Raw genomic sequence first — 72,089 nt, 5'->3', positions numbered from 1 at the left:
CCATCAGGACCAGCAGCACTAGTGGGGCTCATGGAAAAGACTACCTCTTTGAGTTCCTCCATAGAAGGTTCTTTGTTCAGAAGTTCATTATCATGATCAGTAACCAGGGATGGGATACAAGATAAAAGATCCTCCCTGATTCTACCCCCAGGATCAGTAAAGATGTTCTGGAAGTGGGTACAAGCAGCTTCACCAATGTTTTCATCACCTTGGATCCAGTTGTTGTTTTCATCTTTGATCTTGTGGATAAACAATTTTCTCCTTCTGCCTCTGATCAAGCTGTGGAAGTATTTAGAATTGGCATCCCCCTCTTTGAACCATTGCATCTGAGTATTTTGCTTCAACACTGATTCCTCAATCTTGAGGTATTTAGTATACTGGGCTGTGAGATGATGGAGGTTAGCCCTATCAGCATCAGTGTTTGTTTGAGTCCATGTTTCCTCTGCTTGCCTAACTTTATCCTCAAACTCTTTGGCCTTCTGAAAGATGTCACCATATTGTTGCCTTTACCATTTGCTAAGTTCAGTGCAAAGGGCTTTAATTTTCTGATGAAAGATCCACATTGGATTCCCTTGGAATGGTTTAGACCAGACAGATTTGACAAGTGGGATGAAGGTTTCATTTTCAATCCAGCGGTTCAAAAATTTGAAGTATCTTTTTGCTGAATCGGGTCTTACACGCATTTCCAAAAGAAGGGGGGAATGATCTGAAACTATTGAGGCAAGATGAGAGATGGTGTGGCTTGAAAGGAAGTCATCCAACTGTCATTGACTAGACCTCTGTCTAGTCTCTTCCATACTATAGCACAGGGCCCTCTTCCATTAGACCAGGTATACCTTGGACCATAAAAACCAAGGTCAATTAGCCCGCAACCTTCCATCATACTTAGGAAGTCAATGCTTTTGTTGATCTGGTATGGGAGGCCTCCAATTTTCTCTTCAATTGAAGCAATTACATTGAAGTCCCCAATAACACACCAAGGGGTGGAGATGGCTACAGATTTGAGCCTGAGATTTTCCTAAAGAGGTCTTCTCAGGAGAGGCTTACATTTAGCATAGATGACAGAGATGTGGAAAGAGTCCCTAGCTTCAACATGTCTCAACTCCAAGGTGACCTGTTGATCATCAGAGTCAGTAACAGTGCCAGAGAAGTCTTGATCCCAGAAAATCCAAATTTTGTTATTGATATTAGAGACTGAATTGTGCACGGAGAGTTGGATTTTGAAGTGGTTAAGGTGAGAATCATGGAGAGTTGGATTAGAGACTGAATTGTGCAGGAAGGGTTCCAGCACTGCTATGAGAGACATTTTGTGGAGTTTTCTGAGGATTTTTAGCCTTTCAATGGCTCCAGAGGTCCTGATGCCTCTGACATTCCATGTAAGTGTGCTAATCATTAAAAATGGGAGCGGAGTTTGTGGTTTGGTGGGACACTGCTGCTGGAAACAGCCTTGCTTCTGGTTATTCTTGGAGATGATCTCATTCTGGAGGATGACTTTTTAGAGTTCATGGTTTCAGCTTGACTAAAGGAGCCATTCACAGCCGAGATCAAAAGGTCACAATGTTGGTCTTCTTCTGATTGATCACTAATATCAGCATCTTCTACCTCTTTCTCAAAATCACCTCTCATCTCATCCTCAGATAGAATGGCCTGTATTCATCCTCCTGAGGAGAATTTTTGTTGAGTGGGCACTCTTCAGGAAAAGGTTCTAAAGGATGCATGAGGTGTTCATTGTGAACTGGGGCTTGTATGGGTATGGGACTTTTAGGATTTTGTGGATTAGTCTATTGGTTTCTCCTGACAGACCACCTTTCCTCCAAAAACTTCAGAAGCAACAACAGGGGGAAGGGGAAGAGGGGGCCAAGGGGATGGGATGATTCTGGGCACCAGAATCAGCACTCCTCTCCAGTGAGGCTGGAGGATTGATAGAAGGCATACCTGAGGATTGGTTGACCATTTGTTGAATATCATTTGATGTGACCAAATGTTGTTGCTGTGTTATGTGCTGTTTTGGAATGTACACCTGCTGTTGTTTTTTATTTTGGTTGGTGCCTTTGAAGTTCTTTCTTTTTTGGGTTTGCCATTCCTCCTTTGAAATCTCAGCAACTGTACTTTGATTATTAGCATTTGCTTGATGTTCTGCTTCCTAGTTGGTTTTCTTTTGGTCAGGTGCATTTATTTTTGATGGTCCCCCCTGTTCTTTCTTTTGGTTTTTGCTTGTTCCTGCATCTTCATTATGTTTCCTTTGATTGGTAGCCTGAGACTGTGCTGTTCCAGCAATTTCTTCCTTCTTTTTCTTTTTCTCCTCTTCTTGAAGTCTAGTTTCACAATTGTACTCTGAATGGCCCAGATGTCTGCAATGGACACAGTAGGCAGGAATACTCTCATATTGAACTTCTAACCATTCACCATCACCATTATCATCTTGCCCTTCATCATATCCAAGCCACACATGATGGGGCCTTTCCTTTGTGAGATCAATTTGAACTTTAACCTTAGCAACACTTCCCCTTGTTTTTTGAAAAGATACTAGGTCCAGATATATAGCTTTGCCAATTGGGGACAGTAGAGGTGTGAGGATTTCCATATAGTACAGATGCCATGGGAGTTCAGGGATAACTACCCATATTGGTACAATAGGGGAATCCTCATTAGGCTTGAATGCAGGGGTCCATGCTTCAAATTTCATCATTTGCCCTTGAATGTACATGTGTTGTTTGCCCCAGACAGTAGAGTGATCATACTCATTATCCAGATCAATATAAACTATCCTAGCATTGAAATGAGCTATCTTCACTCCACCTCTAAGCTCAGTTTGGGCAATGAAGCTTTTCTAATCATTTACATTCTAGGCATAGTATTAGAAAATTTGCCCACTACAGTGTATTTGCACCTATCTGCAAATTTCACCATGTAATCTTCCTTCTTGAAAACAACAGCAGGTTGGCCTTGCTTGGTGGTTATTATTGGAGGGGTGAAAGCAATTGGTTTTATCTCTGCCCCATGTCTAGCTCTGAGTCTGTTGACAAATGAGTGAGTGACAGTGGGAGGGGGTGGAGATGTGTTGCCAGTTGGTGTGTTCTTGGTGAGATTACTGTTATTTTGAGGTGTGGAAGAAGGAGCAGGGGGGTCTGTTTATTGGGCTGAATTGGGGGTGTGGTGTTGGTTGGTATTTAGTGAGGCTTTTTGGAATTGTTTGGCCTATCAAAATTGGAAGATATTTTGATTGGGGGGTTTGCACTTGGAATAGGAGCTGGGGCTGGTAAGGAGGTTATGTGTGCATTGATCTGCATGGGTGCAGATGTAACTGAGGGATCAGCCTTGTTAGCAGGGACTAAGGTTTGGGGGTTTTGGTGTTGTGCTTCAGTTTAGACAGGCTCAAGGCTAGGATTGTTGAGTGCTGCAACAGGGACTTGTTGAGTGCTACAGTGCACTGGGAGACTATTTTTTAGATTCAAGGAGTTTGGCTCATGTAAAATTTGGTTTGAAGGCTTAGGAACAATCTCCTGAGGTGAGGGAACAATTTGGCATTGGTTTTTGATTAATTGGTTTGCCTGATCACCCTGCCCGGCCAACTGATGAAGAACTGGAGCATTCAGAAATGTAGAAGTTTCATTCCTATCAATCAATTGGTGTGAAACTTGGTGAGTGTACTCCAAAGGCACTAAGGATTGATCTCTCATCAGCAAACTCCTTTGAATAGGGCTTGATTGAACATTGACATTTGGTCGAACATTCTTGGATGAACAGTGCTTAGAGATACCTTTTATAATATTCGAAGAGATAAACCCCTGTAAAATTTGTTCTGATGGGTTGGAAATACTCGCCTGATGTGTAGGAGTAGAATGGCATTGGTTTGGAGCTTCAATTATCCCTGAGCCACCATTTCCGGGCAACTAACCAGAAGCTGAGTTTCCCCAATGATCTAGCTGATCAATTCCCACGTTAGAATTGAGTGAAATTTTGCATACCTGCTCCTTAGGTGATGTAGAAGCAATTGTGCTTGGTTGTTGCACTTGAATTGGTCCAGAATTTTGCATTTTTTCGAACACCTTGGGATGACAGTTGAGCTGGAGAAGACGATTGGAAAATTGAAGGGATTGGTTGATACCCATGTGAAATTGGAGCTGCAAACTTGCTCTCTTCATTAAGAGGAGCATTTTGGTAACAAGGGTTTTCAATTTGGCTGGCTAGAACTCCTACTCCGGCTATCTCTGTAACACCAGAAAATTTCAGTTGGTCTTTGCCGGCGATTCCCACGGTGGAATTGTCTGATTTTTGGAGGGGAGGGGCACTTTGAGGTGGGGAGTAATCTCTACAGTTTGGATTATCAAAATTTGACCCAGAAAACACCTGGGAAATTTCTGAAGTTCCCAGCCGATTTTTATGAACAGTAATCGCAGCACCTTTTTGAAAATCTGTTACGACTTGGATGGAGTTTTGGAATGAGGTTTGTTGGAGGAGGTGCGCGTTTGTATTCCGCACATTTTGGCATTGGTCCGGTGGTTTTTCACCGGTGGACGACGGAGAAACGGGCATTTGACCACTGCCGTGGCACTGTAGCAGTGAATCGCCTAGTACGGAGAGAATTTGTGAAAAAAGGTGCTTTTTGAATTCGTTATTCGGAAGGCCTTGGGTTCACAACATGAGGGCAGTACCCTCGACACTATACCAAGCACTAAAATTCCCCACTCTGGGAGGAATCAAGATGGTGAACGGAGAGCAGTGGGGCATAATAGAAATGTTCGCAGTCGATGAAGTGATTCCGATGTCCGCACACTCGACATCAAAGAATATGGAGCCGGCCAGTAGGAAAAAAACCAAGTAGAAATGACCAATACATGTCCCAACCAAATTGGAGTAATAAGGATCAAGCGAAGATGACAATTACAAAATTCCTAGGTCGTTCATCGCTCCTAATGAAACTGGCCCCACAAAATACAACGGTCGAGGAGCTGGAGCAAGTCACATTGATCGAGTACTTTCCCGATTGGATGGTATACCTGGGCATGGGGTTAACTCCTGAGCTCAGGAAAAAAAATTATTAAATTCCTTATATCAAACATAGATTAGTTTCGCTTGGTACCCACAATTGATATGACAGGGATCCCGACCAGAGATAACCACTCACAAGCTGAGTTTGGATCCAAAGTTCCTCCCGGTTAAACAGAAGAGGAGACCTCAGTCCAAAGTCAAGCATGCATTCATCAAAGACGAGGTATCTAAACTCCTTAAAATAGGTTCCATTCGGGAGGTTAAGTACCCGGATTGGTTAGCTAATGTAGTGGTAGTACCTAAAAAGGTAAAGAAGTTAAGAATGTGCGTAGATTACAAAGACTTGAACAAGGCATTCCCTAAGGACTATTTTCCTTTGCCTAACACCGATCGCATGATCGATGCGACGGTTAGGCACGAGATACTCAGCTTTCTCAATGTCTATTCTAGGTACAACCAAATCCGGATGGACCTGGGCGATCAAGAAAAAGCTTCCTTTATCACCAAGTTCGGCACCTACTGTTATAGTGTAATGCCATTCAGACTAAAGAACACCGGTGCTACTTATCAACGCCTAATAAACCGGATGATCGAAGAACAAATAGGAAAATCAATGAAGGTTTATATTGATGACATGCTAGTTAAGTCCCTGGAAGCAGAGGACAATTTGAAACATTTGCAGGAAACCTTTGACATATTGAGAAGATACCATATAAACCTCAACCCGAAAAAATACACATTCAGGGTCGGGTCTGGAAAATTCCTCGGGTTCATGGTATCTAGTCGGGGGATTGAGATTAATCCTGATAAAATAAAAGCCGTAGAATACATCACCGTGGTGGATAGTGTTAAGTCCATTCAGAGGCGAACCGAGCGTATAGCCACCTTGGGCCGGTTCATATCGAGGTCCTCTAACAAAAGCCATCGACTCTTCTCACTATTGAAGAAGAAGAATAACTTCTCTTGGACCATAGAGTGCCAGCAAGCCTTGGGAGAACTCAAACGGTACCTTTCGAATTCACCCCTTCTCTATACTCCGAAGGCGGATGAACAATTGTATCTTTATTTGGTAGTATCCAAAATGGAGGTAAGTGGACTCCTAGTCTAGGAAGAACAAGGTACACAATTTCCTGTTTACTATGTTAGTAGAACTCTAGGAGACGCCGAAACAAGGTATCCTCACCTGGAAAAATTGGCGCTCGCTGTGCTAAGCGTCTCCAGAAAGTTGAAACCGTACTTTCGATGCCACCCTATATATGTCGTAACCTCATACCCGCTATGGATCATTATGCACAAACCCGAGCTCTCAGGTCAGTTGGTCAAATGGGTCGAAGAAATTAGCGGGTACGATATCGATTATCGACCCCGAACTGCCATCAAATCACAAATTTTGGCAGCCTTCGTGGTCGACTTTACGCCGGCTTTGATACCCGAAGTCGAAAAGGAGTTGTTGTTAACCTCAAGGAATCCCTTGGGAATCTAGACCTTTTTTACATATGGAGATTTGAGCGCAAAGGGGTCCGGACTCGGCATCGTATTGAAGCCAGCTACAACAAACATAGTTAGGTAGTCTATTAGAACTGTAAAATTGACTAACAATGAGGCCGAGTATGAGGCCATGATTGCATGTCTCCAATTGGCTAAAATCCTTGGGGTTGAGGTGGTCAAAGCTAAGTGCGATTCCCTCCTTGTGGTAAATCAAGTTAATGGGACGTTTGAAGTAAAAGAGGAACGAATGTGAAGGTATTTAGACATATTGCAGGTAATGGTGCATCAATTTAAGGAATAGACCCTTCAACACGTACCTCGAGATCAATATAGCGAGGCCGATGCTCTGCTAACTTGGGGTCATTAATTGATGACATTGAATTCAGTTCGGGAACGGTCATAGAACTCATAAAATTGGTAGTAGAAAAAGGCCATGCCCAAATAAACTCAACGAGTTTGACTTGGGATTGGAGGAACAAATACATAGATTATTTGAAGATTGGGAAGTTGCCCTCGGATCCTAAAGAATCGAGAGCTCTACGCATGAAGGCGGCTAGGTTCAGCCTGTCTGAAGGGAGTTTGTTCAGAAGAACATTCGATGGCCCGCTCGCCATATTCTTGGGGCCAAAAGATATCGAATACATCTTGAGAGAAGTTCACGAGGGCACCTGCGGAAACCATTCGGGGGCGGAATCATTAGTTCGGAAGGTAATCAGGGTCGGCTACTACTGGATCGATATGGAGAAAGATGCATAGAACTTTGTACGAAGATATGACGGTTGTAAGAGTCAAGCATCGATGATCCATCAACCCGGAGATCTATTACACTCGATCTTGTCCCCATGGCCGTTCAAGAAGTAGGGAAATGACATTCTTGGTCCCCTGCCATGGGCACCTTATAAGGTTCAATTCATACTGTTTATGACCGATTATTTCTCTAAATGGGTAGAAGCTCAAGCGTTTGAGAAGGTCCGAGAAAAAGAAGTCATTGATTTCATCTGGGAGCACATAATATGTCGGTTCGGGAAACCGGCTGAGATAGTGTGTGATAACAGGAAGTAGTTCGTCGGCAGCAGGGAAACAAGTTTTTCGAAGATCATAAGATCAAAAAGATCTTGTCAACACCCTATCACCCTAGTGGGAACGGACAGGCGGAACCAAAAAATAAGACCATACTTCAAAACCTAAAGAAGAAATTGACCGATGCTAAAGGGAAATGGAAGGAAATTCTACCGGAAGTCTTATAGGCGTACCGTACAACCTCGAAATCTAGTACTGGGGCCACTCCATTTTCATTGGTCTACAGTGTTGATGCACTAATATCGGTCAAAGTGGGAGAACAGAGCCTCAGGTTTCGATATGTGACCAAAGAATCAAATGGTGAGGTTATGAGCACGAGCTTGGAACTATTAGATAAAAGGCGCGAGGCCGCCCAGAAACAGCGGATAGAAAGGTATTATAACCGAAGAGCCGACCTCCGACACTTCAAGATCAGTGACTTGGTGTTAAGAAAAGTAACACCGCACACCCAGAACCCGAACGAGAGGAAGCTGGGGCCGAATTGGGAAGGACCATATTGAGTCATCAGAACTACCAGCAAAGGTTCGTACAAGCTCGAAGCAGGAAATGGTTCACAGCTATCGAACAACTGGAACATGACACACTTAAAGCGGTACTACTGCTAAGGTACGATCTCATTTACCTTTTTCTAGTATTATGTATCGGAATAACACTTGCAGGCAATATCCAAAGGAGAATGTGACTATTAGGTCTGAAAGCACGTGTTGCACTCTTTTTCCCTTGAACCGGTTTTTTCCCAAATGGGTTTTCCGGCAAGGCATTTAACGAGGCAACAGTAAATCGTGCTAACTTAGATTCGAAGACCGGTTTAAATCGGAGTCAATGGTTGCATCAATAGTATCTGAGCCCTCTCAAGATTGACCTCGAATACTAGGGACCATCACCCTCGGGTTGGACTTCCTAGCAAGGAAAGAAGGAAACTTCATACTTGAACAGCTTAGGCTCGGTGGTTAGGATTTATTGTAAGGGCCAAACGGTCAAGTGAATTGTGCCCGCGTAGGCCACCTTAGCCATAATACAAGCTTTTACATGCATTCAATCATGTACTTTACACACAAAAATGAAAGAGTTCCCACCTTGCTATTACATATTTTTGCCTCTTAAAGCATCGAGCCTAAGGGCTATCCCTATTCGGGGACTATCGAGCCGAAGGGCTACCCCTAACCGAGCCTAAGGGCTATCACTATTCGGGGACTATCAAGCTCAAGGGCTACGCCCGCTCGGGGGTATCGTCCAAAATAAGCTCAGGTAACTCGGGTTATCAAATCCCGAAGGCACAAAGCCCATTAGGTAGTGCCTAAACCTAAAAGGCTACGGCCACGCTAAAAAATGGTTCGGAGACATTCGAAGCCCGTAATCTAAACATAAGGCCTTCAATAAAAATTCAAAACTTGCCAAAAGGTTACCCTCGGCAAAAACATCATCTAAAATCCCTTAAGCTTCTTTGGAAAACTTTCGATCACTCTAAGTTTTCAAAGCTTCGAGCATATAAAAATTGCATCGATGTCTGGCTCTGTTCGGACCTCCAAAAAACAAATGACTTATTGCTGCATTTGATTCTATGCTAAGGCATTAGAAATATTTGCAAGAATAGAAATTATGAAAAGATGCTAAGAAAGTAGAGACTCGAAATTGCCAAAAAGGGAAATTTTATATATTCCGAAATATCTTTACAAAGTCCCAATAGAAACGGTCTCAACATAAACAAAAATATATACACAATCCAAAAACACAAAAAACATTCTAAGGCATTCATGACTAATCTTCGTCGGGGCCCGATTCGGCGCTAGAATCATCAGAGCCTTCAGATTCCTCAGAACCTTGAGAGTCCTCTGCACCTTCGGGCTCAAAAAGATTCTTTGCCTCAGCCTCAAGCTTCTTAGACTCCTCGATCTTGGCCGATAGATCGAAGCCTCGAGCATGGATCTCTTTGAGGGTCTGCCTTCGGGACAACCGCCTCATATATTCAGCATTGGTCTTCAAGAGGGCCTTGGTTGCTTTGTCATCAGCCTTATACTGAGCCACCATCTCTTCGGCATTGGTGGAAGTCGTGTCCAACTTGGACTTTATTTCCTCGTATTCTTTACCGAGGGTGTCCCGTTATGTTAGAGCCTAGTGCAGGTGTGCTCAGAGTTTGTCATTCAGCCGGACCGCTTGTCGGCTTTCTCCTTCGTTACCCGAAGTTGAACATCTACCGATGTTAGCTTCGCCTGGGCGATCTCTTTCTCTAAAGCCAGCCGGTCCATTTTTCTCTTCCAACCATCGGCCATGGCTTGGACCTCGTTCATTTCGAATCAGAGTTGGTTGATCAGGTCGGTATTCTACTGGACTTGCAAGGTTCGGTCATTAGTCGCCATGACCAATTCCTCGTTCCTAACTTTAAAAATCTTTACATTTTTGACCGGGTAGGCATGCTCCCGCCTCAGGGCCGAAGCTTCTTTCTTAGCTCTGTTCAGCTCGGCCTGAAGGTCCTTAATGTCCCCATCTTGTTGCTCGCTGAGGAGCTTGTACATGTCCCTTTTTGGGCCAGCTTCTTGACCTTAAGCTCGAGTTGATTGACCTCGACCTGGTACCAGAGGAAACTCTCATGATGAAGTACCGAACCTGCAAAATAATGAAAGATGTGAGAGACATCAAAACCTAAGTAAACTTTCATGATGCCTTACACGGTTCAGCGCTTGCTGCGCCTCATTGAAAAGGCACGAAAGATTCACCTCGTTCATTTTTGCCTGGTCTTCCTCGGTCACCAGGCATCGGAGGTAGCTGGCTATCCCTACGGGAGTAGACAGAACTTGGGCATCCTCCGCGACGGTAAGAATAACCGATCTCTTGCGATCGGGGTCCACGCTCGGAGTAGGGAACTGATTGATCAATTTCGGGCTCGGAACTTCGGAACTTCCAGGTCGCCCAGCATGGAAAAATTTTCCAAAGTGTCAAATCCACACCATAAAAAAGGAATGAAGGGGTTCGTCCGCGCCATGGACCCCTTCATTGGACTTATCCTTTCCTGCTTGGGCCTCCTAGACTATGGACTCGGTGTAGGAGGGCGTCCCCGTAATCTCTATTACACCAGGCGCTTCCTTTGGAGCGGAGCTGACGTCCCAGGGGGTCTTAACCCCCGTCTCCACATCAATCTCCCAAGTTTGAGGGAGGTCGGCCTCACGAATCTCCTCATCGGCTGCCGCCTGCTCCCTAGGAGGGGTTTATCCATCGGCAATAAAAATGTCTCTTCTTCGGGCTCATCTTTGAGCCGAAGAAGTGAATCGGAATCCAGCACCTAAGAACTGGAGCTCTTCTTGGGCTTACGAGCCATTCTTTTCTTTGGCTTCACCATGGAGATCGGGGTGCACAAAGCCTCTATTTTCTTCTTCTTCTTTTCCCCCACGGCAGCCCCGGGCTATCCCATAATGGAGGGATCAACGGACAACGTGTCACACCTCAACCTTGGAGAACGCGACCGGCGCTCAATAGGGTTACCCCGATCGAGCAAGCCTGTACAATGTCGTCTACCCAACTCACCCATGAATAAAGGGAAAAATACATTCCATTAATTAGTCAGTAAGCTGTCAACATTCCATTAATTAGTCAGTAAGCTGTCATGTGAGTAACACCAGTTCATTCCCATTAGTTACATCATTAACGAGTTCCCCAAAACAGTACGGTATACATTCGTAGTTAAAGTGGAACAGATGATACAATTACAACAAGTTTGATTCAACCTTCCCAAACAAGATGCAACCCACACTATGTCTACGGAGCCTCTAACAGAAATAAAAGAGTGCTAAGATAGTGCCGGGAACAAGATCCTGCTATACCTCAAAATGCTATGTACAATGGACAAGAGATACAGGACCCTGAAGTGAAGTGGGGCTCACCAAATCAACTGAAGAAAGGGTGTGCTGCTATCACGGATCAACACCACTTGCATCCATTAAAGATATAGTGCGCCCGGCAAAAGGGATGTTAGTACATATGGAATAGTACTAGTATGTAAAACTAAACACCCTCTCAATAGAGCGAGTAACAATAAATGGAGAAGGAAACACGAAATCAATAAGAGACACAAATAGCAACAAAGTGTCAAATTAGGGGAAAGGTAAATTTCACGAAAAATCAATATTTTAAGTTGGGAGATCTTTAGCACCGATACACCACCGTATTTTTAGCACGGAGTCTCTGCCTGATCGGCTAAGCCGTCTCACCCCGAGAAATCTACTCACAATACCATCATGTGCGCAACATGGCGTCCGATCTCAGGATGATCGGCTAAACCGTCTCACCACAATGCCGTGTGGGTCAACTTCACATCTTGCTAGCAATAATCTCATCCCATTCAAGGGGAAACATATCAACACATCAATATTATCCCATATAAGAGTAAACAACCTCCTCCAGAAACACGGTGATTTACCCCTCAATCACTCCTTATGTGTAGATTTGGGGTTAGGTTATTTTGACCTACCCTTCCTCGGTGACTAAACGATACTCCCAAAGCATTTATTGTTTAAAGGGATTTACCATACATTTCACGTTCTTTTACATCTCATTCATTTCATTGGCACCAATGTCCATGAGACAATATCATTCTTGGCACGTTGGCCGCACATCATACTTCATGCTCTTTACTTTCACTTTCAAATATCATCATGGATAATCAACAACAAGGCTTTTCCAATTAAGACTTTCAACACACATTTGAGCAGTTTAGGGTCCTAGGAACATGTGATTTCTTACACAATTTGACATGATATCTTTCATTAGAATCACGTTTTCAAATCATAACATATTAACACACAGCCCATACTTAAATCACATTCTCAAATAATATCTCAACATGACAAGAACCTTTAGAATACATATTGAAATCATATTAACTTTTCATAAGGCTTATTTGGAATAATCAATTTGTAATGAGCATCACGAGACTTACAAGGCCATTGCGGGGTTCAATTCTAAAAGAAGAGTTTAGCCAACATACCTCGCTTTGAGCTTTCCTTAATTCATTACACAGTTCCGAAATCCTAGCAACTTTGATCTATTTAGAAATATAGCAAAATTGAATATAAATTAGGAAGGAGTTCATAATTCTAGCTCATTTGAGCATTTTATCAAACACTAGGTGGCCATTGTGATCTCAAGGTCCTCCTATGGTGGATTCCTCTATTTCATTACCCAAAGTCTACCCAATTGACCTCAACAATCTTCCCATAACCCTAGATAGTACATGCATGTATAATGAACCACTCTCACACCCAAGAATTGCTTGCCTTATTACCTATTTTCAGTTAAATCCCGAAATTAAAGGTTAGGGAGTAGAATCTTACCTTTTGGTTGAAGACCTTGTGAGTTACCCTAGAGAAATCTTTAAGGTTTGAGCAAAGAATGATGAACAAATGACTTAGAATTCCTCTTCTCAATCTAGACCACCTTCCTATCTCTCTCTCTCAAAAATATAAGTTTGAACCTTCAAAAATGATCCCTAAGTTTGTTTTATAAGAAAGGGGTTAGGTTTATACAACCAGAAAAATGAAGCCCCGACGAAGATCTGCGACCGTATAAAGCTTCTGCGCCCCGCAAAATGGGCCGCATAATGGCCCTACGGAATCGGGCATTTTCAGCTTCACTATGTGACCGGTCTGCAGTCCGCAGACCTATTCTCCAGTCAGATAATGCGCTGAAGAATATCCTCTAGAAATTTATATGTTTTGATCCACGATGGATTTTGCGGTCTGCGAAATGATTATGCGGCCGCGAAATTGACTGCAATATATCATCCAAAGTTTGCTGAGTTCTCTGCTTCACTTTGTGGCGGATCTGCGGTTCGCAGAGTGATTCTGCGGTCGCATAGTGGACCGCAGAAATGCCCTACTCTACCAAAAATTTTCCTTCAACTACCCAATGCACTATTCAGCCTAAAAAGTCCGCGCCGCAGCGATCAAGCTCTCCGTGAAGAATCTCTACAATCATTAACACATAAGTCAACTTTGGCACCACGAAACCCCAGGTTTTTGGTAAAAATTTATGGGGCCTTAAACAAGGACACAGCCTTGTCCCCTTCCAAAGCCCTAAGTTCGGTGGTCTTAGGCAAACCTACAAAAATGGGGGGAGGAAAGTCAGTATGATGAAAGTTAGAAGCATGGTATTAACTATTCACAGAAAGACCTTACCATGAGAACGGGCCTCCTATCGGCCCTTCGAAAGCTTTCTCCATGCGCGCTCGGAGTACGTCATCTATGTGCAGATGCCCTCGATCCAATCCTTTATCCGGGGGACTGCATTTGGAACCCGAGCAATAGCTGCAGAACCACAAGTATGAACGAGAAGAAAGGAAATAAAGAAAAAATTGACGCTTAAGGAGAGACTGCACTTATGAGATGCATTCCACTTCTTAGGGAATGTAATGAACTCGGGAGGAATCAAGTTTTCGGTCTTCACCCGAATAGTGAGTCCCTGCAAGCCCCCGTCTCGATCTTCATCAATGCTCGAAAAAAGGGCCTTGTTGGCCTGGCGAGTAAGCTTGATTAGTCCCTGTCAGAAAATACGGGGACTGTATAAATGGAGTAGATGATCGATGGTAAACAAACGAGACTCGGTCTTATTCACGAAGTAACGAAGGAGGATCACGATCCTCTATAGAGACGGGTGGATTTGCCCGAGGCGCACCTCGTACCTCTTACAAAAATCCAAAACAACTGGGTCCAATGTAAAGGGGTAAGTGTAAACACTTAAGTACCCCTCCACATGCGTAGTAATGACGTCCTCGGGCCCGGGGACTAGTACGTCCTTATTATAGTCCTTTTGGACCACGGGAAGGACATCTTCGGTCATGGATCATATGTACCTTGATGCTCCTTCACCCCAGTCCTATTTGCATGAGGGTTTCTCGACCTTAAAGTCGTCTGCAGTTCAGAAGCCCCTGGGAATAAATATTTTCAAGGGAGGCTCGGGGACCGGTTCGGCAACCAGCTCGGGAGCACCCTTTTTGAGGGCAACTGCTTCAGAAGCAACCACCTCAGTACCAGCGGTCGGTTGGGAAGATGAAGAGGCAACTAGTTGAGGAACTGATTTTGATGTTTTAGCCATTTCTATTTGAAAATATTTGAAAACTTAAAGAAAGAGGAATAAGTTTGGAGGATGAAGAGTTGAGTATAATGAATTGAGGAAAATCTGTGAAAAAACCTGGAAATCATTATGAAGGTTTGAAGAATTAGGATGAAGATATGAAGGTCTGAAGAAAAATGATAACAGCTTGAAAGTTCGAGGGTAGAAGATTGGTCGGAAAGTAGGAAAACAACAAGGGATAGAAGATTTTATAGATAAGGTTTGCGTCGCTTCGCATTCGGAGAAAACCAACAAATGGTTGACACGTGTTCGAAGTCAAAACAACGCGACTGACGGAACGTTTCATCTTCTTCATCATTTATGTTATAACATATGGAAGAAGGAAACAAAGAACATCTGTCGTTTCTCATCGTTTCGGCAAGCCTTCTCTCTGAGAAACGAGGGGACTATCTGTATACGGGTAAAACCGTGTGTAATGAGCACGCCAATTTCCTGGTGGGGCGAATGAAGTGAGGGCATAATTCGAAATCGAAGCTGGGAGCCGCCCGTATCAAAGCTTGGACAAAACATCTGCCCCCCTGAGCCATCGAGACCATGCCCCAGAACCCGATTCGAATAACGAGACCTCGGAAAGCATTAACAAATGACCTTACATGATTAACAAGGGGTCGTGATATCCGTGCCCAATAGGGTATCACGGTGTAGATCTCGGCCCATATCGGCGGCATATTAGTGATTAGCGAAAAGAAAGATTTTTACCTTTTTTAGGATTGGAATTAAGGTAAAACTCCTCTACTATATAAAAGGGAGATTTATTATTCAGGAAATATGTTGTAACATGCATACCAAGGAAATATATATCTATTTTTCTCTGTTTCTAAAAGTCGTTCAAAGTTCTTAGGTAAAAAGTTGTTTCAAACCAAAATTGAGCGCGTGAATGAATGAAGAGTCTGGTGTTCCCAAATAAATCAACTCCTTTCTGCCATCCTCTACTGCTGCACCACCACATCGACATAGTCGACAAATCCTTTTCACTGCTGAAATTTGGAAAAATAAAAAGCTAAAGGAAAGAGTAGAAGGAACACAGAGGAAAAAATGAGAAAAGTTTATGCCCGGAACCAAATCTACCCGCACCATTTTCTCCGACAAGCCATGTCACGACCAAAAATCCATTAAAGGTCACGATGGCACCGGACACCGCTGTCAGGCAAGCCACACTAAATACTTAATTTAGGTCTCATTTTAATATTTTTGAAATCACAATTTTCCTTCAATTAAGTAGTAGAAGATGGAAATTACAGAGTAAATAATAATGTTTTTAATAATTTCAATACTAAACAACCCCTAAACACCCCAAACCCGGTGTTACAAGTGCATGATCATCAACTAGGAAATAAAATAAAATACAGCATCTGTCCGGAATACAAATTTGGACAGGAAAGAAAATATAAATACTCTAAGGGAGACTCTGCTGGCTGCGGGTCGTAATATGGAATGCAGCTCACTAAGTCCCCGCATTAACCACGCCTCTGCGCCCACAAGTCCACTAAATGTATATGTGCCTGCAAAACAAAACGTGCAACAAGTGTAGTATGAGTACGTAAATCAACGCGTACCCAGTATGTATCCAGTCTAACCTCGAAGAAGTAGTGACGAGGGGTCGACTCCGACACTTATTATGGGCTATAAATAAATACTAATGATATAATTTAAACATGGGTTATATGGAACGGTTGTAGAATCAATATTATGAAGTAAGTAAGCAATTCTTTTATAATCAAGAAATCTCCAAATTCATTTTTCATCATTTAATAATTTATCTCAGGCCAATAAGACAACATCATTATTTATAAATTCCAAAGCAATCAATTCAAGCATGCACAAATCATTCCGAGGTCGTACTGCCCGATCCAACATAAATGTTTAAACTGTGCACTGCCGAGGGTCGAACGGCTCGAACCATAGATGCATCTATTTAACATGCCGAGGCATTCGACTCGCTCCACAACAAAGAAAATACAATTCAAACAACCAAATTCAAGATTTATTGAGGGCAATTATTCAAGAAAATATAAATTCTCATTAACGGTCAAGAAGAATGAAGTTTAACCTTTTAAAGTTCATTTACCAAGTTTCGATATTATTTAAGAAATTAAGTTAACAAGAAGGTTGCAAACATCGCAAGTATAGCATGATTTGGGTCCTAGACTACCCGGACTTCAGCATAATAGTAACTACCCAAGGACTCTCGTCACCTCGTGTGTACGTAGCCCCCACAAGTAGAAGCACATATTGAATTATTTCACCTATGGGGTTAATTCCCTCTTACAAGGTTAGAAAGGAGACTTACCTCGCTCCGAAGTTCCATAGCCGGCTCCCTAGTCTTTCCAACAACTCAAACCTATGCCCAACGCTCCAAAACTAGTCAATAAATGTGCAAACCCATAAATATATACTCTAATACTCATTATAATCCAATTTACAACAATTTCCAACTCCGTTCGAACAGTCGATGAAAGTCACCCTCGGGCCTGGATTCCGAAATTTTTCGAAGATAAACTTTACCCATAACACCACGAACTCAATATATAATTTATGCCAAATTTCATGCCCAAATTCGTGGTCGAAATCCAAAAATACCAATTTCAAGGTTTTTCTTCAAAATCCCAAATTTCCACTAATTTTCATGTCTAAATCCATATATATACCATGTATTTCACTCACAACTAGTAGAAATCACTTACCTCATGATAGATGATGAAATCCCCTTTTCAAAAGCCCCAAAAATCGCCAATGTCGTGTGAAAAATGAACTCAAACCCCGCTTTTAAAACATTCTGCCCAGCCCAGGTCCGCCCTTCTTCGTGTTCACGATCAAACCTACACATTCCCGAAGGCTCCAGACTCCTCGGTTTCGCATTCGCGGTTGGGGCTCCGTATTCGCGAAGGCTAAATGGCTCAAGGCCCAGCTCCCCCTTCCCTTCTACGCATTCTCAATTGACCCTTCGCGTTCGCGTAGGTCCCTCAGGCAATCCCTTCGCGTTTGCAACCTCCCCATCGCGTTCGAGAAGACCAAAACTCAGCAACCTTAAAATTCCTCTTCGCGAACGCGGGACTCCCTTCGTGTTCGCTAAGAAGGAAACCAGATACCAGCAACAGCAGTTCCAAAACAACTCAAATTGATCCGAAGCCACCCCAAAACACACCTGAGGCCCCCGGGACCCATCCAATCACACAAACCAGTCCCATAACATAACACGGACCTGCTCGAGGCCGCAAATCACATCAAACAACACCCAAATCGTGAATCGCACCCCAATTCAAGCTTAAAGAACTTTAGAACTTCAAACCTCTACATTCGATGTTGAAACCTATCAAATCACGTCTGATTGACCTCAAATTTTGTACACAAGTCACATTCGACATTACGGACCTACTCTATCATCCGGAATCGGAATCCGACCCTGATATCAAAAAGTCCACTTCCTGTCAAACTTCTCAAAAACCTTCAAATTTCAAACTTTCGCCAAATGAACCCTAAATGACCTATGGACCTCCGAATCCACTTCCTAACGCGCTCCCAATACCAGAATCACCATACGGATATATTTCGAGACTCGGAATCCCAATCGGACATCGATAAAATTGAAATGTACTTCAACCCAAATTTATGAAATTCTTCCAACATGCCAGCTTCCACAATAGGCGCCGAAACACTCCCGGGTCATCCACAAATTGATCTGGACATATGCCTAAGTCCAAAATCATCATACGAACATGTAGGAACCTTCAAATCCCGATTCCGAGGTTGTTTACTCAAAAATCTGACCTTAGTCAATTCTTCCTACTTAAAGCTTCCGAAATGAGAATTTTCTTTCCAAGTCAACTCTGATCTTCCGAAATTCCAATTCCGGCCATGCGTACAAGTTATAATACCTGAAGTGAAGCTACTCATGGCCTCAAACCGCCGAACGACACGCTAGAGCTCAAAACGACCGGTCGGGTCGTTACATTCTCTCCTACTTAAACATACGTTCGTCCTCGAATTAGCTAAGAACTGCTCTGGAGTTGTCTGAAATCACTCTTTAATACCTCGTGCACCTTCCCGTGCTACCATAACCCAGTTGAGCACACTAGCTCGAGCCAGCTTGAAGATTCTCCCTTTTACTTAGTCAAATAAGCCTTAGAGCCCGATTCTAACATCCGAAATTCTCTGCCAGGCTCGTTTCCTTCACACGAACATCGTATCAATAACTACACGATGCACAAATATATGCTTGCATACCTTCGCTGAATCCACACCATGCACAGCATAATTCACATGACCATAACAACATCCTCTGATAACAATAACCAAAATTTCACGAATCTGATGCTCACAACACACCACATGACACATATTAGTCTCGTTCCAACCCTTGCAATACTGCCACGACGGAAGAGATGTGTAGGAATTCATAACCAACTACCGAGTCAGCAATTCATTGAGTTTCTCCTCTCGACAAGAACCATTACCTCATCCTGGACTGAATATCGATATTTACTCTTTAATGTGACTTATAGAAATTTGATCGCACTGATCCCAAATCCAATAATCTCGTATCACCCAGTACAAGCTGCTCAGGTAATAAGCCACCTCAGACGCTGCCCAAAAATCTCATATGATGCCATAATGTGCCGACAAGTTACAAACTCGAATGTGATACATAAAGAAAATGAACTCTGGAAAGAACTACTCAACCCACGTAACTAATTAAACAACTGAAAAGGCATTATGAACCTTCCTCAGAAAATGAGAAGCAAAACACACAAGAATAGATATAGGGGATTGTACTCAACATCACACTCTAGCGGCGTGCAACCCGATCCACACATGATACAGTTGCATCATGCAACCCGATCCAACCATGATACCCGTGGCGGCGTGCCACCCGATCCAAACAACATACCCGTGGCGGCGTGCCACCCGATCCATACATAATAATCTATAAGGAAATACTCACCGAGCTAAAATGCTCATACATGCAAAATACCCGAATATCAACCACAAGCACGCGAAGTGCATAATACGAATCCTGGGGAGACAGAAAGCACCATACGCTACGAAACTCAAGCACAACCAAGGTGCAATAAATGAGTTGCATCTTGAGAGCCATCCTGCTCTCACAACACCACAAATTACACGGGATCTCAACATGAGTGCGAATAGTCAAACCGCCTTACAACCCACAAGGCACAATAGAGATTACACGGAATGGCTGACGACAGAAATAACATCCAAGGCCCCAAGACTTCTCCTTAAACAATGCTATGCTGAAATGAACATATCCGGCCTGAAATAGAGCCCACGTTCACATTTAGATCCATTCACGAACCTCAAGCTGATCTTGATGGTACCATATTGGGCCAATAACCTTTCGAGGATCCACAGTAACCCTTTTCCCATGACACACATGTCAAATCCGGAACAAACCTCCACAGTCCTCAACCAAATGAACCAAGCGCCCTTCGGGCATAAGTTCTCAAATTAGCGATGGTACTACAATCTCCATACTTGGTTTAAATCTTCAATCAATCAAGTGACTACATGTCACACTAATACAATCTTCCCACGGAACACACTCCCACTACCTTCCGCACCAAGTAACAAGGCTGCACATCCATACCACCGGCCACACTAGTGCTGTGAAGCAAATTTAGAACCCACAATCAGTACGTAGTGCCTCTTATGCAGGACACCAATCTCAGGCGACGCTAAAGACAATACCAGCTTACTCCAACCATCTGAATCCCTTTTCTCCTCATCCGAGCTTGAGAGATTCTTGTTAATACTTAACCGCAACCTTGATCCTCAACTTCCAATTCCCATGCTACTCACTACACCTAATCATGCCAATACGCAAGAGTACAAGAATTCCATCATAACTTCTAAACCGCTAATAAGGTACGCACTTCATCATATAGAAACCTTTCACTTAACTAACTTCAGGAGAACTATTGCAACACGCCACAGAATTCCCATAACCGTAGAAAAGTACCACCCTTGAGTAGTAGTCTAAACCACCAAAATTCTTCCGGGGCCCTTCTACACATAACATGCCATAATACTCGAATACCTCCAAATAAAATCAATTACGATGGTCGTCAAGCCTCGCACGTACCGCCACATATCACATGTATAACATAACACGCTGAAGGAACTGACCATTGCCACCATCATGCCAATTCAACCATTGCTAACTGATTCGACTTCTTCTAATTTACTCCGGACTTGCCTTAGGAATAATAATAGCTCCATTCAAAACATAACGAACACAAATGCGCACTCATCCTAAGTGACCTTATTTCACGAGACCACATTGTCTCAAACCCCACGAACCATCTCATACCCCTCCTTGTGCGCATATTCGCAACTCCAACTGATACACCCATTCTGATAATTTTTATCAATGAGTGCGAAGAGTTTTTCTCCCATTCCTCTCATGTTACGCCTCAGACCGAAGATAACACAGAACACGCCAAGACCCTTTTCATAATCCACTACACAAGCTCGATACTCAACCATACTACGGACTCGAAATCCTTAGGCACCACACTTTAACTTTTGAATCCACTAGGGCCGTTGTTGAGAGTCACCCACTCTGGCTGGATCCCGAATATAATCAACTCCAAGGCTCTGCTAGCACCGGAACACCCTCTCATGAAGCACCCCGCTGAATCACCTTCCTTGTAACTCACCTCTACACGAAGCATAAATCCTGAGTCTTCCTAGAGCCTGAACATGAATTGATAAGGCCAATTACAGCACACATTCCTCAAATCATTTGCTCAAATTACCACTGATATTCTCTTTCCTTAGTCGTAATAACCCATCAAAATGCCGATAACCAGAAACCTCACAAGTAGATAACCATACAGTCCAATCGTAGGCGGTGGAGCACTCCCACTTAGCGTGAAGCTACCACTGCATAACTCTAGAACCCACCAAGATTCCTTGTCCCCCCTCAACATGATCTTGCACAATCAACCCACCAAATTCCTCGAAATCCTTCTGTTAGCATTCCATGAACAATCTGAGTCACTAGCCACATTGATATATTCGACCTCTCACCGGATAGCCAGTAGAATTCTTCGTAGAAGCTTCATCAACCATGCGACCGCTAACCTGCTCGCAGAAGATAACCCACCTGCGGAAATCATATGCCGACATCTCCCAACATCGTTGCACTGGGTACAATTACTACAAAATCAGTAACCCATCCCGAGCCCGTGCTCATTCACCAGTTATACGAGTCCATTCACTCCTCATAGACATCAACCATAGGTGCGACAGTACATTCAAATCCAAAATCATGTTGCATCCTTTATATCAAGCAACTCCTTTTTGTTGTATCCAATCTTCAATATTCCAAATTAAGTCCGTAGACCTAGTCATACCCACCATGAATCCAAATCACTCCAAACTTTTCTCAAGGCATGTAGTCATCCTACCACAGAACCCATATGCTACTCTGCCACTCTCCCACTTTGGTCAAACTCACTCATTTAAGCAACTACTCGACTCATGTTTCTCACAATTGGCCTTTTAAAAGTTTATCCACACCTCCGACATGTCCTTCCTTATCCTTCACTGCCCAGTTGTTGCCTTAAGTCATAATCCATTTCTGTAGCACTTAAACCAATAGATCGCTACCAACTTTAAACCCCTTTGAAGATCATCTTTCTCGAGCCATCAACACCAGGAACACCGATTCAATCCTGAACCAACGCATACCGCAATCTCTAATAGCCGTTTTTCCAGCACCATTTCACACTACCCTGCCCCGAGGGAGGTTTGATGAAGATCATAATACCGGCAAACTTAACACATTCAATAAAGGGCGACGACACCACATTACAGATGAAAATCCTACCACGCTAAAAAATACCAAGTCTTGTTACTCGATCAACCCAAATCTGAGCATTCGTAGTCCGATTGCCTTTCCTCCGCCGGAAATAAAATACTGAATCTCTAAATCATGCACTGAGTAAATCTCCTTCCAAGTCATTCACTGCTTCGACGCATAGACAAGCATCCTACCATTTCACCAACAATGTGCGATAGTAAAGCACGAATCATCATAACAATCAATGCCATATCTCAAAACCTTAGGTAGTATCGATACTAAGCTGAAATGACAGAAGGGCCATCCGCAAGGCGACGATAATAGCCCAATCAAATACGCAGGGAGAAACATCCTGCACCACATCTGTAGTACCATTACAATTCCTGAATTCCCGATTTATAACAAGTGTTTCACGTTGCATAAGATCGAGTAGGAAAGAAACAAAGGCATAAGCCTCAAAGGAATCAAATCGCATGATGACGAATCAAGAAGGGAAGTGCTCCTAACAGCCTTGTAGCCTCTCGAAAATAAGTACAGATGTCTCCATACAGATCCACAAGACTCTACTAGACTTGCTCGTGACTTGTGAGACCTAACTGAACCTAGTGATCTGATACCACGTTGTCATGACCCAAAATCCATTGAAGGTCGTGATGGCATCAGACACCGCTGTCAGGTAAGCCAACACTAAATACTTAATTTAGGTCTCATTTTAACATTTTTGAAATCATAATTTTCCTTCAATTAAGTAGTAGAAGATGGAAATTACAGAGTAAATAATAATATTTTTAACAATTTCAATATTGAACAACCCATAATCACCCGAAAACTCGGTGTCACAAGTGCATGAGTATCAACTAGGAAATAAAATAAAATACAGCATCTGTCTGGAATACAAATTTGGACAGAAAAGAAAATATAAATACTCTAAGGGAGACTCTGCTAGCTGCAGGTCGTAATATGGAAGGCAGCTCACCTAAGTCCCCGCATTAACCACGCCTCTGCACCCACAAGGCCACTAATGTATATGTGCCTGCACAGCAAAATGTGCAGCAACTGTAGTTTGAGTACGTAAATCAACGCGCACCCAATAAGTATCCAGTCTAACCTCGAAGAAGTAATAATGAGGGGTCGACTCCGACACTTACTATGGGCTATAAATAAAATACCAATGATATAATTTAAACATGGGTTATATGGAACGGTTGTAGGCTCAATATTATGAAGTAAGTAAGCAATTCTTTTAAAAATAATAAATCTCCAAATTTATTTTTCATCATTTAAAAATTTATCTCAGGCCAATGAGGTAATATTATTATTTATAAATTCCAAAGAAATCAATTCAATCATGTGCAAATCATGCCAAGGTGGTACGGTCCGATCCAACATAAATATTTAAACTGTGCACTGCCGGGGGTCGAACGGCACAAACCGTAGATGCATCTATTTAACCTGCCGAGGCGTTCGACCCGCTCCACAACAAAGAAATACAATTCAAACAACAAAATTCAAGATTTATTGAGGGCAATTATTCAAGCAAAATACTAATTCTCATTAACGGTCAAGAAGAATGAAGTTTAACCTTTTAAAGTTCCTTTACCAAGTTTCGATATGATTTAAGCAATTAAGTTAACAAGAAGGTTGCAAACATCGCAAGTATAGCATGATTTGGGTCCTAGACTACCCGGACTTGAGCATAATAGTAGCTACGCACGGATTCTCGTCACCTCGTGCTTACGTAGCCCCCACAATAGAAGCACATATTGAATTATTTCACCTATGGGGTTAATTCCCTCTTACAAGGTTATAAAGGAGACTTACCTCGCTCCGAAGTTGCATAGCCGGCTCCCAAGCCTTTCCAACAACTCAAACCGATGCCCAATGCTCCAAAACTAGTCAATAAATGTGCAAATCCATAAATATATACTCTAATACTCATTATAATCCAATTTACAACAATTTCCAACTCCATACGAATAGTCGATAAAAATCACCCTCGGGACCGGATTTCGAAAATTTTCGAAGATAAACTTTACCCATAACAGCACGAACTCAAATATATAATTTATTCCAAATTCCATGCCCAAATTCATTGTCAAAATCCAAAAATACCAACTCTAGGTTATTCTTCAAAATCCCGAATTTCCACTAATTTTTATGTCTAAATCCATATATATACCTAGTATTTTCACAACTAGTAGAAATCACTTACCTCATGGTAGATGATTAAATCCCCTCTTCAAAAGCCCCAAAAATCGCCCAAGCCGTGTGTAAAATGGGTGAAATGAACTCAAACCCCGCTTTCAAAACATTCTGCCCAACCCAGGTCTGCCCTTCTTCGCGTTCGCGATCAAAGCCTCGCGTTCGTGAAGGCTCCAGACTCCCCTGCTTCACATTCGCGGTTGGGGCTCCATATTCGCTAAGGCTAAATGGCTCCAGGCCCAGCTCCCCCTTTCCTTCTACGCGTTCGTGATTGACCCTTCGCGTTCGCATAGGTCCCTCAGGCAATCCCTTCGTGTTCGCGACCTTCCCGTCACGTTCACAAAGACCAAAACTCTGCAGCCTCAAAATTCCTCTTCTTGAACGCGGGACTCCCTTCGCGTTCGCGAAGAAGGAAACCAGATACCAGCAACAACAGTTCCAAAATAGCTCAGATTGATCCGAAGCCATCCCGAAACACACTCAAGGCCCCCAGGGCCTCGTTCAATCACACAAACCAGTCCCATAACATAACAAGGACCTGCTCGAGACCTCAAATCACATCAAACAACACCAAAATCATGAATTGCACCCCAATTCAAGCTTAAAGAACTTTAGAACTTCAAACTTCTACATTCGATGCTGAAACCTATTAAATCACGTCCGATTGATCTCAAATTTTGCACACAAGTCACATTCGATATTACGGACCTACTCCAATTTTCGGAATCGGAATCCGACCCTGATATCAAAAAGTCCCCTTCCGGTTAAACTTCTCAAAAACCTTCAAATTTCTAACTTTAGCCAAATGACCCCAAAATGACCTATGGACCTCCGATCCACTTCCGGACGTGCTACCAATACCAGAATCACCATACCGAGATATTCCCAAACTCGAAATCCCAATCATACATCGATAACATTGAAATGCACTCAACCTAAATTTATGAAATTTTTTCAAAAAGCCATCTTCCACAATAGGCGCCGAAATGCTCCCGGGTTATCTAAAACCCGATCCGGACATACGCCCAAGTCCAAAATCTTCAGACGAACCTGTTGGAACATTCAAATCCTGATTCTGAGTTCTTTTACTCAAAAATCCAACCTTAGTCAATTCTTCCAACTTAAAGCTTCTGAAATGAGAATTTTCTTTCCAAGTCAACTCTTAACTTCCGAAATTCCAATTCCGACCACGCGTACAAGTCATAATATCTGAAGTAAAGCTACTCATGGCCTCAAACTGCTGAATGAAATGGTAGAGCTCAAAATAATCGGTCGGGTCGTTACAAGCCACGAACAACAGGAATCGTGCAAAGACTCACGCCTATGTAGTGCGTTCATTAGCATCTTTGATGGCATAATTCTTAGAAGATGACAATTATGTTCTTATCTAATGAATTCGAATTAGGAGTTTATCACATAGCCAATCAATCCCAACAAACAACCAACAAAGTTTTAGTTTCTCCAGTTAAAAAAGAGATTCCACCGGCATATTTTTCGGCCAAAATCTTTTTCTACCTCATTTTCCTAGCCAGCTTTTGATGGCTCTTCTTCCACATAGCTTTGATTTTCTGGAAACCAAGAGCGAAAGTGGGAGGATTAGAGAGGATATACATTGAGGTGTCCAATCTTAAAGAGAGAAAGAGACGGGGAGATAGAGAGAAGTGGGATGGGTTGAACAAGAATAAAAAGGCGAGGGAGAGGAATGTAGTGACATGTCATTTGTTTCCAACATGTCTCTTTCTAATTGGTTGCATCTTCCACGTTGAATGCGTGAGGTGCACACGCTTTTATTTGTGCACAAAATTTTCAACTTGGGTTTAATTGGGACACTTTAAATAGAGTTGAGGTGGCCAATAGGTCATGAGCTGAGTTAAAGTGCCTAAGTGACAATATGGCAAAGTTTAAGGGCTTGTCTATATATTTTGCCTTTATTATTTATTTGAATTTTTTCATCATAATTGAAAAGATAGTTTCTCATCTCAAATTCAAATAAGATTTATCTCTATAATTTATGATAAATTTTTATTTTTCTTGTGAATAAGTCTACTTATTCGTTACTTGAAATTCTTTTATTGTTTAATATTATTTGATTTTGATTTTATTAAGATTTTATTTACATGGTATTATCTATTATATGCTTTCATCATAATTGAAAAATTACTTTCTCATCTCAAATTTAAATAAGTCTCATCATTCTATATTTATTTATTTATTCTCAATGTGCCACTTGGCTTCATATCAAGCTTGACTATTGTCCTTTTAATATAATTTAGACAATTTTAATATAAAAACCTTTATATCAAGCTTGATTACCACTTGGCATCACTTTCAATCTTGCTTAATTCTTCAATTGTCTAAGTTTATCAATAATATTTTAAGTATTATTTACTTACTTGCTTTATTTCTTAAATATAGTATTTTATCTATAATCTATAACTGAATAATTTCATAGTTAATACTAATACTGATTTTTTACTTCGTCCAAAATATACGTTCTTTTGTTATTTTGTATTAAATGTATCAATATCTTTAATTTTTCTCTACATTATATGGAATCGGTGTTTTAAAAGGCATTTTTGGCGCGAGCCCTGGGGGGAGACGCACCAAATGCCCTGAGGCGACGGTGTGGGGCGAAAGTCTCAAAAGGCGTACGCCCAGAATAGCTGGGCGTACGCTCGCGCGTTTGAGGCGTATTTTTTTAGTGAGGCGTAAGCCTGTCACGACCCGAATTTTCCACCATCGGGAGTCGTGATGGAGCCTACTAGTGAAAGCTAGGCAAGCCAACCAATTGAATTATTTACCTTGTTTCCATTTTAATCAGTTAACAATTAAGAACCAACATTTAATAAACAACAGAATTTAATAAGCGGAAGACTGAAAAGCAATGTTTTAATAATGCTACCAATACCAATCCATAACAAAACTACCTAGAACTGGTGTCACAATTTCACAGACTGTCTAGGAATACTATAAATAAAGGTCTGAAAGATTTAAAATAACATTGTCTCCGGAATACATGAAAGAAACAGAATGAAAAGATAGAAGGAGACGCTAAGGCCTGCGGACGCCTGCAGGACTACCTCCAGTCGCCTGATGAACTAGAAAAAGCAATCTCACTGCGGTCCGAATGCTACAGCACCGGGATCTGCACAAAAGAGTGCAGAGTGTAATATCAGCACAACCGACCCCATGTGCTGGTAAGTGCCTAGCCTAACCTCGGCGAGGTAGTGACGAGGCTAGGAACAGACTACCAAATAAACATATGCAGTTAAATCATATACAGCGGAAAGTAAAGGCAGAAACTTAAAATTTAAAAGCAAGAAGGGGGAAGACATGCTGCGGGGATACCAGGTAACAACAGAAAACCAGTAAATAACCGTAAAGAACACCACAACTCAAATATCAACAATAATCAGGAAATCAAGACAAGTGCACGGCATCACCCTTCTTGCTTTTACTCTCGTCCTCATCAAATATCAATATAATCGGCCCGGCATCACCCTTCGTGCTTTTACCTCACAAAATCATGGCACGGAATGATCCTTCGTGCATTATTACTCATATAAAGGCACAGAATGGTACATCGTGCGGCCCTTCGTGCATTAACACTCTCTCACAAATATCATCCACGACATCACCCTTCGTGCTTTAACACTCTCTCACCAAAACAATGCACGACATCACCCTTTGTGCTTTAACACTCTTCCTCACCCAAACAACAATCACAAACAATAAGGGCAAGGAAATAAATGAAATCACAATAAAATCTCGGCAAGGGAACAATAATACAACAATCATATCCCAGCAAGGGAAACAATACCAAAAGCAACAACATCCCGGCAAGGGAGATAAAATTAAAAGCAGTAACATCCCGGCAAGGGAGATAATATCATAATCCTCTTCTCTTTTATTTTTCACATTTACTTCACAACTTGAGCCAATGCTCTATAATGTCGGTTGCCAACAATAATTCCACAATTCATTTCACAACTTGAGCCAACGCTCTTAAATGTTCAATTGCCAACAATAATTCCACAAATCATTTCGAAACTTGAGCCAATGCTCTTCAATGTTCAATTACCAAAATTACTTCAACAAGCCTTGTTCAACAATAAAAATATCACATAAGGCATGAACAATACAAAACGGAGTCATATTAATCATAGCATAAGACTCACAGGCATGCTTGACACCAACGTATAGATACTCATCACCATGCCTATACGTCGTACTCAACAATTAACACATAGCAAATAGGACACAACTCCTAATCCCTCAAGCTAAGGTTAGACCAAACACTTACCTCGATGCCACGAACACAATTCAAGCCTCAACTACCGCTTTACCTCTTGATTCCACCACCAATTTGCTTGTATCTAGCCACAAGTTACTTAACTATATCAATAAATGCTAAATGAATCAATTCTAATGCATGAAAATAGATTTTCTAAAGTTTATCCCAAAAAGTCAAAAATCGACCCCGGGCCCACATGGTCAAAACCCAAGGTTCGAACCAAAACCCGATTACCCATTCACCCACGAACTCAAATATATAATTTGTTTTGAAATCGGACCTCAAATCGAGGTCCAAATCCCCAAAATTTAAAAAACCTAAGTTCTACCCAGAACACCTAATTTCCCCCATGAAAACCTTTGATTTTGAGTTGAAATCATGAGAAAAGATGTTAAAGATTAATAAAAACGAGTTAGAAATGACTTACAATCGATTTGGAAGAGTACTTGTCTTTGAAAAATCACCCAAAGTACTTGTCTTTGAAAAATCACCCAAAGGTGTTTAGGTTTTGAAAAGGTTTGAAAAATGGTTGAAAATGCGTCTAAGTTATGATTTTGGAGGTTGCAGATGTCGCAATTGCGACCAGGTTTGCAATTGCGAACCCCTCAGACTGTTCACTTCGCAAATGCGAAGCTTTTGTTGCATTTGCGACCCAGTTTAATTCCGGTCACCTTTGCATTTGCAAGGGACCTTTCGCAAATGCGATATGGCATTTGCGATACAAAAGTCGCATTTGCAACCAAGGCAGCCCAGGTCGAGTATCGCATTTGCGATGCTTTCTCGCATTTTCGAAGCCTACAAACCTGCAACATACCAGCTGAAAACCTGCAACTTCCTAAGTTCAATTCCACTCTGTGGCCTATCCAAAACTCACCCGAGCCCTCGGGGCTCCAAGCCAAACATGCACACAAGTCCAAAAACGTCATACGGACTTGCTCGTGCGATCAAATCATCAAAATAACATCAATAACTATGAATTTAGCATCAAAATCAAAGAAAAATCTCATGAACTCTTAAGTTCAAATTTTAACAACCGAAGGTCCGATTCACGTCATTTCGAGTCCGTTTCTTACCAAATTTTACAGGCTCAACTTAAATCACATATAAGACCTGCACCGGGCTCCGGAAACAAAATACGGGCCCGATACCACCAAATTCAATTACATTCAAATTTTCAAAAACTCTAAGAATTTCAGTTAAACAATTTTCTTCTAAATTCATTTTTCGGGCTTGGGACCTCGGAATTCGATTCCGAGCATACGCCCAAATCCAATATTTTCCTACAGACCCTCCGGGACCGTCAAATCACGGGTCCAATCCGTTTACCCAAAATGTTGACCAAAGTCCACCTAAATTCATTTTAAAAGCAAAATTTATTATTTTTCACAGATTTTCACATAATCGCTTTCCAGATACATGCCCGGACTGCGCACGCAAATCGAGGTGAAACAAAAGGGAGGTTTTAAGGCCTCGGAACACAGAATTTACTTTCAAAATGAGTGATGACATTTTGGGTCATCACATCCTCCACCTCTAAAACAACCTTCGTCCTCGAGCGGACATAGAAAAGAAGTACCTGAGTCGGAGAAAAGATGGAGATAACGGCTCCGCATATCGGACTCGGACTCCCAGGTCGATGCCTCAGCAGGCTGACCTCTCCACTGAACCCGAATAGAAGGGAAACTCTTCGATCTCAACTTACGAACCTGCCGGTCTAGAATAGCTACCGGTCCCTCCTCATAGGACAAGTCCTTCTCCAACTGGACAGTGCTGAAATCTAACACGTGGGATGGATCGCCGTGATATTTTCGAAGCATGGACACGTGAAACACTGGATGCACAGCTGATAAACTCGGCGGCAATACAAGTTTGTAAGCCACCTCTTCCACTCGATCAAGAATCTCAAACGGGCAAATGAACCTAGGTCTAAGCTTGCCCTACTTTCCAAATCTCATCACGCCCTTCATAGGCGACACCCGAAGCAACACTCGCTCGCCTACCATGAATGCCACATCACGAACCTTACGGTCGGCATAACTCTTTTGCCTGGACTGAGCTGTACCAAGCCTGTCCTGAATAATCCTAACCTTGTCCAAGGCATCCTGTACTAGATCCGTACCCAACAAACGAGCCTCTCTTGGCTCAAACCACCCAACCGACGACCGACACCGCCTACCATATAAAGCCTCATAAGGAGCCATCTGAATGCTCGAGTGGTAACTGTTGTTGTAGGCAAACTCCGCTAAAGGCAAAAACTGATCCCACGAGCCTCCAAAGCCAATAACACAAGCTCGGAGCATATCCTCCAAAATCTGAATGGTAAGCTCGGATTGCCTGTCCGTCTGAGGATGAAATGTTGTGCTCAACTCGACCTATGTGCCCAACTCATGCTGCACTGCTCTCCAGAAATGCGAGGTAAACTGCGTACCTCGATCAGAAATGATAGATACAGGCACACCATGAAGACGAACAATCTCCCGGATATAGATCTCAGCTAACCTCTCAGAAGAATAGGAGACGGCCACATGAATGAAATACGCTGACTTGGTCAGCCTATCAACAATAACCCATACTGCTTTGAACTTCCTCTGAGTCCGTGGGAGTCCAACAACAAAGTCCATAGTGATAGCTCCCACTTCCACTCGGGAAGCTCAATCCTCTGAAACAAACCACCAGGTCTCTGATGCTCGTACTTTACCTGCTGACAATTCAAACACCGAGCCATATACGCAACAATATCCTTCTTCATCCTCCTCCACCAATAATTCTGCCGCAAGTCCTGATACATCTTAGCAGCGCCCGGATGAATAGAGTACCGGGAACTATGGGCCTCCTGTAGAATCAACTCTCGAAGTCCATCCACATTAGGCACACAAATACGACCCTGCATCCTCAAAACTCCATCATCCCCAACTGTAACCTGCTTGGCACCTCCGTGCCGCACTGTGTCCCAAAGAACATACAAATAGGGATCATCATACTGCCGATCTCGAATACGCTCCAATAATGAAGAACGAGCAAATGTGCAAGCTAACACGCGGCTGGGCTTAGAGACATCCAACCTCACGAACTGATTGGCCAAAGCCTGAACATCCAAAGCAAGCGATCTCTCACCGACCGGAATATACGCAAGACTGCCCATACTGGCTGACTTTCTACTAAAAGCATCGGCCACCATATTGGCCTTCCCCGGATGATATAAGATGGTGATATCATAGTCTTTCAACAGCTCCAACCACCTTCTCTGCCTCAAGTTTAGCTCCTTCTACTTGAACAAGTATTGCAAACTCTTGTGATCCATGAACACCTCACATGATACGCCATATAAATAGTGCCTCCAAATCTTTAGCGCGTGAACAATGGCTGCTAACTCCAAATCATGGACTGGATAGTTCTTCTCATGAATCTTCAACTAACGTGAAGCATAAGCAATGACCTTGCCATCCTGCATCAACACCGCACCAAGCCTAATACGGGATGCGTCACAATAAACTGTATATGGCCCTGAATCTGTGGGCAAAACCAACACTGGCGCCGTAGTCAAAGCTGTCTTGAGCTTCTAAAAGCTCGCCTCACACTCGTCCGGCCACTTGAACTGGGCACCCTTCTAGGTCAACCTGGTCATCGGGCCTGCAATAGATGAAAACCCCTCCACAAACCGACGGTAATAGCCTGCCAAACCCAAGAAACTCCGAATCTATGTAGCTGATATAGGTCGAGGCCAGTTCTTGACTGCCTATATCTTCTTCGAATCCACCTAAATACCCTCTGCTGAAACAACGTGACCTAAGAATGCAACTGAACTCAACCAGAACTCACACTTCGAAAACTTAGCGTACAACTGACTATCTCTTAGAGTCTGAAGAACCACTCTCAGATGCTGCTCATGCTCCTCCCGGCTGCGGGAACAAATCAAAATATCATCAATGAAGACTATCACGAACGAATCCAAGTAAGGCCTGAACACTCGGTTCATCAAATCCATAAAAGCTGCTGGGGCATTTGTCAATATGAATGACATCACCAAGAACTCATAATGCCCGTACCGAGTGCGAAAAGCTGTCTTAGGGACATCGGATGCCCTAATCCTCAACTGATGGTAGACCGATCTCAAGTCGATCTTAGATAACACATGGGCACCCTGAAGCTGGTCAAACAAATCATCAATCCGCGGCAATGGGTACTTATTCTTGATTGTGACCTTGTTCAATTGCCGGTAATCTATACACATCCTCATCGATCCGTCCTTCTTCTAAACAAAAAACACCGGCGCACCCCAATGCGAGACACTAGGCCTAATAAAGCTCTTATTAAGCAAGTCTTGCAACTTCTCCTTCAATTCTTTCAGCTCAGGCGGGGCCATACAATACAGCGGAATAGAAATGGGCTGAGTGCTGGAGCCAAATCAATGCAAAAGTCAATATCCCTATCGGGTGGCATACCCGACAGGTCTGAAGGGAAAACCTCAAGAAACTCACGAACAACAGGCACAGAATCCTTAGAAGGAACCTCAGCACTAGAATCACGAACATACTCCAAATAGGCCAAACACCCCTTCTCGACCATACGCCGAGCCTTCATATATGAGATAACACGACGGGTAGAATGACCATGAGTCCCTCTCCACTCAAGACGAGGTAAACCCGGTAAGGCTAAGGTCACTGTCTTGGCATGACAGTCCAAGATAGCGTGGTAAGGTGATAACCAGTCCATCCCCAATATGACATCAAAATCAACCATGTCCAACAGTAACAAATCTACTCGGGTCTCAAGACCCCCAATCACAACTACACAAGAACGATGAACATGATCTACCACAATAGAATCACCCACTGGTGTAGACACATATACAGGGGCACTCAAAGAATCACTAGGCATGACCAGATACGGTGCAAAATAAGATGACACATAAGAGTATGTAGACCCTGGATAAAATGGCACTGAAGCATCCCTACTACAAACCAGAACCGTACCTGTGATAACTGCATTGGAAGCCTCAGCCTCAGGCCTGGCTGGAAGAGCCTAACATCGGGGCTGGGCCCCACCACTCTGGACTACATCTCTAGGACGGCCTGCTGCTGGCTGGCCTCCACCTCTAGCGGCCTGACCACCACCTCTAATACCTCTACCTCCACCTCTAGCACCTCTACCTCCACCCCTAGCTGGCTGAGCGGGATGTGGAACACTCGGTGCCTGAACCATGGCACGGGAACCCTAATACTGGGAGTTGCTCGATGCTCGGGGGCAAAATCTAGCAATATGCCCCGTATTGCCACAAGTATAACAAGCCCTCGGCTGCTGAGGCTGCTGACCCTGACGACTTGAATGACCACCCCGAAAACTCTGGAGCGGTGGTGCACTGATAGGAGCAGGCGATGAAATATAGGACTGCTGATCAGAGTACTGCATGTGAGAACCACGACCACCTGGAGCACCGTGAGAAGCCTGAAGTGCTGACTGAAAAGGCCTAGGAGGATGGCCTCTACAAAAAGAATCTCTTCCTCCAGATGAGGCACCACTGAATCTGCCTGAATGACGAGGCCTCTTGTCAGACCCCTGACCACCCCCCTGTGATAAAACCATCTCAACCCTCCTGGCCACATTGGCCGCATCCTAAAAGGAAATCTCACTCCCCGTCTCCTTGTCCATCTGGAGTCGAATAGGCTGAATGAGTCCCTCAATGAACCTCCTCATTCTTTCTCTCAGTGGGAAGTATAAGAAGAGCATGGCGGGCCAAATCAATAAACCTGGTCTCGTACTGGTAACAGTCATAGAACCCTGCTGGAGACGCTCAAACTGCCTCTGATAGCTCTCCCTCTGAGTGATAGGAAGAAGCTTCTCCAAAAACAGCTGAGAAAATTGATCCCAAGTCAAAGCTGGTGACCCAGCTGGTCTAGCCAAACAATAATCTCTCCACCAAGTCTTGGCAGATCCCAGTGGGTCCCAATTAAGCATGAAGCCTACACATGGTTTCTAACATGGATCACAGCTCAATAGCTCCAGTATATAGAGATTTTATGGTAACAGATAAGATCAGGTAACTACACAGTACCACAGAAATAACGGAGTCATAATTCACCTGGTGCACACCCACACGCCCGTCACTTAGCATGTGCGACAACTCCACACCAAACGCATAACACGTAATTTGGGGTTTCATACCCTCAGCACCAAGTTTAAAAGTGTGACTTACCTCGAAGAAGCCAAATCCAATACCGTGCAATCCCAACGATGCTCCACAATACCATCTCGCGGGTACCGACCTCTGAACGGCTCGAAACTAGCCAAAAGTAACTCAAATACATCACATAAAGCCCAAGGAAACAATTCCAAATGATAAAGGTCGAATCCTTAATCAAAAAGCCCAAAAATCATCCAAAAATTCCAACTCGAGACTGCACCTCGGAACCTGGAAAAACTCACAAAATCCGACTACCCATTAAATTACGAGTCCAACCGTACTAGTTTCACTCAAATCCGATACCGATTCATTGTTCAAAACTCAAAAATTCGCTCTATGAAACTTTAAGCTAAAACTCCCAATTTCTCTTTAAAAATTCATCAACCAATTGCCAAAATCGAAGAAAGATTCATGAAATATAACCAAAGTGGAGTAGAGAACACTTAACCCAGTCCACATGGTAAAAATTGCTTTAAGAATCACCTCAATCCGAGCTTGATATCTCCTAATATGCAAAAATGGCCGAATCCCTGAAATAGAGTACTTTATAATTCTGCCCAGGCAAACCTGTTACGCGAACGCAAAACGTTCCTGATGAACAAAAATAATCCGCCACCAAAAAAGCACTACGCGTTCGCGATACACCCCAGGCGAACGCGATGATCACGGATGCTAAAGCTTCACAAACGCGCCCCTTATTTTGCGATCGGGTTGAAGAATTCTCTAGCTCCCAGCTGCCAAGTCTCAACACTTCGCGACCGCAGTTCTTCATATGCGGACGCGGACTGTAACCACCATGACCCTATGCGAACGCGGCCACCCTATCGCGGCCGCGATGAAGAAAATGTCCCAGCTCCAAATTTCCTCTACGCGATCACGTACTCATCTTCGCGATCGCGAAGGACAATCGAGGCACCAGAGACCAGCAGCAACCAGCAATGACAACATGAAGAAGAATGATTTGAAATCAACCCGAAACACGCCCGAGCCCCTCGAGACCCCGTCCGAACATGCCAACACGTCCCATAACATAATACGGACCTACACGAGGTCTCAAATCACACATAACAACATCAAAATGACAAATTGCACCTCAAATCAAACTCAAATGAACTTTGAATTTTCAACTCCCAAAACTCGCGCCAAAACATATCAAATCAATGCGTGATGAACTCAAACTTTGCACACAAGTCCCAAATGGCATAAAGAAGCTATTTCAATTCCCGAAACAAAAATCTGAATCTGATATCATCAAAGTCAACTCCCGGTCAAACTTATGAACTTTACAAACCTTCAAATTTTCAACTTTCGCCCATTTGTGTCGAAACCTTCTAGAAACATCCAAATGCAAATTCGGGCATATGCCCGAGTCCAAAATCACCATCCGGACCTAACGGAACCATCAAAACTCCAATCCGAAGTCAAATACTTAAAAGTCAACTTGGCCAACTCTTCCAATTTAAAGCTTCGCAGTTAAGTATCATTCTTCTAAATCTATTCCGAATAACCTGAAAACCAAAACCGACGATTCACACAAGTCATAATGCATCGGAGCTACTCATGCCCGTAAACTACCGAGCAAAGTGAAAATGCTCAAAATGACCGGTCGGGTCGTTACATTCTGTTCTCTTTTATTTTTATTATTTTCTATTATTTCGGGACAATGATATATTATTATTCCTAGTGAATCTTAGGAAGGCTTATGACTTGTACTACCGGTTTTGGAATATTATGTATCTACCTTGGGATTATTGGCTTTTATAAAAAATTTCGATTCATGTTTAATAGTTGTTTAGTAAAATCAGTTATCATTTCGGTATGTATTATGCTTACCTAGTTTAGGGACTAGGTGTCATCACGACATCCTACGGAGGAAAATTAGGGTCGTGACAGAAATAGAATAGATTTCAGAATAAATAATTTTTAATATATAAAAATTATTGTTTCCGTAAAAAAAATAGTTAGGTATGTTTAAATTCAAAATTCAAAAAAAGTAACTAATTATTAACAACACATAATACATAATTTATTTAATTTTTAATTTAAATTCAATAAGAATCTAATTATTACCTCATCTAACTAATTTTGTCCTAAATTACCAAATGACTTATTTTGAGGCTGTCACTTAGCGTATGTGAAGGCCTTTTCCTTTCCTTTTAATAATAGATAGATAAGAAACTAATTATTACCTAATCTAACTAATTTTGTCCCAAATTGTTAAGTGACCTATTTTGAGGTTGTCACTTAGCTTAATGTGAAGGCTTTTTCCTTTCCTTTTAATAATATATATATATGATTTTGGAGATCTCAATCGACCTGTCACCACTGTGACTTTCTAATTTTGAATAGCATAAAGAACTATCAACTTATACAAGAGATACTTATATAAGCGCGACGTGATGAGATGGTTATCCATTTCAATAAGGTATCAGAGCATACCAAGATGTCCTCAGTTCAAATTGTCTGTTTAGTTCTTTGCATACTATGAATTTTCGAATGCAATCAATTTATGTGCTAACTGATGGTTGTGGAAGATCGAACAGGCGACTCATCTCCATCTAGTTCCTCTCCGTGTGAGTATATGATAGCTTATTGTGTGAGAATTAGTCTCAGACTTGAAAGTCAGTTACAATAACTCCTACTATTATCATGGAGATGATCAATTAATATTACTAACATGATTTCTATTATTAAGTTAAACAGCATGTGTGTGTACCTCAATTCTAACTCAAGACTGTTTTATTTTGTCACAATCTCATATATGGTTAAAATTAAGCATTTCAAACTACGTCTAACCTAGAAATACACTAACTTGGATTCGGTCAATAACTAGTTATCAGTATATACTTTAAAGGGTCTTTTGGTTCAAAACCAGCATATCCCAGAATTATAATCCTAAGATTAGGGGTGTACAAAGTACAAATTGAACCGGAAAATCGTACTGAACCGAAAAGTCAAACCAAACCGATTGAATAATTCGATGAGGTTTGGTGATTTGGTTTGGTATTGAGTAAAAAAAAATCGAACCAAACCGACATATAAATATATAATTTTTATATATATTGTTAGGGCTTTATATAGATTTTTTTCTAAAAATTTCTAGGAATATTTGAGATTCTCTTATGAGATGTAATATTTATTAGAATATGAAGTGCTCCATTTTTATTAACTTTAAATGATGTGTTGTATGATCACTTTCCTATCAAGTGGTATTAGATTCTTATATCTTTTTCGAATTTAAAGTGGTATTTCGATAATTAAAAATTAAATAGAACATATCATTATTTAGGTATCATATTGATTTTTATGTTTAATTATTAAATTCGATTAACGTTGAAAGTGTACATCAACGAAAATTTATTGTCAAACAACGAAAAAAATAGCAGTCATGTGTTACTAAGAAAATTCTCCTATAAGAATATTTTAATAGATCATATGTTTGTCAATTTTTAAATTTTTATTAAACATAAATTTACCTATAAAAATTTAGCAAAGTAAGATTGACATATTATTCATGTAACAAAAAAAATCCAAAAAATCCAACAAAGCCGAACCAACCCAAACTGATATAGTTGATTTGGTTTGGTTTTAATAAAAATCGAACCAACCCGGTCCATGTACAACCCTACCTAGGAGTATAACCTGGATAATCACTTTCACCTTTTATATGGGAAAAGTTATACTAAGATTTTGGTACAAAAATTAATACTGGTTTTAGCTAATACCTCTAACTAAACACGGGATAAATTTAAGGAATTTTTACCTCCTATAGCAAAGGTTAACACCTTATTTATTTTAAATAAATACCATTTAAAAAAATTATATTCTATAGATACCTTTAAGGTTTATAGCAAAATATTTAATTTTGGTTACCTCCTAACCCTAAGCCACTAAATACGCTATTCAGTTACACTATTTTCTTTTTCTCTCTACTTTGATACATCATATTCTCTTTCCCACACAATGCTCAATCTCAAAAGGGCACGAATTTCTTTCTCTCTCATTGAGGCAGCGATGGACCACCAAAAGGGCACGAATTTCTTCCTCTTTCAGTGAGGCAGCAATCGAGTCATTCTACAGCGAAGGCAGCGATGGACTATAAAAAGTGAAGGCATTGATGAAAATTTTAACCAATTTATCTCTGTTGGTGTTCTAGTTTTAATTATTAGAGCAAACCTCAATCGCTCGTCAGCTAGTTTTAAATGTTGGAATAGTTCAAATCTATGTAGGGCAGAATTGTTAGGATTGATGGCTGTTCCAATTCTGTATGTGAAAGTACTTGAAGATGAGATTCAAAGTTGCATAAAGCAAAAAAAAAATTTACTAGGAAAAACTTATGCTTGAAGACAGTCTCAGAACTTGCAATGATTATGCAGCTACGGTGGGCATATAGTTCAACGTCCCCACGATAAATCCCTCTGCTACGCCGGCGGTGACAACCATGTCGTCTCCGTTGACCGTCGTACCACCGTCGCGTCCCTCTCCGCCCTTACTGCCCATCTTTCCCATTCCCTTTACATTGTAATTCAATGTGTCTCGTAGTATTCCATGTATTTCATTGTATTCACTATCTTTTTTTCTCATTGTATTTCAATGTATACCGCTGTATTCTATGTATTTCATTGTATTCACTGTCTCGCTATATGCCATGAATGTATTCATAAGTTTTTTTAATAAATATAATTTATGTATTCAGATGTATTATTTAATTTCTCTGAAGATTGCTATATTTTTGGGGTATTTTTCGGTTGAGAATCCTTTTTGTAACTGAAAATACAAAATTTGTGTGTTATAATTGAGTTTGTTGAGTTATATTAGGAGTCTATTATGTTAATTGATTCACTTTCCGTTTTAAAAACAGTGTAATCCCCTATTTCACGCCGTGAATACAGTCGAATACAGTCGAATACAATAATCTGTCCAGCTGTAATCCCATGTTTCACTCCATGAATACAGTCGAATACACTCGAATACAACAACTGATTAGCTGGACTTCCCTGATTCACGCCTATTTTTGCTACTGTATTCATGAATACAATAGCTTAAATACATCAAATACATCTTATAACCACATAAAAGGTATCTATAATCCGTAATATAGCAAATGGTATCTATAGATGGCTAATTACTACTAAAAGATAGTGCTTTATGAAAATTTCTCTAAATTTAATCCCCAAAATTTATACCGGGATAATCCACCTGATCCCTTGGACCAAACGGCCCTTAATAGTTGTTAATCTAACAATACATTAAATATATAACCAATATTACCGTGTAAGACTGGACAAACGAGGAAAAAGGAGTTATAGAAAAAGTGAAAAGATGTATTTTTGAAACAACATCTTGGTGATCATAAATGTAGAGATACCTTGTGGTGAATAAACTTGAAATTAATACTGCATTATGATTACAAGTGAGAGCCTCTAAAAGAAATGAAAGCTACATCAATCCTGCTGCTGAAATGAGAGGGCATCTAGCACTGCAGCTCTATTAAGTATTCTTTACAAGTGAGAGCTTCTATACTGAAATATTACCATTTTTTTCCTCAATAGAGAAATATGTAGTTCAGTTGTATATGACAGTCCAGAAAGGAGGGCGGAGAGGAAAAAGATGCATTAAGTTGTTCAAAACGTCACCAAACAATATGCACCAAAGCTTATGTCAGAATCAGCATCATTACTCGTTCATTGGGTATTGACGATTAAGAAACTAATAGACGTGCAAATGCAAGTATGTCTAAGTAGGTTAACAACAATAACAACATACCCAGTATTATCCCACACCGTGGGGTCTGGGGAGGGTAGTGTATACGCAGACCTTACCCCTACCTTGTGAGAATAGAGAGGCTGTTTCCAATAGACCCTCGGCTCTGTCTAAGTAGGTTAGTAATCACAAATTAAAGTAGATCATGTTAAGAGCTACATGTCAATTAGCATTTGCGATCATATTAGAAGTAGATTGTTGACAATGCTGCTAAACTAAGTTCCGGAAGAATTACAGGGTGGACAGGAAAAGAATCAGAATAAAGCAAATTGACGGCATTCTACAACATGCTTACTTGTAACTTCCCTACAAGACCTTTGCTTGTTTTCTTCTATGATGCTCTGGCACTTCATTTGTATTCCTCCACATTCTGAAATGTTATGAGATCAATAAAAGCTTAGAAGAAACTTCTGTAACAGGTGAGATATAACAATCAAAACGAATTTGATCTTTTCAAGACAGGCTTCAGCTGCTTATCTTCCTCAAGTGCAACCATTCCCACATGGGATGGGTCTTCAAGCATCATCTTTGCCACCAAGTAGCCAGCAATTGACCATGTCTGATGTTTCCGAGCTTGCTTCCCAATGAATCGGCCAAGTTTTCCATCATAATATTCAGGCCACCCATCCTTGGACAGCCTCGTTTCAGCAAGTTCAATGGCACGCCTTGCTATCTGCGGCCGTCCAGTCTTGATACACGCCGCCGTGAGGAGCCATAAAAGCACTGCCACCAAACACAAAAATAAATATCAGCAGAGCAGTATGCTTGAAAATGTGCACAAGACTACCAATGATTACATGTGCCAAATTAGTACTTTTTTCATGACTATTATGCAGTAAATAATTCTTGTATTAACTGAGTAAGGTTCCTTAAAAATGTTCAAGTTAAGCCACACAAGGATAAATACAACAAGAAACTTTCATATGAACAGACTGAGCAGTACATATATGTCAAGGAAGTGTTGGTTAGAAAAACAACTAGCTGGTTCTGTTCAGGAAAATAGAACAAAAATTATCTGAACAAAGTACACCGTTTTACAGACAGGATTAGATTAAAAAGTGAGCTACAATATCACGAAACATTCTTCAGTTAAGATCATCACTATTTTATTTCACACTTTAGTATCCACCGAGGAACACTACTAAGGAGATTGATCTTTTCTTTTCTTTTCTTTTTGTGATGAAAATTACTAATGCAATTGTACCTGGCCATGAACCTCCATTATGGTAGCTCCATCTAGTATTTTTTGGATCACATCCTGTTACAATCCGCCACTCGTGACCCTCTATAGCTGGATAACAAACCTTCAAAGGCATTTCCCCTACCAGTTCATGCCAACGTGACTCAATAAGATCCATGATCTTAGTTTCCTGTTCAGGGGTCGCTAAGCAAGATAAAATTGCAATACAATTGCCCAAGCAGAACCATCGGAAATCCATGTTTGAAGGGCCAACATTTCCAATGAAATAGCCTCCATGAAGTGGCATGAAATCGAAAACCCATTCTGGAAGAGAATCGGGAATCACATTAAACTTGTTGACTGCTGTGTGGGAATATTCTTCAGTTTTATATCTGTATATGTCATTAACTTGCTTCAGATCGAGCCAAAAGTAGGTTCTCATGTGATAGCTCAATGCGTGCAGTCTCTTTACAATTCGTTCTATGAACTCCTTCCCTTCAGCGTCTTGCTTGAGCAAGAGAAGCGCACATCTTAAGGCCATGAAGAATAGTGCTTGTATCTCTATTGGGTATCCGTAAACACCCTGACAATGTTCATGTACCACAAAATAGTCATTGAAACTGGAATATAAAATGCATAATTGCATACTTAGGTTAAGCACACTAATATGGAAGAGCAAATTGTCTTAGTTGCAGTAAACATCGTAAGTTCAGCACTGAAGATGCCAGGTCTGTACGAGAAAGAGGGAAGAAGGTAAGAGATCTGCTTACAACCAAAAACCGCAAGGAGATTTAGAACGGAAATCCATTCATGTCCTGAACTTCTCTAGATAAAGATGTAATTCAGGATTGCTGCACTTGCCTGTGTGTAGTATGCAATAGTGCTCTCAGACACATTCAATGTTTAAACTCAGCTGATTATAGATTACTGGTAGACATGCTTCAGTTATAAGTATTCTTATTTGGTTTCCCATTTGCAGCAAGTACTAAAACCTCTAGGCGCAAAGAATTTTTTTATGGATCTCGCTTTTAATTCCTCTGAACGAACACTTGGGTCCAAATGATGACTTCATTTTCTCTGTATGATCGACCTAATAGCCTGTTTGGCCAAGCTTTTTTTTGGGCCAAAAGTGCTTTTTGGCCAAAAGCACTTTTGGCCAAATTGAGGTGTTTGGCCAAGCTTTTGGAAGGAAAAAAAGTGCTTTTGAGGAAAAGCAGAAGCAGTTTTGGAGAAGCACAAAAAAGTAGCTTCTCTCCAAAAGCACTTTTCTGAGAAGCACTTTTGAGAAAAATACATTTAGAAGCAGTTTTCAAAAGCATGGCCAAACACTAATTACTGCTCAAAAGTGTTTTTCAAATTAATTAGCCAAACACAAACTACTTTTCACCAAAAGCACTTTTTTAAAAAAGTACTTTTAAGAAAAGCACTTCTCAAAATAAGCTGATTTTATAAGCTTGGCCAAACGGGCTATAATTCTAGAAGCAGATAGGTTGCAATCTTATTTATCAAATAGCCACTTTTAAATGGTAGTATTACAAAGGCATTTGATATCACCAACCAAGAAACATCAGCAAATCTGGATGGAGTGAGCTTAAGAAAAATGTCTACATGAACACAGTAATCACCACAAGAAAACACTTTTGAAGAAATTCATACATATTTCTGGACAATGGGAATTTAGCCCAACAAAGAGGGGCAATACACAAGGAAATAATTTTTTTGTTTTTTGAATCTTACACCACTTAGTTGTTGTCTCTCAAGTTTTTCTTTTTTCCGCACAATCACAGATTCCCATACCGCGTTAACAAACATTTCTACAGCTGTAAGAAACCTATCTTTGAAACTGACCTAAGAGTTTCATAGGGCACTTCCTTCAATGTTAAGTCCAGCAAGAGGCAACAAGGCTTTGTCTGAGAACAAAAATCACAAATTCTGATAAAAAAAATAAAATTACTAGGTGGAAATGGAGAATGAAAATCCAATTAGCTAACAACTACAGGAACTAAAAGCAGCATATGTTAAAGTCCACAATGATACGAAAATCAAGTCTGCAAATATGAGATCCTGTCTATATAGAAGAGGAATGCTCATAAATTTGTATAAACCTCCATTAACATTTATTATATCAAGCTCACAACCCCAAAGTGAGTGCATATAAATCATTTCACATCAATTGCAGGAAAACTCACCATTCTACGATCAATCATACAGCATCCATCAGCACAAAGAAGAGTCGGGAATGTGTCAAACCCTTCTGAAAGGCATAAACTAAGTATCAGGCGCATTCCCTTCTGACATTCAGGCATCTCAGACAAGGAAGTATCCCCTGTCGATTTCGTGTATGCACGAAGTAATATAATCCACCAAAATCCAGAATCAATAGGCGCCACTCTTCCTATCGCGCTCTCACCAAAATCTGCCATTAATGTCTCTGTATTCCTGACTGGATCATGGAGCACTTTGAAACTAGCTGGCATTACACCCTCTCCCAATTGGAATCGATCTATCTTTTTCTCCCATGACTGAAGACGAAGAGTTTTCAAGATGAAATTTCTTACGATTTCAGGTTCCCCATTCATTAAGAAAGCCAACGCACTTGGAACAAAGTCTCTGACAAACACCTGGAGATACAGATGAACATTAATAAACATCTTGAACATGAAAGAATGTGGCCAGTCAAACCTCAGCTACAAATGAAACTGGCCATAGAATTATCCTTTCAGAATGTTATATAATACCAAAAGAGATCTCCTCTTTTTATTTAAGCACTTCAAAAGTATTTATATCATTTAGACAAAGGGATCTTCCAGAAGAGCATTTTCAACAATGATTTTTGTAAAACTCAATTACTAAAGGACCAGAATCTTTATGAGTGTATATAGGAGAACTCCTCCTGTGTCATGCCATTACTGGATGACAGAAGATTGGAGATTATCTATTCCAGATTCAAACCGGCAATTTACAAGGAGGAATGCAGTGCCATAGAAGATGTAATAGTAAGTGCTTTGATCCATTTAATTTGGACGAGGAGAAACACTGCGCTCCTTCTGGTGCTGGAGTTATATTCGCTGATCTAGGAAAAGGAAATCAGAACTCATCAGACTAGAAACCACAGTCAGGAATATAGTGAAATCTCCTGATCTGTCAAGAGTGAGCTAACGACTACAAGGGATGAAGCTGGCTGCAGTCCTTGAACCCAGCTTGTAGCAAGCCAAACATTCCCCTACGACTAAAAGATCTTAATTTAATTTATCATTGTTCTTCAGCAACCCAACAATAGCACATATATATCATCCTGTTTGAATACGGTTTCCAAATGTAAAACACATCAAAGTTATTACTTAGAATGCAGAGTACAAAGATCCCTCTGCAGGTATTAAGCCTTTTCCTATAATCTAAGCACACAAAATTATTAGATTAAAGTAATTATCATACAATTTTCTACAAGGTAACTTATCAAACTGTAAATCAACATTACAGGAACAACTGTAATGCTGCAGAAAATGTGGAGTATGTAAATGTCAATTCAGTGAATCCAAACTTAAGTAACAGACAATTCTTCCTTAGACCACAAATAAATTAGCTGTCCACAAGCTTCAATTAATCAATTATGACTCAATCTTCTTAAACAAGTCAAGGTAGGCTATATGAAGCGAGTATATACATTTCTCTCTACTCGAGACCCAATTTATTCCAATCAAAAGCTAATGCACCACACACTGATCCATAATTTGCAATGACAAGGCAAGTGTGCAAGCAGAAATGAAAATTCTAGTGCTCTACACAGGATATTTATTATGACGGCTTCACCTGATCATAGTTAAGCTTTTCATCTGAACTGTCTAACGCGGCAATAGTCCCAACAGGACGCCCGCGAAAGTGCACCAAAGAACGCCTCAAAGCTTCCCAAGCCTCAGCGATCATTGGATGTGGCTCGGCCCCAAAAGGTGACCTTGGAGTGGTAAAACCAGACCATTTTGCTGGTGAATGGACAGTATCAAAGTGGTCCAAACCGCGGGAATAATATTCTGCTCTGGAAGGGGGAGGAGGAGAGTTTCCCATCATCTGAGCTTCACTGAAGGACCTCTCATCGAGGGAGCCCTTCCTCTCAATGTTCACGTTTCTTGGCCTAGGTATCCTCGAGAAATCAATATCATCCAATTCGGCCACACTACTACTGCAAGAGTCATAATTCTTTAAAGTACCATTCTGAGATACATCCACAGATGGTGTTGACATACTTGAAGCTCAACAATCTGCATAATTCAAACAAGAATTCAACCACATGCATATTGATCAGGAAAAGGCAGTAACCAATGTAACAGATCAAGAACCAGAGTGTTACATAGTAATATAAGTTTCCCAATACATAAAGTGCTTCCCCTCTAGTTCAAAGGATAGGGATAAATAGAGACGATCCAAGATTTGAACATTATAGGTTCCAGTTCAGAATTCTACCACAACCCATTTGATTTACTGGGTTCGAACTCTATCAGTTGTACTTATTTAATTTTTAACCCATACACAGGGTCCGAGACAAAGCTATTGGGTTCGAATGAACCCATAAGTCGTTAACTACATCAGCCCGGGGTGGGAAAGTAGACACTGTATGCGGTCTTTTCCTTGCGTTTCTACAGAGAAGCTGTTTCCAACCCTTAAACCCATGACATGCAAAAGTCACAAATCGAAGCCTAAGGCTACTTAGAATCAAGAATCTCAATTAACCCTTTTCTCAGTTCTTGAGTGTTTTGTGGCCAAGCAGGGGAAGCTAAGGAAACAAATGATTATTTAAGTAAATTCGATAGAAACAAGAAGACAACTAAAACCCCATATGCGAAACACCAAGCGGAGCTGCAAACTAGTAATGCATGTAGTAGCTAGTGCCTAGAAAGTGAAAACGGAAGAAGAAATCATGGGGGAAAAAACAAGTTTAACAGAAATTACACTTACGTATAGGAGACGTCCAGAATATGGTGAAATTAGGGAGAAAGAGCAATGATACATAGATCACTCTGTGTGTGTGTGATGGTGAAATTATTGTTTATGGTACTGCCAAATTCTGCCATGGCGAGTTGTGTTGTTTTGTCTTTTAATATCTTTTGTCAGTAATAAACTGTACCAGCAATTTTTTCATCGAATGGGAAGCATGTAGTGACAAAACAAGGAAAAAGATGAAATGGTTAGGTGAGTAAATTTGGAATGTTAGTGTATGTATATGTGGATGTGGGGGATGATCTGTAAATAATCTAAGGTGAAATGGGGGCTAAGTGTTGTAGTGGAGTGGAGTAGTTAGTACAACTCTCTGCAAAGCTGGAGCACAGTCTCTCTTATTGAATGAAATCTTGCTTGCTCCCGTTATATTATTTTATTTTTATTTATAATAATAAACGTTAAAACGCCTCTTCCATCCATCAATCAGTAATAAGTAATTTCGAGTCATATTAAATAAATGAGAATAATATTTCGATGTGTTAAAAGTTGGAGTATTCTACATATGATAAACAAAAACACTAGTGATCATGAGTGAGGATATAAATTAAGGAAAAGTCCTTGCCCATTTTGGACAGCTCAAATGTAAAGTTATAAAGCAAAATCCTTTTAGGATGAGCTTTATTATGTAATGATGGTGTTAAGAAAAAATTCTTTGAATAATTTAAATCACTTAATACCCTGTTTGGCCAAGTTTTTTTTTTTTTTGGCCAAAAGCATTTTTTTTTGGCAAAAAGTACTTTTGGCTAAAAATAAGGTGTTTGGCCAAGCTTTTAGATGGAAAAAAGTGCTTTGAGGAGAAGCAAAAAAAAGTATAGCCCGTTTGGCCAAGCTGCAAAAATCAGCTTATTTTGAGAAGTGCTTTTTTTCAAAAGTGCTTTTCTCAAAAGTACTTTTGGTGAGAAGTAGTTTATGTTTGGCTAATTAGTTTGAAAAGCACTTCTGAGCAGCAATTAGTGTTTGGCCAAGCTTTAAAAAAACTGCTTCTAAGTGTATTTTTCTCAAAAGTGCTTTTGGAGAGAAGCTACTTTTTTCTGCTTCTCCAAAACTGCTTCTGCTTCTCCTCAAAAACACTTTTTTTCCTTCCAAAAGCTTGGCCAAACACCTCAATTTTTGGCCAAAAGTGCTTTTGGCAAAAAAAAAAAAAAGCACTTTTGGCCAAAAAGAAGCTTGGCCAAACAGGCTAGTAGTTTCTCTCCAAAAACACTTTTCTAAGAAGCACTTTTGAGAAAAATACACTTAGAAGCAGTTTTCAAAAGCTTGGCCAAACACTAATTACTCCTCAAAAGTGTTTTTTAAATTAATTAGTCAAACACAAACTGCTTCTCACCAAAAGCACTTTTTTGAAAAGTACTTTTGAGAAAAGCAATTTACAAAATAAGATGATTATAGAAGCTTGGCTAAACAGGCTATAAAGCTGATTGTAATGGTACACGTCTGGTGTAACATCCCGATAGGTCGTTTTGAGCTCTAGCGCGTCTTTCGGCGGTTTGAGGCCATGAGCAGCTTCACTTCAGGTATCATGACTTGTACGTGCGGTCGGAATTGAATTTCGAGAAAGAGTTAATTTGGAATGAAAATTCTCGTTTCGGAAGCTTTAAGTTGGAAAATTGACTAAGATGTGATTTTTGAGTAAACGACCTCGGAATCAGGATTTGAAGGTCCCAACATGTTCGTATGATGATTTTGGACTTGGACGTATGTCCGGATCGGGTTTTGGATGACCCGGGAGCGTTTCGGCGCCTATTGTGGAAGTTGGCATTTGGGAAGAATTTCATAAATTTAGTTTGAAGTGCATTTCAATGTTATCGATGTCTGTTTGGGATTCCGAGTCTGGGAATAGCTCCGTATGGTGATTCTGGTATTGGCAGCGCGTCCGGAAGTGGATTTGGAGGTCCGTAGGCCATTTTGGGATCATTTGGCGAAAGTTAGAAATTTGAAGGTTTTTGAGAAGTTTAACCGGAAGTGGACTTTTTGATATCGGGGTCGGATTCCGATTCCGAAAATTGGAGTAGGTCCATAATGTTGAATGTGACTTGTGTGCAAAATTTGAGTTCAATCGGACGTGATTTGATAGGTTTTCTGATGTCTAGAGTTGTTCTCCGCGTTCACGAGGATCCTCTCGCGTTTGTGAAGAAGGATTTGGCTTCTGGGATTTTGTTCTTCGCGTTTGCGAAGAGACTCTCGTATTCGCGAAGAAGAAAATCTCTGGTGCACATGTCTGACTTCGGAGGCTCATATCTCGCAATCTAAAAGGAATTTGGAGATGATCCAAAAATGACAGTTGTAGCCCTTTGTGTCTAGTTTTTATAAAAGTAAACCATTTAGCATTTGGATTTGTGTACCAAAAGTGTTATGGCTGGTACACTACAGACTGTCTGAGAAGATGAAGAAGAAATTTGTGTTGCATAGGGCTGACTTTGGCAGCTTATATCTTGAAATCTATAAGAAATTGGGAGATGACCAAAACACGAAAGTTGTAGATCTTGGTGTCTAATATTCAGAAAGTTAAACCATTTCTCATTTGGAGTTTTGTACAAAATGTTATGACCATTATAATAGAGGCTATTTGAGAAGAGTTTGGAAATGGCTTTTGAGAATTTTGGTCATCGCGAACGCGATGGGAGGCCCGCGAACGCGAAGAAGGGTCACCTAGGCAATGTATAAGTTTGCAAAAACGGGTTTGTCTTATTTCATCTCATTTCCTCCATGGGTGACGACCTAGGAGCGATTTTGGAGCTCCATCTTCATCATCTATGTCAAGGTAAGTGATTCCCACCTATTGCAAGTTATATACTTGGATTACATATAGATTTTAACATGAAAATTCATGGAAAATTAGTGAAAATTTGGGGTTTTGGTAGAAAACCTAAAAATTGGTATTTTTTTATTTTGACCACAAATTTGGGCATGGAATTGAGAAATAATTATATATTTGAGTTCGTGATGTTATGGGTAATGTTTATCTTCGAAAAAAATTTCAGAATTCGGGCACGTGGACCCGAGGGTTGATTTTATTGACTTTTCGAGCGGAGTTGGAAATCATTGTAAATTGGATTATAATAAGTATTGGAGTATATATTTATGGACTTGCACATTTATTGACTAGTTTTGGAGCACTGGCATCGGTTTGAGTTGTCGGAAGGGCTTGGGAGCCAGTTATGGAATTTCGGGGCGAGGTAAGTCTCCTTTCTAACCTTGTAAGAGGTAATTAACCCCATAGGTGAACTAAACTAATACATGCTTCTATATGTGGGGGCTACGAGTGCACGAGGTGCCGAGAGTTCGTAGGTAGCTACTAATTATGCATATGTCCGGGTAGTTCTAGGTTTACACCATTATTTGCTGATACCGTTATTTGATCTTGTTTATTACTGCCTTGAAAGGAATTTAGATCGAGTATGCTTATTAAATGCCTTGGAAAGTGTTGAAATTCAGGATTTCGTGACTTGAAAGTTTTCATTTGGATTTCACATTTTGAAAAGAATTGAAGAATAATATGATAATAATTATTTAAGAAATTCTATGTGCAACCGCGTCGCAAATATATTTCCGCAAGCAGGGTAAACTTCTACTACTCTCATGGGAGCGGGCTATTTGCCTCGGCAGGTTAAATAGATGCATCTATGGTTCGTGTCGTTCGACCCTCGGCAGTGCACAATTTATATTTATATGTTGGTTCGTGCCGTTCGACCCTCGGCAGTGCACAGTTTATATTTATATGTTGGATCGGGCCGTACGACCTCCGCATGATTTGCACATGATTGGATTGATTTCTTTGGAATTTATAATAAATGATATTGCCTCATTGACCTGAGATAAATTGTTAAATGATGAGAAATAAATTTGGAGATTCCCTAATTATAAAAGAATTGCTTACTTAATTCAAAATAATGGGCTTATAGCCGTTTTATATAACTCGTGTTTAAATCATATCATTTACATTTTATTTATATCCCATAGTAAGTGTCGGAGTCGGCCCCTCGTCACTACTTCTTCGAGGTTAGACGGGATACTTACTGGGTACGCGATGTTTTCGTACTCATACTACACTTGCTGTACATTTTGTTGTACAGGAACATGTACGTCTAGTGGCCTAGTGGGCGCAGCGGCATGATTGTTACGGGGACTTAGGTGAGTTGCATCTTATGTTACGATCCGCAGTCAACAAAGTCTCCTTCAGAGTATTTATATTTTTTCTCTCCTATCCAATATTGTATTCCGGACGGATGATGTATTTTATTTTATTTTTCCTAGTTGATGCTCAAGCACTTGTGATACCAGGTTCTGGGGTGATTGTGGGTTATTCAGTATTGAAATTTGTAAAACATTATTATTTACTTTGAAATTTCCATCTTCTACTATTTAGTTGGAGGAAAACTATGATTTCAGAAATAATAAAATGAGAACCAAAGTAATTATTTATTGTTGGCTTGCCCGACAGCGGTGTCCGGCGCCACCACGACCTTTAATGGATTTTGGGTCGTGACAACATGGTATCAGAGCACTAGGTTCAGTTAGGTCTCACGAGTCATAAGCAAGTCAAGTAGAGTCTTGCGGATCGGTACAGAGATGTCTGTACTTATCTTCGAGAGGCTACAGGGCTGTTAGGAGCACTTCCCTTCTTGATTCCTCATCGTACGATTTGATTCCTTTGAGGCTTATGCCTTTGTTTCTTTCCTACTCGATCTTATGCGGCGTGAAGCGCTTGTTATAAATCTGGAATTAAGGAATTGTAATGGTACTACAGATGTGGTGCAAGATGTTTCTCCCTGCGTATTTGATTGGGCTATTGTCGTCACCTTGCAGAAGGCCGTTCTATTGTTTCAGCTTAGTATCAGTACTACCTAAGGTTTTGAGATTTGGCATTGATTGTTATGATGATTCGTGCATTGCTATCACACAGTGTTGGTGTAATGGTAGGATGCTTGTTTATGCGTCGAAGCAGTGGATGACTTGAAGGAGGTTTACTCAGTGCATGATTCAGAGATTCTGTATTTTATTTCCGGCGGAGGAAAGGCAATCGGACTATGAATGTTCAGGTTTGGGTTGATGGAGTGACGAGACTTGGTATTTTCGAGCGTGGCAGAATTTTCATCAGTAATGTGGTGTCATCGCCCTTGATCAAATGTGTTAAGTTCTCCGGTGTTATGGTCTTCGTCAAATCTCTCTCGGGGCAGGGAAGTGTGAAATAGTAGCGTAGAAGCGGCTATCATAGATCGTGGTGTGCGGTGGTTCAGGATTGAATCGGTGTTCCTGGTATTGATTGCTCGAGAAAGATGATCTTCGAAGGGGTTTAAAGATGGTAGCGATCTATTGGTTCAAATGCTACAGAGATGGATTTTGACTTAAGGCAACAACTGGGCAGCGAAGGATGATGAAGGTATGTGGGAGGTGTCTTACGGTGGATAAACTTCTAGAAGGACAAGTGTGAGAAACAAGAGTCGAGTAGTTGCTTAAAGGAGTGAGTTTACCAAAGTTGGATTGTGGTAGAGTAGCATATGGGTTCTGTGGTAGGATGACTACACGCCTTCGGAAAAGTTTAGAGTGATTCAGGATTCATGGTGGACAGTGACTAGGTTTACAGAATTAATTTGGAATATTGGCTATTATACGGCGGGAGATGGGATACGACAGAAAGAAGTTGCTTGATATGAAGAAGGATACAACATGACTTTGGATTGGAATGTATTGTCGCACCTTTAGTTGATGTCCATGAGGAGTGAAATGACTTGAACAGCTGGTAAATGAGCACGAGCTCAGGATAGGTTACTGATTTTGTAGTAATTGTACCCACTGCAGCGACATTGGAAGATGCCGGCATGCAACTGTGAGCATGTAATTTTTGCCTCACAGGAATTACTCCTACAGAATCCCAAAAATTAGATTTTTCCTTTTAATTATTTGTTATTTTAGGAATTATTGTAGAAATTTTCTGATTGTTTTGCATTTTTGTTTGCATGTTTAATCTTAGTTAATTCATGAAAAATACAAAAAAAAAATACATTTCATTTGCATTTAGGATTTGATGTTATATTTTTTTAGATTAATTAGTAATTAGTTTGTTTTACAAAAATGAAAAATCACAAAAATAGTTCATGTTGCATTTTTCACTCTTTAATTTTGAATTTTGTAGCTTTTTCTTTTAAATTAAGAATTAATTAATTTTTGTAAATACTATGCTTGAGTATTTAACATTTTTGATAGGTTAATCTAGTTTTAAGATTTAATTTAGGTTTTATTTTTAATTTGAAAAAGAAAAAGAATTTTTGAAAAGAAAAAGAAACAAAAGAATGAAGGAAGTCTGACTTTGGGCCAAGTCCACCTAAATTCCCCAAGCCCAATCGATTACACTCTTTACCCGACCAAAACCGGCCCAGATCTGTTCCCCAACCCGGTCTGCCCTTTTCAGGAACCAAACGACGCCGTTTCAATTGTTTTTGATCAGGACCGTCGATCTCACATGATCAGACGGTCCGGAACTGAGCCCCATTTTACAATATAGCTGTCCAAACACCGCCTACCCCCCCCCCTCTAACTCATCTCGTTCATCTCCCTTTCTCTTCAGAGACCGAACAAGAACGCTAGCGCTGCCCCATTTCTCCACCACCTCAAGCCGGCGGCGCCGCCTCCAATTCACCCTAAATCTACACCACAGACTCCCCTTCACCTCCCCATTCCAAATCCTCACTCCTTTTCCTTCGAATCTTTCTGAAGCTCTTCGAATCTCGAATCTAGAGTCGAGCCCTAAAATCCCAAAAAAAAAAACCTAAATCGAGATTTCAGTGATGATTGGGGTCTAGTTGGATTTTATTCGTGTGTTCTTGATAAGAACACACGATTAATGTCAAACTCGGTTTGAATTTTAAGATTTGAAGACCTTACTTGTCCGAACCTTTTTAGGTATTTTTTCTTTTCTTTTGTTATCTTCTCTTCATTTTTTCTTTCATTTTTCTATCTTCTGCTTCTTTCTCTTCTTCTTGATTTTTTTTTTGTTTTCCAGTTTCTTCAGAGTCATTTTTTATGCATGTTAGTGTTAAGGTTTTAATTAAGCATGATTCTGTTTTTGTGTCAGATTTTGTTCGAATTTTATTTGTTTCTATTTATGTTTGAGCCCAAGACCTTATGAGTCTTTAGGACTCTGTAGGTCATTTAGTCCGGCAAATTTTGATTGCTGATTTGAATTTGGGTTCTGAAATCAGAAGCCCAAGAAAAGGATTCAATCCGGGTCTTGCAAGCCCAGGTTTGGGCTGAGCTATTGGGTCAATTTGACCCATTTGTTTTCCTAAAGTAAAAAACAGAGGTTCAAAGGTTAAATTAGGAAATTTAGGATAGGGAATCTCTTGTAACTGAATAAGGAAGCTTCCTAGAAGCTGGGATTGGGACTTATCTGAAATACTGATTTTTAAACTAAGGGTACAACAGCAAAAATGAAAATTCTAAAAGGATTAGTGTGCAAAACTGAATCCATTTTATGCTGCCCTAAGACTTGCATATAAAGGCACTCTTTCTTCACTCACAAGAAAAAAAGGGAGAGACTAAAAAATCCTGAAAATTGAAACGGCTGAGTCTTGAGAAAAACTCTAGAAGAACATTAAAATCCCTGCATTTCTTTGTTGAAAACTGCTAAAATTTTGCTGGTTTCTGGTTTTCTGATCTTCTTTGTTAGCTAGAAATTCTGAAAATTTTCAAAGTCTTGCATTTGGGTAGAAAATGGTTTGAGTTTGGAGGTTTCGGATTTTGGTTTGAGTTGCTAGTTGGGGGTACTGTTTCATTGCTGGTTCTGAGCTGATTTCAGCTGCTGCTGTTTGCTGATTCTTTATTTCTTTTGTTTCCCTTTTGTTTCCAGGTTATTTCCTTGAACTATTGAGTGGCAAATGAAGCTATGAATTTGGTTGTTGTGTTTGGAAAATGAGCATCTGTTGAAATGCAATAGCTTGTTATTTTTGGAGATCAATTTCCATGTGTTCATTTAAGCTATTCAGTCCTTGTATATCTCCCCTACTTCCTTCTTAAATGTCATAGATATGTAGTAGCGGATGTTTTACTCATTTCATATTTGAAATATTGAATTTGTGCAAAACTCTAAAGTATGGTTCCGATTCTCTCATTTCTGAAGTGTTCTATGTGTAAATCCTAAACTGTACATGTTATTTCGGTTATTCTCTTGTTACTAATAGGTGGTATAAATAAATCCATGTTGTTGAGAATTTAGTGTGATTATTGGAATCCAAGTAAATCGTATGCTAATTTTCTGGATTTTGTTACTGCTAGTGTTGAGAAAGAGTTTAATTGAGTTTATGTTTCTTAAGCAGTAGTTAGTATAAGCCTGCACTGATTTACCCTTGGTTTGTTTATGAGCATGTTTAAGTTGGAATTGGTGTTTAAAATTCAGAATGTTCAACTAGTGATTTGTGCTTAAATAGTTAAAAATTCAGAAGTAAAATGTTAGTTCAATTGTATGTTTCATATAGTCTTGGTGGATTTGCCATTTACTTGATTTTATACAATCATTTGGTTCTGGAAAGTTGGTATTTGATGTTGGCCCAATTAATGAAAGTTCAATTTCAGACTCGATTGCCTGTTGTAACGTCTTTGAACGTTCATTTTTCACTAAGAATTGGGCTCATTATGGGCCCAATCTGAGGCATTTGCAAATGGGCTCGTTTTATTGCTGTTGTTGAAGCAACCTTCCGTTAGATAATTGGTCTTTTAATGCGATGCCTATTAGTTAATAAGTAGGGTCGAACCTTTAGTTAAAATAATTAGAATCCCTTTTAAGTTTCCCTTAATTAACTAGATTCTTAAAAATGGATTTGAGGCGAGCCATATTAGACAAGTTATAATTCATGGCCCTCGTATTAATTTCGTAACTTAGTTTTAATAAATAACCATGATCATATTTTGTTTTTAGGCCCGATTTAGATTTGTGATTGCGATTATATATACGTTCGCGTAATATATTGCAAATTAAATTCTTAAAGACTCGAAGTATGCATTCGCGCAACTTCAACTAAATTCTCTTTAATAAATAAACAAAAGCGTTATAATCGTGGACACGTTCGCGTGACATGGTTTTTTGACGCGCCAAAGGAAAGAGTATACGTATGCGTAACTCAATCCTTTAATTACGAATATTCAAGTAATTTTGAAAGCGGTAAAAGATAATTGCACATAGGTCCTAAAAATTAGTAGTTGAACAATTAAGCCGAGTAATAATCACTAAGCGACCGTGCTAGAACCACGGAACCCGGGAATGCCTAACACTTCTCCCGGTTAACAGAATTCCTTATCTAGAATTTCTGGTTCACAGACTTTAAAAAATAAAATTTCCTCGATTTGGGATTTAAAAATAACAGGTGCTTGAGACACCATGATTTTCAAGTGGCGACTCTGAATTAAATAAACAATCCCATTTCGAATAATGTCACTTTAATTGGAAAACTCCCATATACCCTCTCGGGCGAGTGGTAAAAAAGGAGTGTGACAGCTCTGGCGACTCGCTGGGGATAAGAACCCAGAACTTCCGGTTCAGGGTTCAAGAATTCGAGCTAATTAATGTGATTTTTATTTGGCTTTATTTATTGTTGATATTACTGTATTTTGTGTACCTAATGTGCTAATGTGCGTTTATTTACCGCTTTGATATTACTTGAATTGTATTAAACTGTCTCCCTACGCCTTCCCTTTGAGTCTTCTGAAAATGGCCGTACACGTTTCGCGTGACCGCTTTTTCTGTTGAAATTATACCAAATAGATCAGGGCTGGGCCAGCAACAAGGCCGGGTTAGACTTTAGTGCTCCCGGTACGTTGCCTTCTCTTCGCCCAAGTTGTCCGCTCTGGTAACCCAAGTCTAGACCACAAACCCCAGGTTTTAGACCTAGAATAATGCAACCTCATGCCGGATCCCTAGTAGGAACGATTATTTGCATCACGTGCATTTGACTTGGGACTCAACACATGGGGGGGTGGTCGCTAGGACAGGTGTACCCAAAATAAAGACCATCCTGATGCATCCTACGTGCTATGTGAATATTTATCTGTTTCGGCTTGCGTGTTGACCAGTTAGGAAAAGGAAATAAAGAGAAAACCAAGAGTTGAGGTAGGAGAGAGAATTTACCCGGTTTCTAAAAATTCCGGTTATTTGAAAATGTCTCGAAAACTCTGCCAAAATTTTTGAAAAAAGGGAAAAGGAAAACGTATTTAAAAAAAAGTGAGTCAAATATCATGTTTTTCATGTCAAAACTGACCGAACTACGCAGGTCTGATTCTCACCGGAATGTGGGATACGTAGGCAACCACATATAGGTTCAGCCTCATTTTTTTTTACAAATAATAAAATAGAGGGTGTTTAGGGCTTTGGTCAAAATAATAAGCCGACCCAGGCTTCGGTTGTATTTAAAGTCGTTTCTTACAGGAATAGCCTTAGATTTGCATTTCAATTGTCGAAGGCTATTCTTGGGAGGGACAGACAAGTCCGTTTAAAAGTGTCTTTTTCAACTACAAATACTTACCTCCCGGCCTCAAAAATTTATTGGAATTGTGAAGGGGCCACGTTTCAAAACGATCATTTTTGCTAAAGTAGCAATAAAAGGGGTCTTTTTCCGTTGATTTTTCTCTAGAAACTTGTTTTGCGCCAAAAGAGTCCACAAGAGTCAACCTAACCTTAACCTCCGCAGGTACAAATGAATACTGTCCAGGAATATCGCAATCTGTCATAGAATGGGCTCGGTTGCAGCTTTCGCAGGTGTGGGATGATTTAGATGAATGATAGCCAAGGTTGGGTGAAGAACAGTTGGGTTCCCTGATAGACATCATGCCACATTCAAACCCCGGGAGGATTTTAATCGAAGCCTTGGGTAGCCTTTTGTGATCCCGTCCACAATATTTCGTTCTCTGATTTGAGCTCACCCCACTTGAGAAATAGTGGGTATATTGATTTTGGCCAAAGAGTTAAGAAAGCAACAACTCATATTCCTCAGGGCTTCCCATCGGTGCACAAGTTCTTTGATCTTCTGAATATCAGCAAACAAATGAACAAGGCCCACGTGAGCAAAGGGTGTTGTTCTTTCATCTTCCTGTATTTCAGGTTTGGGACTCAGCCGGGTTGAAACACATTAAAAGGGGTTTAAATAACATACAAGACAAGAGTGTGTGGCAATTCATCGTCGGTTTGCTCATCGCGGCATTTCTAGGGATCATGGTCTTTCCGAATGCAAGAGGGCAACAATAGACATCCAGAATGGCACAGGTCCTCGTCGACAAAAAAGATTCACACACTTGTCCCATTAGTGCGGGCGGACATTTACCGAGCGCTAACCTTGTGCAAATCTTGAGGCTTCCAATTTTTCGAAGGTTGCCAGGTTCTTCTTCAAATGGATGATCGATAACTTCGCCGTCATCCTAAAGTTTATGATATATGCTTCGGACGGGAACAATTCATCAAAAAGTATGAGAAAAGGGTAAAGACTATGAACCGCCAAAGGGTTTGAAGCTTGAGTTTCCTATATTGAGAAAATTGAGAGCAATCAAATTGAATGGACCATAGGACGGCTCCCAGTAACAGAAAGTCATATACATGACCGCTTCAAAAGGGCTACTTGATGATGATGGGAGTGAAGAGTATACAAACCATATGCACCACAAAGAGTTTTGAGACAACTAAAATATCAGGTGATACCTGAAGAAGCGTCTAAGCACCCAATCTGAATACACCAGAAGCAACGCTACCCGAGGCTTTTAGTTCAAAGGGCTGGAATGGCTGTCGTACCTAAAAAGTGACACCCAGGTACCAGACCAGTTAAGGCGAAAGTTGATCCCAAATATGCTGCTTGGTTTGAAAAAAGTTTTTATGTGAACAATAGCCGAGCCCGAGCCCGAGCCCGAATCCGAGAGGCCTGCCAAAAGGCCTCAATGTTCAAGCCTTTGATTGACAAAATTCAGGAAAGGTTAGCTTGGGGGGAAAAAGGAAAAGAATATTCAAGCCAGCATTCATGAGCTTTGCGAGAAGAGTTGAGAATGGTCACTTCCAACAATGACCTACAGGCACGGGAGCGAGGACAGAGAAAATGGTAGTCAAGAAAATGAGCTCTCAAGCCCAGGTTCGACAACTAAGAATAACGAGAACCCAGGCAAGCAGGAAGATGAAAGGCTCATACAACCTTACCAAAGGTGCGTGGCTGTGAAGATGATCTGCAGAAAACTGAGTCTGAGCTAGAAAAAGTACGAAACAAAGTTGGCTAAAAGTGTAGAGGAACGAGCAGCTTTCATTCAACAGATGAAAGAAAGATTATGAAAGAGGGGCCGTGGGTTGGGAAAAAGAGATTGGCAACCTCGAAAGTTGAAATGGCTAAAAGAGCCAAGAGTTTCAAAGCTGAGAGGAACATTGCTACGCTTTGACGGCACAGTTGGAGGGAGACTACAGCACTTGCAAGAACAGAATCATGCTGCCACCCAGGTCTTAGAGCTAGATTCCAGCAGATTGGGCGTTTGTTGCAAGAAAGGGCATCCATAAGGAAAGAGTCACGAGGATTGGCAACTACATCACAATGAATGTAGTGCGTGTGAGGAATGACCAGATCCATCTCTTCGTCACTGTAATGATCTTTGTCTGCCAGTAATGGAGGATCTCTATCGGCGTCCAAGATGACATGGCCAGTAGGCCCGCTGCAAGACAATTGGTGTTCCTAGGACAAGGTTGGAGGCACTGATGTATCTCTTGATTGTATTTTCTTTTTTGAGTCTGTATTTTCATTTTTAAAAGTATGTTTCGAGTCTGTTTGAAGTTTAAATTCCTAGTAAAGTGTATGTCTTGAGTCTGTTTGAAGTTTTAAAGTCCTAGACAAGTATGTTACGAGTCTTTTGTATTTTCAGTAAAGTAGAGGTTTTATTAATGAAAATTTAAAAAAAACCACACAAAAATTGTTTCTTTATTTTTGCATTTATTTTCTTGAACTACGTAATGATCTAATTCACGTAGCGTCGTGATACCGTAGGCAATCTCATCGGATCCGGTATGAATTTTGTAAATGACTTAAATAAAAAAAGGAATATGGAAGGAAAAGACCGAAAGAAAACCAAAGAAGAGAAAAAGAGAATCAAAGAAAAACCAAAAGAAAACGAAAAAAAGAGGGGCAAAGCAAGAAAGAGAGGAAAATGGAAATAAGAGGAAGACAGCATTAAAGAGCCAAAGTGGAAAGAACACAAAATTGGTGAAATAAACGAAAGCGGGATGAACACGCAACCGTTGCAAACAGTAAATTAGAAACACATTTAACTGTTTAGGTGCATCACACCCCAACGTGCGATTCCTATGTGTTAATTGTCTCGCAACTAACCGTTTGTTGTGTTTGTAATCAGTCAGTCTTTATAGTAAAGTGTGTTGGTTTGTGTACTCTGGCTCCACACTCCTTACTTCACAAGGTCAAAGGGAGTATTGAAATGTCATCTGAGGGTCATCTACCAACGGTTCCTATCCCTGAGGATAGCCCAATTCGGCCATCCCAACCTTCGAATTGGCCGCTGCAGGAAACCAGAATTCTGCATCTCCGCATGATGGAAAAAGTGGGACGCATGGTCTAATGGTAGGGAACCACCAAGTGTATCCCCGATTCCCCGAGTTACTTCCCAGGGTGAATGGCACCTTCCAATGTCCCAACGTTTACCCGAATACTCCCCTGGGAATTCTACCATTTCGGCTCACTTTGCTGGAACACCTTCTGAGGTTCGACCCTAGGTGTTGATGTCAGGCACATCCTCCAATTATTTCACTGCGCCACCTTCCTGCGCACGGCACAACCAAACCCTGCCAAGGCCAAACTTTGACCCGTCATCCTTCCCCTTTCAAGTTCCAATCTTTCCTACTGGACCCTACCCAATTCTCCACTAGTTCCTACCCAGCAACCGGTACGATTTACCGCGGGCAGGAGAAACCTCAAAGAACCCTTAACAAGAGTAATTGTCGAAAAATGAGAAGTATAAGCAGAGTATGAAAAATATACAAGGTTTTGAGCAGGCAAAAAAAGCGTATCTTACGCTGACCTGTGTATGTTCCCACCGTGCATTCTACCCTTGGGTTTCAAAACCCAAAGTTTGAAAAGTATGATGGGCCATGGGGATCATAGCCCCCCTCAAAACATATGTAACCAATTGCAGGAGCGTGGAAAAGAAGAGCTCCTTATGGATATTTTGGAGAAATCTTGGTCAGTATTGCTTCTAATGGTACATGGGCCAAGTATATCTCGGTGGCATATCTGGGATGACCTGGCTCGGGATTTTGTGAGGCAGTTTTCAATATAATATTGAATTGCCCTGACAGGAACTCATTGTCAAATCTAAAGAAAAGTCCTCGAAAAGCTTCCGAGAGTATGCTGTCAAAATGGCGCGAGCAGGCCGCCAGAGTTAAGCCTCAATGGTGAACAGAGATGGTCAGTGTCTTTCTTCAAGCCCAAGTGGCCGATTATTTTCAAAATATGATGTCTGCGATGGGAAAACCATTTGCCGAGCGCATCAAAATTGGCGAAATGGTTTGAGAATGGTTTAAAAGACATGGGCATCCTGAGTTAGTCTGCTATAAGGACTACCTCCCAAGCCATTCAGCGGGTCTGGAGGTATAGCAAACCGAAGAAGAAGGAAGAAACTTCAATGGCGACTTCAAGTGCAAGAAAACCCCGTCCACCTAGACCTCATTTCTCTGAAAGAACCCACAACAACTACTATCCCTCAAGATGCGGCTATGCTATGGGTCCTCAGCATATGCAGTGATGAATGCACAACCATACTACGTTAGGCTACAACAACGATTCAAATCAAAACCGAGCTCCATTTCCCAGAAATCAACCTCCTCACCAAGCGCCAGTATAATCTCCCAACTCAACAATAATTTCCTTTACAATGCCCGTGCACGGACCGCTAAGGAAAACAAACTTTAGACCCATTGGTGAGTCATATTCTAGCCTCTTCCCCAAATTGGTCCAAATGGGTTTTGTTGCAACCTACCCCCGAATGGCAAAACAGAGTCCACTTCTACCAACCCTGGCAACCGGTGTGCCTATCAATTCAGGGGCAGAAGGGCTCGTAGCAGTAATTGTGTGGACTTGAAGGAGGGCTGTGGAAGATCTCATAAGAACAAAAGAAAATAGTGCTAAGGGAACGAAGACGTTCCTAATGTAACCAACAATCATTAACCGGCTCACACAACGGGCCGGTTTATTGAATGATTTGTGAAGATAGAGAGTGTCGACCTCAACTCTAAAAGCTTGTCCATTGCCATAGACAGATGTGGAAAAGAAGCCGAAAAGCCATCGCAAAACAGAATGGGGAGGGAAGAATAAAACCTACCCTTCAGAGACCGAAAAGAAAAAGTGGAGCTGAAACCGGGCGCAGCGCCCCTCGAAAGATGTTGTTCTTTATGTCCCCGAGGCCCGAAGAAAGAACAGATGTCATTGAGTCCTCTCAGAAGCGTTTGAGCTAAACAAGGGAGCTTAAAAAATGTTGTTATGTGCCCAAGGGATCCTGACGTGGTGCGGGGGCCAATACCTCCACCAAGGTCAATGAGCCCGTGTTTTGGCCGCGCACCACAAAGGCCCATGGACAGATCCCACTGCCGTTCCCATAGAACAAAAGCGGTAGCCAACTTACAAATGAAAAGAAGTTTTGGGAAAAGTAAAGGAAAGAACCCGGCTGGAAGTACTCAATCTGGTGGAGTGAATAATGCACAAAGAGCGGCTTCCGATCAAGAACCAGTGAGTGCTAAAGAAGCGGAAGAGTTTTCCAAAATATGAAATGGCGGAGTTACGAGAATACTTGACCAACTTCGGAAGTCGCCTGCTCAAGTCTCTTTGTTGTCTCTGCTAATAAATTCAATTGAACATCAAAAGGTTTGATCAAAACTCTCAATGAAGCATATGTACCCATTGAAACCACTATGGAACAGTTGGAGAGGATGGCGGAAAGGTTTTTTGCAATCAATCAGATCTCTTTCAGCAAAAATGATTTGCCCCCGGAAGGGGCCGCCCACAACAAAGCCCTTCATCTGACAGTTAAAAGTGAGGGATATTATGTGAAAAGGGTCATGCTAGATGGTGGTTCTTGGGTAGATATCTGCCCTCTCTCAACTCTGCAACGAATGGAAATCGGTACTGAGAGAATCAGGCCCAATAACATCTGTGTGCGTGCCTTTGACGGCATCAAGAGAGATACTATTGGTGAAATTGATCTGATCTTGACTATTGGGCCGGTGGATTTCGAGGTGACCTTTCAGGTCTTGGACATGGATACTTCCTATAATTTTCTCTTGGGAAGACCTTGGATTCATGCAGCAGGGGCTGTGCCTTCTACTCTCCACCAGATGGTGAAATTCGAACATGAAGATCAGGAGATTGTAGTTCACGGGGAAGATGAGCAATCGATTTACCGGGACCCGTCAGTCCCTTGTCTTGAAGCTAGAGAAGGAAGTGAACGTATAGTCTATTAGGCTTTTGAGGTTGTGGTCGCGGACCAATGTGAAGAAGGAAACCCTTGGCCTCAACCCTTTCTCTCAAATGCATCAATTATTGTAGCCAAAGAAATGATTAGACATGGTTACAAACCCGGGAAGGGGCTCGGGATTTCATTGCAAGGAATTACTGAACCTATCACCCTAGCTGCTAGTGAGATGTTCTTTGGGGTAGGTTTCCAACCCACATCAACTGATGGAAAATGGGCGGATGAAAGAAAGAACAATGGTTGGGTTTTGCCCCAGCCGATTCCGCATCTTTATAGAACATTTGTCAGGCCTAAATTCAATGAGGAAGAGGAAGATGAGGCCTTCACGGTCGAAGAAATTGAAGAAATCTGTGGGGCTATGAGGCAGATGCTGTATGAAACCCACATGGTTCAGCCGGGAGAAGGCTCAAGCACCGCTGAGGTGTTATACATGGGAGGGCTACTCCATTCCCAATCAGGCGGGAATCCCGGTAGTCCAGTCCTGCCACTTTTTCTGCATCACGAGTTATTTTAGGGTGTAACTCAGATGTTTTCTTTAGTTTCCTATCTTTGATTTTCCAATGTAAACCCTGTTATCTTTAAATTCAATGAAATGAAATCAATATTTCATCGTTCATCTCTCTACTCTTTCTGATTTTTGTTATTTTTCTCTCTTATTTTTCTTTCAGTTCTAATAATGCGGCTTTAAATAACATGACATGCTTGCGGACTTCATGCCCAGATCCAAACACGTTGTCTAATTGTGAAATAATGAGCCAAGAACCAGAATATGATGAAGAAGAGGCTTTTACGGAAATAAATTGAGAATTGGAACAATTTGAGAATAAACCTAAGCCGAACTTAAATGATATCGAGCCGGTTAATTTGGGTAATTCTGAAGAAGTCAAGGAAACCAAGATAAGCATTCACACAGATGAAAAAACCCGGGACGCATTGATCCAACTTTTGTTTGAATTCAAAGATGTGTTTGCTTGGTCATACGATGACATGCCAGGACTAAGTGTCAATTTGGTGGTTCATAAGTTGCCAACTTACCCCGTTTATCCCCCTGTCCAGCAAAAGCAAAAAAAGTTTAAAATCGATATCAGTGACAAGATTAAAGAAGAGGTCACAAAACAGCTGAAAGCGGGGGTGATCCGAGTGGTTCGATACACCACATGGTTAGCCAATGTAGTTCCAGTGCCAAAGAAGGACGGGAAAACTCAAGTGTGTGTGGATTACAGAGATCTGAACAAAGCAAGTCCTAAGGATAACTTCCCTTTGCCAAACATCCACATCCTTGTTGATAAATGTTCCAAACATGAGATACAGTCCTTCGTGGATTGCTACGCAGGATATCACCAGGTGTTGATGGATGAGGAGGATGCAGAAAAGACAGCTTTTACCATACCCTAGGGCACATACTGTTATCGAGTCATGCCTTTTGGTCTGAAGAACGCCGGGGAAACCTAGATGAGGACCATGAAAGCCATTTTTCATGACATGATGCACCAAGAGATAGAGGTGTATGTGGACGACGTGATCATCAAATCCAAGACCCAGGACGACCATGTTCGGGACTTGAGAAAATTCTTTGAGCGACTACGTAAATATGATCTGAAGCTAAACCCAGCCAAATGTGCATTTGGAGTTCCATCCGGCAAACTTCTGGGATTCATAGTTAGTCGGAGGGGCATCGAGTTAGACCCGACGAAGATAAAGTCCATTCGAGATCTGCCTCCTCCAAGAACTAAGAAAGATGTTATGAGCTTGCTGGGAAGATTAAACTACATCAGCATTCATTGCCCAGTTGACGTCTACATGTGAACCCATCTTCAAGCTGTTAAAGAAAGACGCAACAATTAAATGGACAGACGAGTGCCAAGAAGCGTTTGACAAAATCAAAGAATATCTGTCGAACCCGCCAGTTTTGGTCCCACCTGAACCAGGAAGGCCTCTATTCTTGTATTTGGCAGTTTTGGAGAATTCTTTTGGATGTGTCCTCGGGCAACATGATGTGACCGGGAGAAGAGAACAGGCGATCTATTATTTAAGCAAAAAGTTCACAAGCTATGAAGCTAAATATACCCTGTTGGAAAGGACTTGTTGCGCCCTAACTTGGGTCGCCCAGAAGCTTAGACATTACCTGTTGGCCTACACCACTTATCTCATCACCAGGTTAGATCCTTTAAAATACATATTCCAGAAGCCAATGCCCACGGGGAGGTTAGCAAAATGGCAGATCCTGCTCACTGAATTTGACTTAGTCTACATCACTCGCACGGCAATGAAAGCCCAGGCGTTAGCAGATCACTTGGCTGAAAACCCGGTTGATGATGAATACCAGCCTTTGAGCACCTACTTCCCGGATAAAGAGGTAAATTCAGTTGAGGAAATATACGAAGACACCAATGCTTGGAAAATGTTCTTTGATGGAGCTGTGAACGCAAAAGGTGTTGGAATTGGGGCAATCTTGATCTCACCCACTGGTCAGCATTATCCAGCCACAGCCCGGCTTTGGTTTTTCTGTACAAACAATACTGCCGAGTATGAAGCCTGCATTATGGGTATGACATGGCAATTGATCAAGATGTCAAAGAATTGTTAATCATGGGAGATTCAGATCTGATTATCCGACAAGCTCAGGGAGAATGGGAGAATCGAGATGTCAAACTTATTCCCTACAGGCGACACGTGGAAGATCTTAGCAAGCGATTCAAGTCAATAGAGTTCAGGTACATCCCTCGTTGTCACAATGAACTGGCCTATGCACTTGCTACTTTGGCCTCGATGCTGCCATACCCAGGCAATGCCCATATTGACCCTTTGGAAATCCAAATCCGGGAAAGGCACGGGTACTGCAATACGGTTGAGGTAGAACCGAATATTCGGCCATGGTATCACGACATCAAAAGATTTCTGAAAACTAAAGAATACCCCGAGCAAGCCAGTGGAGACCAAAAGAGAACCACCAGACGACAAGCAAGTGGTTTCTTCTTGAGCGGGTGATGTTTTGTACAAAATAACTCCGGATCTCAACTTGTTAAGATGTGTTGACGCCGAAGAGGCCGGAAGAATTATGTATGAAGTGCATGCAGGATTGTGTGGACCCCACATGAATGGGTATGTTTTGGCGAAAAAAATCCTCCGAGCGGGTTATTACTGGATGACTATGGAAAAAGATTGCTTCAATTTCGTCCGGAAATGCCATCAGTGTCAGGTGCACGGTGATTTGATTCATACACCACCTACGGAACTGCATCCCATGTCAGCACCCTGTCCATTTGTTGCTTGGGGCATGGACGTCATTGGGCCGATCGAGCCAAAATCTTCAAATGGGCATAGATTCATTTTGGTCGCTATTGACTACTTCACGAAGTGGGTTGAAGCAATTACTCTCAAATTTGTCACCAAGAAAGTTGTGGTAGACTTTATGCATTCTAATCTCATCTGCCGTTTCGGTATTCCTGCAACTATCATTACAGATAATGCTGCAAACCTGAATAAACACTTGATGAGGGAGATATGTGAGCAGTTTAAGATCATGCATCGAAATTCTACTCCTTATCGGCCCAACGCCAATGGTGCCGTTGAAGCAGCAAACAAGAACATCAAAAAGATTTTGAGAAAGATGATTCAAAGTTCCAGGCAGTGGCATGAAAAGTTGTCGTTTGCATTGTTGGGGTATCGCACTACTGTGCGCACATCGGCCGGAGCAACCCCATACCTTTTGGTTTATGGCACTGAAGCCATAATACCCGCAGAAGTTGAAATCCCTTCTCTCCGGATCATTGTTGAAGCTGAAATTGAAGACAGTGAGTGGGTCAAAACCCGTCTGGAATAGTTGACCCTGATCGATGAAAAGCGAATGGCCGCAGTCTGCCACGGGCAGTTGTATCAACCAAGAATGGCCCGTGCCTACAACAAGAAAGTGCGGCCTAGAAATTTTGAAGTGGGGAAACTCGTTTTAAGGCGTATCCTTCCTCATCATCAGGAAGAAAAAGGAAAATTTGCTCGTAACTGGAAAGGCCCATACATTATCAGAAAATTCTTGCCAAAATGGGCATTATATCTGGGAGACATTGAAGGAAATGACCCTGAAACAGCTGTAAATGCAGATGCAGTCAAAAGGTACTATGTCTAATACTTCTACAGCAATAACAGTATCCGATTGGGATGACGAAGGCTTTCATTCTCGCTATCCCAAACACTCCAATCCTTTGCTAACCCTTTGAGCCGGTTACCTTCCTTCCATTACCCTCTTTGGAAACTTGAAGATGTCAAAAAAAAAAACAACGAAAGAAAACAACAAAAACAAAATGTTTCCCTGAACTACATTCGACTTGATTCCGAAAGGATATGTAGGCAGCCTCTCTCTGGGGTTCAGTCACACCAAAATAAAAATTCGATTTCCCCCAAAAGTGAAATTGGGGCAGATGTTATAATGGTTCGGCGATGATCCCGCCCGAACGGTTCCAAAGTTGTAATTCGATCCAAATTCTTTTTACCCAAACCGTGTTTAAGTCCTTCCGATCAATCGGCAAAAGGTGTTCGAAATCAGAGAATGCAGTTTGTTTGGATCCATTGCAATCAAGATAAGAGAAATAAAATGAGAGAGTCTTATTGGTGAAAATTTACGGGCACCGTAAGGCGATGGTGAGCATAGAAACTGAAAAAACGAGAGAGTCTTGTTAGTGAAAACTCGTAAAGAGCATTATGCTGGCGTTGACTAGGGCCTGGGACCCTAATGGAAAGATTACCAGGTTATGCTGGTGGCGGTTAGGGAGTGGGACCCTATGCTACCGTGATTTTGAATTTTCTTCTTCTTCTTCCTTTTTTTTCATTATTTTCTTCTTTTTTCTTATTATTTTTTTTATTTCAGGAAAATGGGTTGAAATGAAGGAAAGAATTTAGAAGAGACTTCCCTTTCGGATTGATTATTGCTGCAAAGCTGTTTCTAGCACTTGCGCATTTCTTTTCCTTTCTGGTTGCACCTGCATTCTTGCACGGTTGCTTTAGACTGCACCTGTTTCAATTTTCAAACAAAGAACAATTGTTAGTTTGAAACGGTGGTTGGTTTTGTGGCCTTGATTGTTTTTGATCACTTGATCTCGGCCCAACTCTTTTGGTGATAACCTCTGCTGTTCGCTGGCTTTTCTGAATATTGATCTCTCTCCTAAGACCGAGGAACTCAACTTTCCAAACCTTCCAGATGATGGCTCAACCATGTGGGGCTTTTGGCCCTTTCACCTTATTCTACCTCTAAGGGCTTTCGACTTTGGATTCCTTTTCATTTTCAATAATTCTGATTTCGGAGCATCGGCCATCTTGGCCAGTCGGGATCGACTTGACGCACCCCCTGAGGCTGGGTACTTTTCTTTGGACTTGACTTTTATTAAGCAGAACCCTGTAAAAACCAATCTAGCCACCTTTTCTTTGTACTAGTCTCAGAACAGAGTTAGACCGAAAGGGATTCAAAGAAAAGCAAACAAAGGACAAGAAAGTGAATTTAAGGAGAAGTGTCCCTTTCGGGGAAGAAAGAAGGACTTATCTGGGGTGCGTGCAGACTTTAATAGACATGACATGCTTCTTAGACTGGACGCCTGATCTGTACAACTATCAACTCCTCATAAACCCGTTGCGACTATGTTTTAAAACCGAGAAACCTTGCCAGGACTCTTTCAGTGCCAACGGTGGTGAGGGTCTTCTTCTTTTCGACCCGTGGACCTCCCCGACATAACCCGAGGACCTTTTCCAGCATAACCTAGCAATCCTTCCAATTTAGGGCTTCATTCCCTACTTTCGTGCTCCCAAGGATACACAATCCTAATTTCAATGAAGAAATAGTTTAGATGTTTGTTGCAAATAACTCACGAAATATTCCTAGTGAAAACTGGGGAAGAAAAATTTCGTTCATTTGTTTGTTTTGGTGTCCAAGCAGGTTTGACCTCGAGGCACAAGATTCGAGATGACCAAAAGAATGAGTCTCAATCCAAAATAAAGAAAAGAAGAGAAAAGAACAAAAAAGAAGTGAACTCAAAGTGTTGAAATGGAGAAGGATGCGGACTGTTCAAGATATGATTGAAGTCACACGCTTCACATGTCCCGCCTGGATCCTAAGCTGCAGAAAGATCCAGCACCTACAGCTGAAGAGCATCAAGATTCAGATCAGAGTCTACAGCAAGAACCAGCTAAGACTCAAGATCAAGCTTCAAGAGATTTATAGATAGGAATCTTGTAACTCGTAGCTGATAGGCTTTAGCTAGTTTAGCTCTTTTACTTTCCATTTTGGTGTAATAAGGAGTTCAGCAAGCAGTAGCAGCAGTAGCAGCAGCAGCAACAGTGAAATCACAGCTTCTTGGTAGTCCCAGCTACCAAAACTTTCAGAACTACACTGACCTGATTCCTTTATAGCCAAGGATATGTAGGCAACCTTTGAAGCAAGGTTCGGTCAGACTTTTTTCAAAAAAATGCTTCTCATGGAGTATCAAACGGGCAAAAATCCCTCGTAATTGCTCATTTTATCTTTGCCCGAAAACCCTTCGTGTCTCCGAGCAAACAGGGGCAGCTGTGAGCACGTGATTTCTGCCTCACAGGAATTACTCCTACAGAATCCCAAAAATTAGATTTTTCCTTTTAATTATTTGTTATTTTAGGAATTATTGTAGAAATTTTCTGATTGTTTCGCATTTTTGTGTGCATGTTTAATCTTAGTTAATTCATGAAAAATACAAAAAAAAGTACATTGCATTTGCATTTAGGATTTGATGTTACATTTTTTTAGATTAATTAGTAATTAGTTTGTTTTACAAAAATGAAAAATCACAAAAATAGTTCATGTTGCATTTTTCACTCTTTAATTTCGAATTTTGTAGCTTTTTCTTTTACATTAGGAATTAATTAATTTTTGTAAATACTATGCTTGAGTATTTAATATTTTTGATAGGTTAATCTAGTTTTAAGATTTAATTTAGGTTTTATTTTTAATTTGAAAAAGAAAAAGAAACAAAAGAATGAGGGAAGTCTGATTTTGGGCCAAGTCCACCTAAATTCCCCAAGCACAATCGATTACACTCTTTACCCGACCAGAACCGGCCCAGATCCATTCCCCAACCCGGTCTGCCCCTTTCAGGAACCAAACGACGCCGTTTCAATTGTTTTTTATCAGGATCGTCGATCTCACATGATCAGACGGTCCGGAACTGAGCCCCATTTTACTATATAGCTGTCCAAACACCCCTTACCCCCCCAACTCATCTCTCTCATCTCCCTTTCTCTTCAGAGACCGAACAAGAACCCTAGCGCCGCCCCATTTCTCCACCACCTCAAGCCGGAGGCGCCGCCTCCAATTGACCCTAAATCTACACCACAGACTCCCCTTCACCTCCCCATTCCAAATCCTCACTCCTTTTCCTTTGAATCTTTCTGAAACTCTTCGAATCTCGAATCTAGAGTCGAGCCCTAAAATCCCAAAAAAAAAAAAACTAAATCGAGATTTCAGTGAAGATTGGGGTCTAGTTTGATTTTATTCGTGTGTTCTTGATAAGAACACACGGTTAATGTCAAACTCGGTTTGAATTTTAAGATTTGAAGACCTTACTTGTTCGAACCTTTTTAGGTATTTTTCCTTTTCTTTTGTTATCTTCTCTTCATTTTTTCTTTCATTTTTCTATCTTCTGCTTCTTTCTCTTCTTCTTGATTTTTTTTTGTTTTCCAGTTTCTTCAGAGTCATTTTTTTATGCATGTTAGTGTTAAGTTTCTAACTAAGCATGATTGATTTTGTTTGAATTTTATTTGTTTCTATTTATCTTTGAGCCCAAGACCTTATGAGTCTTTAGGACTCTGTAGGTCATTTAGTCCGGCAAATTTTGATTGCTGATTTGAATTTTGGTTCTGAAATCAGAAGCTTAAGAAAAGGATTCAATCTAGGTCTTGCAAGCCCATGTTTGGGCTGAGCTATTGGGCCAATTTGACCCATTTGTTTTCCTAAAGTAAAACACAGAGGGTCAAAGGTTAAATTAGGAAATTTAGGATAGGGAATCTCTTGTAACTGAATAAGGAAGCTTCCTAGAAGCTGGGGTTGGGACTTATCTGAAATACTGATTTTTAAACTAAGGGTACAACAGCAAAAATAAAAATTCTAAAAGAATTAATGTGCAAAACTGAATCCATTTTATGCTGCCCTAAGACTTGCCTATAAAGGCACTCTTTCTTCACTCACAAGAAAAAAAGGGAGAGACTAGAAAATCCTGAAAATTGAAACGGCTGAGTCTTGAGAAAAACTCTAGAAGAACATTGAAATCCCTGCATATCTTTGTTGAAAACTGCTAAAATTTTGCTGGTTTCTGGTTTTCTGATCTTCTTTGTTAGCTAGAAATTCTGAAAATTTTCAAAGTCTTGCATTTGGGTAGAAAATAGTTTGAGTTTGGAGGTTTCGGATTTTGGTTTGAGTTGCTAGTTGAGCATACTGTTTCATTACTGGTTCTGAGCTGATTTCAGTTGCTGCTGT

General features: G+C 41.0%; 1 protein-coding gene across 2 annotated transcripts; it reads right to left on the bottom strand.

Annotated features, from left to right (window-relative positions):
- LOC109223413 (probable alkaline/neutral invertase B) lies at positions 41,055-47,400 on the bottom strand. 2 transcript variants are annotated; one of them, XM_019387712.1, is made up of 5 exons: positions 47,078-47,400; positions 45,938-46,383; positions 44,317-44,748; positions 42,152-42,710; positions 41,055-41,670 (listed from the first exon to the last, which is right to left on the bottom strand). In XM_019387712.1, exons 2-5 carry the CDS (start codon positions 46,364-46,366, stop codon positions 41,381-41,383), a joined length of 1,710 nt encoding a protein of 569 aa, XP_019243257.1. In that variant the 5' UTR covers positions 46,367-46,383; positions 47,078-47,400; the 3' UTR covers positions 41,055-41,380. The 2 variants fall into 2 exon arrangements, with proteins under 2 accessions (XP_019243257.1, XP_019243259.1); XM_019387714.1 differs by lacking the exon at positions 47,078-47,400 and adding an exon at positions 46,473-46,943.

This window comes from Nicotiana attenuata, chromosome 3, assembly GCF_001879085.1.
Source record: "Nicotiana attenuata strain UT chromosome 3, NIATTr2, whole genome shotgun sequence".
Taxonomy (NCBI): domain Eukaryota; kingdom Viridiplantae; phylum Streptophyta; class Magnoliopsida; order Solanales; family Solanaceae; genus Nicotiana; species Nicotiana attenuata.
Note: the sequence above shows the minus strand (reverse complement) of the source record. Positions and strands in the feature narration are given on the sequence as shown.

What these genes read in the sequence shown, in the direction of transcription:
- LOC109223413 (XM_019387712.1), bottom strand. Translation starts at nt 46,366, where the DNA reads ATGTCAACACCATCTGTGGATGTATCTCAGAATGGTACTTTAAAGAAT. An exon ending in GTATGATTGATCGTAGAATG is followed by an intron (nt 42,711 to 44,316) that starts GTGAGTTTTCCT and finishes GAACATTGTCAG; the next exon opens with GGTGTTTACGGATACCCAAT. An exon ending in TAATGGAGGTTCATGGCCAG is followed by an intron (nt 41,671 to 42,151) that starts GTACAATTGCAT and finishes GTTTGGTGGCAG; the next exon opens with TGCTTTTATGGCTCCTCACG.